At 49.2% G+C, this 62,288-nt stretch overlaps 2 protein-coding genes across 5 annotated transcripts; both read left to right on the forward strand.

Moving 5' to 3' along the window:
* Nucleotides 1-2,882: 2,882 nt before the first annotated feature.
* Nucleotides 2,883-7,525, forward strand: DNAJC22 (DnaJ heat shock protein family (Hsp40) member C22). 2 transcript variants are annotated; one of them, XM_054012729.1, is made up of 3 exons: nt 2,883-3,807; nt 4,280-5,237; nt 5,849-7,525. In XM_054012729.1, exons 2-3 carry the CDS (start codon nt 4,398-4,400, stop codon nt 6,023-6,025), a joined length of 1,017 nt encoding a protein of 338 aa, XP_053868704.1. In that variant the 5' UTR covers nt 2,883-3,807; nt 4,280-4,397; the 3' UTR covers nt 6,026-7,525. The 2 variants fall into 2 exon arrangements, with proteins under 2 accessions (XP_053868704.1, XP_053868703.1); XM_054012728.1 differs by having other exon boundaries at nt 2,893-3,807; nt 5,883-7,525.
* A 1,315-nt stretch (nt 7,526-8,840) lies between these two features.
* On the forward strand, nt 8,841-58,238 carry SPATS2 (spermatogenesis associated serine rich 2). 3 transcript variants are annotated; one of them, XM_054012736.1, is made up of 13 exons: nt 8,841-8,928; nt 17,903-18,193; nt 33,384-33,463; nt 33,754-33,862; nt 35,173-35,222; nt 36,481-36,742; nt 37,066-37,278; nt 38,467-38,602; nt 51,773-51,831; nt 53,126-53,235; nt 55,393-55,495; nt 56,335-56,537; nt 57,090-58,238. In XM_054012736.1, exons 2-13 carry the CDS (start codon nt 18,169-18,171, stop codon nt 57,408-57,410), a joined length of 1,671 nt encoding a protein of 556 aa, XP_053868711.1. In that variant the 5' UTR covers nt 8,841-8,928; nt 17,903-18,168; the 3' UTR covers nt 57,411-58,238. The 3 variants fall into 3 exon arrangements, with proteins under 3 accessions (XP_053868711.1, XP_053868712.1, XP_053868710.1); XM_054012737.1 differs by having other exon boundaries at nt 8,847-9,047; nt 37,069-37,278; XM_054012735.1 differs by having other exon boundaries at nt 8,848-9,047.
* The last annotated feature ends 4,050 nt before the right edge of the window (nt 58,239-62,288 follow it).

Consider the following 62,288-nt stretch of genomic DNA (forward strand, 5'->3'; position numbering starts at 1 on the left):
CCATGCACCCCCAGGGCCCCCCACTTCATCTATCCCTCCCTCTGCTTCATTCCCCCTCCCCCTCCATGGACTCCCCCAGGACCCCCCCTCCAGCCTCCCTCTCCCTCCATGCACCCTCAGGGCCCCCCCACTCCATCCCCCCTCCCCCTCCATGGAGCCCCAGGACCCCCTGCTCCATCCCCCCCCACTTCATCCACCCCCTCCCCCCGCTTCATCCCCCCTCCCCCTCCATGGACCCCCGCTTCATCCCCCCTCCCCCTCCATGCACCCCCAGGGCCCCCCACTTCATCCACCCCTCCCCCCGCTTCATTCCCCCTCCATGGACCCCCCCAGGACCCCCGCTCCATCACCTCTCCCCGTCCATGCACCCCCAGAGCCCCCCGCTTCATCCACCCCACCCCCTCCATTCAGACCCCTCCACCCCACCATGGCTCTATAGCTCCCTGCTCACCCCAGGTTGAGCTGGGGTGAGAGACCCCCCCCACCCATTTCTTCCCTTCCTCTGCCGAGCTGGGCTCCGGCTAGTTCCCTGCCAGTGGGGTGGGTGGGGCCTGGTTTGAGGGGGACATTGTGGGAGCACATGAGAGGCTGGGGTGGGAGGTGGGGGGCGAGGTGGGGGGTGTCAGGGACTAGCCAAAGGTCACACAGCCAGTTGGCTGGCAGAGGTGGGCCTGCTCCACCTGGGCACCCCAGGGACCTGCTCCCCTGATTCCACTGTAACAACTAGACCCCCCCCCAAGCTGGAACTAGTGCGCCCCCTTGAGCCAGCCAGCCCTGCCGCCCCGCCTTTGGGTTCCAGCCCCCCGAGCCCCTGAGCCAGCCGGCCCCGACCCCAGCGTCTGACCCCCGCCCCGGGCTCCGGAACCGCCGCTAAGTCCCCTTGGGAGACTGGGGGGAGAATGAAATCAGAGAATTCACACGGAAAGCCCCCGCCCGCCGTGGCGAAGGACAGATCCCATTTGCATGGGGGCGAGCGGCAGGCGGCTAAGTCAACAGCGCAGGCTGAGGCTGGAGATTGGGCTGATTAATAATGAATTAGAGCAAATTGGCGGCCTGCTCCCTGCTAATCCATGTAAATAAAGGCGTTGCTGCCACTGGCCTCTGCAAACAGGAGTGTGGGGGCGAGCGCGGCGGGATGGGGGGCGGGGAGACATTGCTAGGAGCCGAGAGACCCTATGAAATCCGCCAGATGTGGCCACTGGCCACCATGACCAGGAAGAAAAATGGGGGGGGGGCTGGAGGGATTAATCAATTGCGGGGGCCAGAGGGGGCTGATGGATTGATTGGCGGGGGACACCCCCCAGGGCCTGATTCCCAGCCCAGCCACATGTGAGGTTCAGTGGGAGCTGTCTGCCCCCCGCCCCGAGGTGGGAATGGCCCCCCCCTGCAATCTAGGGTGCTCAGCGCTCTGCAGGAGGGTTTATTGAGCGTTGACCCCAGCACAGGAAACTCTCCGGGCTTCAGGCCTGGCCTCCCTCAGCCCAGCACATCCCAGTCTCCCCTGCATCCAGGTGGGCTCTGCCTGCTCCCCCTCTCCAGCCCAGAGCCCCCCTGCTCCCAACTGGGCTTCTGAGATGCCCGGCCCCAAGCCCCCTCTGTCTATTGTCTTCTCTCCAGGTAAACAGGGTTGTAAACCGGGGCCTCCTCTCCTCGCTTCTGTCCTCTGGCTGGAACCGGCTGGTTAGGTCACTGGGTCCTCACTCTGCAGCCCACTGTCCACCCACTGGCCAGAACCGGCTGCGTCTCCTCAGCTGGGTCTCCGGGTTGGGGTCTCAGGTAACCGGTCACTGGGGTCTCCATCCTCCAGGCCATTGGAATCCCCTCTCCGGCCCTGTGTACCAACAAACTCCCTCTCCCCGCCCCTCGTTAAACCAGCAACACCCAGGGAAACTGAGTCCCACCCCCTCCGCATGCAACCATTGGAAAAACAAACACACCCAGCCCACTCCAGCCCCCCCACGCAGTCAGGGCCCTCTCTCAAACTCCGCCTGCCCGTCCCACTGGCTAAGGACTTCATCCCCCTGCCTCCGGACGGTGCACAGGCAGCTCGGCCTAGTGGTTGGGGCCCAGCACGGGGACTCAGGACACCTGGCTCTGCCCCTGACCTTGACCCTGGGCGAGTCACTTCCCCGAGCGTGGCCCCTCTAGACACCCCAGTAACAAGACAGCCGCCTAGTTGCACCCAGAGGTGGCTGCATTTCAGCGGCAGGGGGCAGCCACGCATGGCAGGACACTGCAGGTGGCCGGTGCTGTAGGAACGTCTGGCTCGGCTGCTGGTTAGCGCCAGCCGGGGCCTGCGTGGCAGCTCCGGGGCGGAAGAGCCTGTGCTGGGAATGACCCCTGGATGGAAACGGACGTGGGTTCCCCATTCGCTGCCACCGACATGGGGCTGCTGGTCCGGAGGTTACCCTGCCCCCGTTGTTCCTGTTTGGCTCTCTCCTGCCGGGGGTTTTGTGCAGGGCCCGGGTCCCACGGAGTGTGGGGGAGTCCGGGCCCTGCACCCCCACTTCCTGCGATTCACCGGGACTCTCAGCCAGACAGTAAAACGGAGGGTTTATTAGACGACAGGAACATGGTCCCAAACGGAGCTTGTAGTTACAACCAGGATAGGGTGACCAGACAGCAAGTGTGAAAAATCGGGACGGGAGTTGGGGGGTAATAGGAGCCTATGTAAGAAAAAGACCCAAAAATCAGTACTGTCCCTATAAAATTGGGACATCTGATCACCCTAAACCAGGACCCCCCGTCAGGCCCCTCGGGGGCGGGTGCAGGGAGCTTAGACCCCAGCCTTGGGGTTCCCTCCGTTCCCCCAGAGCGCTCCAAACTGAACCCCCCCCCCCAGCCGTCTCACTCAGCCTTCCCCGGCTCCTCCTCCAGTCTTTGTCCAGTTTCCAGGCAGAGGTGTCACCTGGCCTCACCCCACTCCTGGCTCAGGTATCTCCCTCGAGTGAAGTCCCCCCTGCTCTCCCATCCCCCATGCAGACAGTCCCAGTAAAACTCCCCTGAGACATCCCCAGGTCAATCCGCCTGCTCCCCGCTCTGTCACACCTGGGGTGCACAGGGCCCTGGCCAGGAGGGGAGCAGATGGGGGGGCGGGGGCCGCGCCCGGCTTCACACTCGAAGGCAAAGAGCTCCATCTGCTGCTTCCCAGATGCAGCGGAGGCTGCACATTCCCACGGCCCCGCGGGGCGGATGGCTCCGAGCCGGGGCGGATGGCTCCGAGCCGGGGGACAGCGTGGGGGAGCCCAGTGGTTAGAGGTCGGGGCACGACTCCTGCCTCGCCTGGCCCACACGGCAGGTGCAGGGGCGCCCGAGCACACGGCCCCACGAGACCAGGGCAGGGCTCAGGGCCTTGGTGTGGAAAATCCAGGTGATGGGAGGAAACGACCCGCACGGGCTTAGAGCCAGCTCGGAGCCGGGGTCGGCAGCGAACCCGGGCCCCGAGCGGGGGCGGGAGGGACATGCTGGCCCCACAGCTCAGGCCCTGGGGCAGGGCTGCAGCGCCTAGCGGAGGAGTGAGGGTCAGGAGTCTCTGTCTTTCCACCAGACATTTCCAGGGGCCTCACTGACGCCCGCTCCGCTCCCCCCCAGGCCCCCAGGGCAGCAGAGGCTGCTGGGAAGGCCGGTGCCCTTTGACCAGTGGGTGCAGCCAGAATCCAGCTCTCGCCGAGCCCCACTGAGTCAGCGCCCGGACTCATGGCACATGGGCAAAGTCTAACCCGGGGAGCGCGGGGAGCAGGGGACCAAAGTCCTGGTGGCCCAGCCCCCTCCCTGCCCTGCAGCCTGCCTGGGTGGTCGTGCAGCGAGGTACGTGAGCCAAGCCGCAGGGCGGCTCTGGGATTGGGCCGGGGGGTTGTTGGGCGGGGGTGTCCCTGTTCTCCTGGCCTTAGCAGGCTCCGGGTGCCCCCCTCCCAGCTCACGCTGGCCCTGGCTCCAGCGCGGTGGGGGACGTCTAGGTGTCTCCACGCCCCTGCCGGCTCCAATCCCGCGTGGGACGAGGGCTCCCAGGGGGCCCGTGGCGTGGAGAGGGACCTGGTCTGGTGCCTGGGAACGCCGGGGCACTGAGCACACCTGGATGGGGGGCAGGGGGCATCTCTAGTTACTGTGCAGGGGGGAGGGGGCAGCCCGGGCCAGGGGTCCGGCTAGGGAGGGAGTCAAGGGCACAGAGCCTGTCTCCCCTCCCGGCACAGACATAGGGGGCAGCTGTGTGACATACGAGGAGGGATTTTTGCCCCCACCCCCTGTGCTGTGCAATGATCTGTTCCACCCCCTCCTTTAGGGTGACAGGACACCTGCAGTTCTGCCAGCAGCCAGCGGGGGGCATCGCAGCGGGATGATGTCGCACCCCCCCAGCCCGGCATTGGAGCCCATGTGAGCCGCCCCCCCGCACACACACGATGGCCAAGCGGCTCCTGGTGACCTACGCCCTGTGGGCGCTGGGGGGCCCCGTCGGGCTGCACCACGTCTACCTGGGCCGGGACAGCCACGCCCTGCTGTGGATGCTAACCCTGGGGGGCTTCGGGGTGGGCTGGCTCTGGGAGTTCTGGCAGCTCCCCGGCTGGGTGGCACGAGCCAATGACGCCCAGGAGCCGCAGCCCCGCAGCCCGGAGCCCCCGGCCCTCAGCCCCGTGCGCTTCTTCGGCCAGGTCCTGGTGGGGATCTACTTCGGGCTGGTGGCGCTGATCGGCCTCTCCTCCCTGGCTGGCTTCTACCTGCTGGCCCTGCCGCTGGCCGTGGGCCTGGGGGTGCATGTGGTGTCCAGCGTGGGCGACCAGACCTCGGATCTCAGGAGCACCCTGGTGGCGGCCTTCCTCACCTCCCCCGTCTTCTACGGCCGCGCCCTGGCCATCCTGCCCGTCAGCCTGACGGCCAGCGTGACCGCCCAGCAGTGCCGGCGCTACAAACCCTGCCGGGGCACCCGCACGACGCTGCGCGCCCGGCTGTACCACCTGGGCCTGGCCTATCTGGCCTTCACCACCCCGCTGGCCTACTGCGCCTTCTGCAACACAGCCGCCACCGCCCGCTACGTGGCCGACGCCATTGGCACCGTCTTGGGTTGGCTCAGTTTCTTCCCGGCCCTGGGCAGCTTCCTGGAGCAGCTCCTCCTCCTGCCCTACCGCGCCTGGAGGCTGCTGACGGAGGGTGCAGGCTTCGCGGCCGGCTCCTTCCAGGAGTGGGAGAAAGTCTATGAGTTTGTGCAGAGCTTCCAGAGTGAGCGGCAGCAGCTGGCGTACAAGGTGGGGAGCTGCTGGCTCCTGGGGGGAGCAGGGAGGGTGTCTGCGGGGACGTCAGATCACAGCACGAGGGTGCGGACTAGCGTTAACGTGGACAAAGGAGACGTGTAAGAGAGGGGGGTGGGGGCTAGTGATTAGAGCCAGGACTCCTGGGTTCTATTCCTCGCTCTGGGCTGGGGGTTAATGGGTAGAGCAGAGGGAAAGCGGGGGCCAGGGCTCTTGGGATCCATCCCCAGCTCTGTTTGGGAGGGAAACCAGCGGGACCTGAGGGGGCAGCGGCTTCCAGTCTGGTTTGCATGGAGCTGGTGGAGGTGGGAGTCGTTCAGCACCCATGTTCCAGGGGGAGCAAACGCATGTGAACGGAAGCACGTGGCTTCCCAAAGCTTCGGGGCTTCATTGAGCACTAGCGCCCCCTAGGGGCTGCGCTGCTCCCAGCGGGCTCGCGTGATCGCCTCCTGCAGGGGAACTCCTGCACTGCCCATCCTTTGCCAAGGCCCAATCTCCAGGCAGGATGCAGTTCCTGGGTCTCCAGTCTGGATCCAGCTCCCCTCCCAATCCCGTAGGGGGAAGGCCGCAGAGCTCGGAGACCCACTGCATCCCTCCCCCACTGCCAGTCCAGTGGGGTCATTTCTCTTTGCAACCCCTCAGGTCTTGGGCCTCCGGGATGGTGCCCCCGTGGAGGAGATTCACAAGAGTTACCGGGAGCTGGTGAAACTTTGGCACCCGGATCACAACCGCCACCGGGCGGAGGAGGCCGAGAGACGGTTCATCGAGGTGCAGGCCGCCTATGAGAGCCTCATGCAGCCGAGGAAAGCCAAACCCGCATGAGGGGCAGCAGCCTTTGTGGGGGAGGCCAAGCTGCCGCACCCCTCCCACGGCTTTGCAGTTGGAGAATGTGCCTGCTTTCTCCACCCAGCCCCCAGGCACTTCTTGGGGACGGCATGAGAACCAGGAAGTGAAACTGACCGGACTAGGTTTGCTCTCACAAGCAGAGTGAAATGCAAAACAGCGACCCAGGTGCGAAGGAAAACGGCCCGGCTGAGCGGCAGTAACCTCAGCTGTTCCTCTCAATCCTGACGTTGCGGCAGAGACGGACAGGGCACCGGGCTGGCACATTGCACTGGGCAGCAAGAGAGACGCTTTCCCCCTCCCCCTTCCTGAGGGGGCAGGTGGCTCACTGGATGGCAACTCGTGGCCTATGCGAAGGGGACTGGCCATCAGCCCTCCTGGGTGCTGTGCCTAGCTCTGCTGCTGAGTCATCGCGTGACGTGGTGCCAGCCATGTCTCCTGTCCGGGTAAAAGGGGGCCAGTGCCTGGTCCCCAGGTGGGGTTTGAGGTGACTGGTTTCAAAGTGCTTTGAGATCCAGGGATGGAAGGTGGCCGAGATGGGCCGGGGCTCATGAGAAACCAGGGACGGGGGACAAATTATCAGAAGAGTCTCAATGAAATGGCCAAAAGTGCTCCAGACCTGTCGCTCCCATTAAGAACAGTAGAGTGTGGATCGGGCCCAGGGCGTGTCATAAAGCAGGGTTCTTCCGTTGTAATTTTTGAGGGCTGTCGCTTAGTCTAGTGGCTGGAGCAGTGGCATGGGAGCCAGGAACATGGTTCTAGTCCGGGCTCTGCCACTGACCTTCTTGGGCAAGTCACTTGATCCCTGTTTCCCTTCCCACTCGGTGTCTGTCCTGTCTGTTTAGACTGCCCGCTCTTCAGGGCAGGGACCGGTAATGCTGCATGTCGCTGCCGACACCCCTCCCTGCTGAGCTCCAGCATTCTCAGGGCCAGCCCCATGGCTCGCATGTAGGGGCTGGCGTTGCATCAGCAATGTTTTATAGCTGACCGGGCAAACATACACCTGCTTTTGATTTACCAGCCGCTCCTGGGCCCTTCTGAACTGTTCCAACGGGCCAGAGTCCATGTGCGGCCGGGGCCAACGAGCAGCTCCCACGCACGGCTGGGGCCAAAGACCGACAACATCACGTCGCTGCCGACTGCCCTCGGACCAAACTTGGCGGTGGCCTGGGGACTCTGCACTTTGCTGCCACAAGCCCTGCAGCTGATAAGAAGGGCGAGGACGGTCTTTTACCCTGCGTTTGGACAGCACCGAGCTCTGCTCTGGGCCTGCCGGCCGCTTGTCCTACAAATAAACAGCACCAATGAAGCACTTTGGGTTGAATGTGGGAACGATGCATTGATATTTGATGTCGTTGTGATGCCCTGGGTGCCCAGTAGGTGTCGGCATCAGGCTGCAGATGGAAAGAGGAGAACCAAAAATAAAGGAAATAAAGAACTGAGAGGACAGATCCCGAGCAGAGAACGCAGGAGAAGGGAGGAGCGTGGGGCTTGGGTTGGCCTGTGTTGTGATGCGTCGAGGGCAGAGATGAGAAAGGCCTGGCTGGGTCAGACAGAACGGGAAGGGGTGGTGGGCTCCAGGGGATGGAGCCGTTGGCTGCTGGGTCCCTAGTTCCCATCCAGCCCAGGACAGGAAGGGCTGTTGTCCAGATCTGCCAGCCTCGAGGAGGGCAGGGGTCCGGCCCTGTGGGTGGAAAATCTGGGCAGAACGTGGCGCTGGGGATGCTATTTGGGATGTGGGACCCTGGCGTTAAACTCCGGAGCCAAAGCTGCCCTGATGGGACCTGGGTGGGGACCAGGCCCTCTGCCTGGGACATGGAGAAGGTTGGCCAGCAACCCCAGAGCCAAGGGGCCCCCATGGGAGTAGGCATCATGCATGGGACAGGTGGGGAAGCAGTGACCCCAGGGCCCCCAGACTCCAGGGACCCCCAGACCAGTGACCCCAAAGCCCAGGGGCACCCGGATTAGTAACCCCAGAGCCCGCCCAGATCAGTGACCCCAGAGACCCCCCAGACAGGTGACCCCAGAGCCCAGGGGCACCCGGATTAGTGACCCCAGAGCCCAGGGGCACCCGGATTAGTGACCCCAGAGCCCAGGGGCACCCGGATTAGTGACCCCAGAGCCCAGGGGCACTCAGATTAGTAACCCCTGAGCCCCCCCAGACCAATGACTCCAGAGCCCCCCCGGACCAGTGACCCCAGAGCTCAGGCCCCCCCGGACCAGTGACCTTTGAGTCCCCTGCAGCCGACCCCGCCCCCCGGTTCCCCACCAGGCTCCAGCCTTGGCACATCAGTGCTGAGACCAGCTCCCAGCTTCGGCACTTTCCGGAATCAGCTCGGCTCTTTCCGCCAGGTCCGCGGCGGCGGCTTCGGCAATTTCCGGCTCAGCTCGTCTCCCCCCGCCCCGCCCTCGGCATTAGCCGGCGAGAAAAGGGGGTGGAGCCAGGTATCTCCTGGACGCTGGTGGTTTGGTCCTCGACCGTCTCTAGCCACGCCCCTCTCCTGGGGCGTCCTCGCTACCCGTATTGGCTCGAGCGCTCTGCTCGCCCATTGGCTCCGGCGCGCAGGAGGCTCCGCGAGGGAGCCTCTCCTTGTCCTATTGGTCGATGGGACTTGGATCGGCCCCTCGCCGCTCCTTATTGGCTGGCGGGGCTCGGTGTCCCGTGCCGCCATTGGTTGGCCTCGCTGTCCGCGCGCTGGTTTTCCGTCTCTAGCGCTCGCCATTGGCTGGGTGGCTCCTGAGCCCTGTTCCCGTTGGTTGGTTGGGCTCGAAGGCTCTTGCCGGGGTCGGTGCGGGCCCCCGCCCCCCCTTCCCCGGTGCCTGGCAGCGGCGGCCTGAGGAGACGGTGAGGGGGGTTGTCGCGGCGGCGGCGTCTGGCTCCCTGCGCGCGCGGCCAGGGCCCGCCCCAGCCTCGGCCCAGGGCCGGCGGGGCTGAGGGGAGCAGCCCGGGCCCGGTGGAGGCGGGTGAGTGCGGGGGGAGGGGCAGTGAGGCGGGTCTAGGAGTCGGGGGGGCCTGGGGGGGCCCTGGGAAGGAAGGTGGAAGGGAGCTGCTGGGCCCAGGGGGGGGCATAGGGGGCTGGGGGGGCAGAGAGCTGATGGAGGGGGGGCATAGGGGGTTTGGGGGGCAGAGAGCTGATGGAGGGGGGGTGGGCATAGGGGTTTGGGGGGGCAGAGAGCTGATGGAGGGGGGGTGGGCATAGGGGGCTTGAGGGGGCAGAGAGCTGATGGAGGGGGGGTGGGCATAGGGGTTTGGGGGGGCAGAGAGCTGATGGAGGGGGGGTGGGCATAGGGGGCTGGGGGGTCAGAGAGCTGATGGAGGGGGGTGGGCATAGGGGTTTGGGGGGGCAGAGAGCTGATGGAGGGGGGTGGGCATAGGGAGCTTGAGGGGGCAGAGAGCTGATGGAGGGGGGGTGGGCATAGGGGGCTTGAGGGGGCAGAGAGCTGATGGAGGGGGGGTGGGCATAGGGGGCTTGAGGGGGGCAGAGAGCTGATGGAGGGGGGGTGGGCATAGGGGGCTTGAGGGGGCAGAGAGCTGATGGAGGGGGGGTGGGCATAGGGGGCTTGGGGGGTCAGAGAGCTGATGGAGGAGGAGGGTGAAAGGAGGGGGTGATGAGGGTGGTGCTGGGGGGAGAGCAGGCGGAGCGGTGCAGGGGATGCTCTGGGGGCTCTGTGATAGAGCAACGAGAAGAGGTGGGGGCTCGGAGGATGACCCAGCAAGGAGTTGGGGCGAACGGCTGAATGCGGGTGATGAGGAAGATGTACAATGGCAGGTGGGAGAACATAAAAGGGGAGACTAAGGTCACTGGTGTCAGCTATGTCCGTGGGAACGGACTCCTGATTTGTACTGCACACCGGCACATACACAGCCAAGAGTCCTGCTGCTCTCACCATCTCGCCCCTGCTCCCTGTGTCTGTATATTACACCCACTTGTTACATCCTGGCCTGTAAACTCTTTGGGGATCTTGTGTTTATATGACAGCCATTTCAATGGGGGCCCGATCCCCATTGGGGCCTGCAGGCGTTACTATCCTGCAAATAAGAAATGATGACTGGGAATGAGGCAGCAGGAATATGTCTGATGAAAGGCAGGTAATACTGCGAGGAGAAAAATGGGCAGGACGGTGCTTGGAATCCGCAGGTTTTTGGCATGGTTTCCCTGACTGTTCAAACATTTAACATGTAACATTTAATAAAGAATCTGTTGGGCAGCTCTGTGTGTGTGTGTGGGGGGGGGAATGTTTTACAGGCTGGTTTATTAACTTTTAGCACTGGCTGTAAAATGTTTAGTTTTTGGTAGAAAACTTCAACAAAATCAAAATGTTTTGGTTTTATCTAAATTTACAACTGAAAAAATAAAGTTTTCAGTTTTCTGATGAAAAATCATTTAGTCAGAAAACAGAAAACTCTTCTTTTCCAATAAAAATATTTTTTTTCCCAAGGAAATCATACTTTCCACTAAAATTTGTGTTTAATCAAAAACTCCATGGGAAACATTTGACACAATCCACACAGAAGTAATACATATCTATCAGCTAATTTGTTCTGCATCACAAATGTACAGCAGTAGTGGTGGTTGCTGGAGCCACTGTAGTTAAGGGTTTGCCAGCATATACTTCTGTTTTGAGGGAGAGTTGATTTGTGTATTGGATTGTAGATTACTTTTCAAGTGGCTTTCAATTATTTTATGATTTTGCTGAACAACTGCAGTATAGTCCCTAAGCGAAAGGGGCTAATTAGATTCAAGACAAAGGGAAGCGGTGACCTGCAAAGAATGGGGATAGAGACATGTTTTTTATAAACTCTTTATTAATACAAAGAAGGTGTGAGTTTTTTTAAATCTGCTTGTTTTTAAGTTTAAAATATCAAGTACTGTCTGTTGGGTGACTCTTTGATAGACTTGGACCACTCAAACTGACATCACAAGAGCCAGCAGAGTGAAAACTGAGCAACTGAGAGAAAGGAACTTTCAGAGGGACTTCTTAAAATTCATCGTTTATTTGTTGTTAACCCCTATTTAATTTAGGAGATCTTAAGGATTCAACACCTTTGCCCCTTCAGTTAAGGCAGGAGATCTAACAGCATACATTTTCTGAGACTTCCAGTAAGTCCTCTTTGGATGCAAGTCCTCTTCTAATGCTATCTGAACTTTTTAAAGGAAATCTTTTACAGATTATGTTGAAAGAATAGCCAAAAAGACACCAGCTCATTTAAAATAAAATTCCTTCTATAGGTCAGTGTCGAACAAAAATCTTATTTTGGTGTCTTTCAAACCCAGAAAGCTATTTGAAAGTAATCATGGTGGTTTAACAACAAACAAAAGAGAGAAACTCTGTGTGTATCTATTTGAACAAGCTACATCTAAAGAGCAAACAGTTCATATCCATTATTACTTCTTGGGGGACAGTCTTGAAGTGTATTTAATGTTTGCAAAGTGCTTTGAGATCTCTAATGGAAGGTTTTATAGAATGAAGAGTTAAGAAATGTCTGCAATAGGGAAGTAAGAATTTTGATAAAGCGACGGTGGTGGCAATGCACTTAGACATGGCCTGGAACACCTGACAGAGTACGCATACAGCTGCAGTCCAAAGTATGCCTTAAAGCTTCACAGCTGGTTGTAAGAGACACTAAAATACCATCAGGACAAGAATCTCTATCTCTTTCTTTCCGTCTACATTTTCTACCAGGGATCTGGAGACAGGGACTTCTGCTAGTCTCTGCTCCCTTTACTCAACTCCTCCTTATCTATTCTTGTCTCCTCTTCTCACATGAATATGCAGTGTCTTTGTCTCCTCTCATTTGGCTAAATTGTTTTTCCGGCCAAGCTGGGCTGGATGCAGACCCATCCAGAATGGCTGCTAGAGCATGAGAGATTCTGTTTCTGTACAGGGCCTGATTACACTGTCTGTGTGGCACACATACCTCCCTCAGGACCAAAGAGCTTGGAACGAAACAGTTGAAGACCAGAGTAATACTCAGCACTTTACACCAATACAAACACTTTGCAACAGATGTGAATTATCCCCACATTACAGTAGGTGCATGGAAGTGAATTGACTTTCCCAAGGCCACATAGCACATTAGTGGTAGCGCTGGGATTGGAATTTGGGAGTTCTTGCTTCCAGTTCTCTGACTAGTCACTAGACTACAGCAATTTTTTTTAATATGCAAGTCTTATAAAAACAATCCTACATTGGATGGTATCCGTTCACTATACAGTTGTGTAAAACATGGTATAATCTGGCATTAGCTAATGCCGTCTACTGGTGGGTGGTGTGGTGATCTGAAATTGGTGGAAAAGTAAAATGGTTCTTTTGCTTTTTACCTTTGTATACTGCATCTACATGTGCACACATGTTGTGTGTTTGTGCAACAAATAATCAGTATGTTCTGAGCGGTGTTCACATTTTCACTTCTCTAAGGTGTAAGACTGTATAAAACTAGATTGTAAGAGGTATGTATGTTCTAGACTATGTAATGCTTAGCTTGTGCTCTTCATAATGCTTTAATTGAAGGAACAATACAGGTGTGGATTTAAGGAGACCATAGACAGCGACATCTCTATATTTAAATATTCAGTTCATTCTTGTACAAAATAATGAACTGGTTAGAGCAAAATATGTTCCATATGGAAAAATCCTGAGTAAAAGTTTGAATGGGATAGTAGGAAAAGATTTTGTTTTTTACAAAATGATTTTGCTTTCCTCTCCTAGAAACATCAAAGGATTAGTCTGGGGCAGGGGAAAAAAGCTGCTTTGTGCAAACAGAGATTCCCCTGGGGCCATTGGTATTGGAGACACTTTCAGACCTGTGCTCAGAAAACCAAGGAGGCCAGAGTGCATAAAAATTCCCCTCTACCTCTCCCCTCCTCTCCATGCCAAGTTGTTAATAGCACTGTGTATTAAATGTGCCTTTTTTCTTCTGGAATCTGATTGTATAGATTCAAAAATCAGTTCCTGTCATGCTTTTCTAATAGCTTTTACCACTGTCTGGCATGTTCATGGGTGCTGAAACTGGGGGCACTGCCGCACCCCTGGCTTGAAGTGGTTTCCATCATATGTAGGGTTGACAGCTTAGTTCAGTGGCTCTCAGTACCTCCACTATACAAATTGTTCCAGAACTCCTGGACATATTCTGTTCCCTCTTCTGACAGAAGATACCTAAGCTAACCTGCTGTCATCAAAACATTTGAGCACGTTCAGTTTAGTGTGTGATGGGGGCCATCTGGGCTCACTAGCCTGTGAACCAGGTTTAAATCTCTTCTGGAGCGGAAAAGCTAAAAGTCTTCGAAGAGGAATGATGGAGGCCTGTGTCAAGCTTTAATGATGCTGGCAGTTGGAATTATATGGCTTTTTTGGCTTTTGCTTAAAGAGGAAGTGTCAGAGATCCAGTGCAGGCTGACAAATAAAGTGAATGCTGTCAGCTGGGAGGCAGGGTTTTTTGCGGGGACACAGGACACAACAAAAAAGAAAACTTTGTTATTTTTTGTTAAAGTATTCTTAATTATTCTCGCTATTCCTATCCCTAGCAGGTATATGAAACCTGTTACGGCTCTAAGTATTGTTTGTGGTAAGACAAAATACGATACTTTGGATTCCTAAGTTAATTTGGGGGCACTTCTAGTACATGGTACTTAACCATGTGTCCATGTGTATGTTACAAAGGCAGGGTGCATAATATTTTGGATAAACATCTTTGTTTTTTGGGGCCTCTGCTGATGGTAGTCATCCTGGTATCTTGGAAATAGTTACTTTTTGTGAATGATTATAAATTACAAATGGAAAGATTTATCCTAGTAAAATGGTATTGTGTGTAGAATCACAGACTTCCGTGTGCTTGATCAACAAGATTAAAATAGCTTGGTAAGGGACTACTTTACTCAAAAGCCAATTAGCCAGATGCTACTGTATAGCACGAATTATGTTGTTTAAGCTCAAGAGAAAAAAACCCAACACTACTTGCTTGACATCCCAACATGAAAATGGGAAAAATCCTTCTAAGTAGCAGATTTGTCCTTTAGGCTTCAGGATAGCAGCAGCAGAAGCAATTTTTTTAGTTTATTTAATAGATAACCCATGCAAAGCTTTCACCAGGTACATACTTTTCCTCCCAGCAAACATTAGATAGCCAGTGAGTTTAAATATTGACTAATTATCAGTCCTAGACTATTCTCATAGTATTCTTAAAAGAGGCTATGGATGAGTATATTTTAAAGTTGGTACTTCCTACAATAAAGGCATAAAGAAGCTTGAAAATATATCCCTGCTCATCTTGTTATTCCGTTTGGAAAACATTGTGGTTTTTTTTTTTTTTACTTCTAAATTTCAAGCTACTTTAGAAACACTAATTTCTTTTTCACATCCTATTTTATGTAATCAGCTAAGTGACTGCACAGATCTGGGAACAGCTTAATTGCTCCAGAGCCAGAAAAAGAAGCACAAATTATTGTAGTTTTTTCTTTATAGGTCCTACATAATCTGTGGATGTAAATTTCATAATGGAGTTACTTAAAATCCAACCAATCAGATATTCATTTTTTAAATTTTCTTACGGTTTTTAAAGGTTAATATTGGTTTTTATACAGACTTTATTGAAATATACCATACCTAATGTCTTAGATGTTGGGATATCTTTTCTGACTAAATACACTATCCTTTGCAATTTTTTTTAACTTGTACTACCCTTTGGTTATTTTACCGGTCTTGGAATTTAAAGAGATGCTTCCACTTCGTTTTTAAAAACAAAAGTGATTTGTCTAAGCCTTTCATCTAACCACCATGTTGCAATTTCCTTGCTGGTCAGTTATTTACAAGGCATCTGGTTGTGAATGTTGCACAACTTTATGAAACTGAATATTAACATAAGCTGAAGTTGCTTCCGACTGTCCAAGTGATGTTTCCACCCTGGCAGTTTCATTTGATAATGTACTATCGATTCCATCCTTGAGAATATAATGGCCAGCCATTTAATGCTTATCAGATTTATCAATGGCTACATTCCTTTGATCCATTACTAGAGTATCATTTATATGATATTGTCAGGCTTGGTAAATAATAACTTATGGTAAATGCCTTTGTTTTTTCCAAAACTTAATTACTGCAATTCATTTTCTCTTTGAAATGAAGACATAACTTACCTCACAGTTGGAGAGGCTTACCTTTTGCAAAGTGCTTTGAGATCCTCAGATAAAAGGCATTGGAGAAGAGCGATATATAATACATTAGGCTATTTAAATGTATTGCTGCCATATATTATCTGAATGAGGCATCTCTCTAGCTATTTACTGTCCAGGAATTTGCATTTATAGAAAATCCACAGTCAAAAGTACTGTTAAAAACAAAATCAAGGTTAAGACAATCCCATAAAGCAAGGAGGTTCATTTAAAGGGACTGTCAGGTGCAGTGGCAGATTAAGCACTGAGCCAATGGGGCGTGGGCCCCTGGAAAAATAGGTGCCCCTGCACCCATATGTGCTTCGCCCGCCCGGCGGAGCCGGATCGGGGTGTGGGGGCTCCCATTTGCTTTGGCTCAGGGCCCCACAAACCTCTAATTCGCCTCTGGTCAGGCGTTATAGATAAAATGTTGCTTCTGTATTTAAAATTGCCTGGGTACTTTCACACACTACTCTGAATCGCAGAAGCTGTTTTGTTTTGTTTTCTGAAAGTAAATGTTGCACAAGACCTTACATTATAGCTATGTTCCTGAAAGATCCTACAAAAATAGATTTCTGGGTACTAGTTCTGTGATCACAAGTGTGTGTATATACACCACATTCCTTCTCCGGAACAGGAATTATCTTGAAATCCACAGCAATTCAGTTCTAGCATTTCCAATAGCAGGATCCTTGTATCATTTACAGTGTATTGCCTGCTCACAGCCGGGAGGGTGGGGAAATGAAACTTACACGTACTCGGATGAGCCAGAGCACATCTGTTTTGAGCATTGCCGGTGTTTCTGCAAGCAATGATTTTCTGAAGGTCCTGGCAGTAGGAAAAAGTTCAGCTGGTTCCCTTGTTCTATCCAAATATTGAAGATTTAGTCCTTCACTAAATTTCCTGGCTTTTGTGGGGATCTCATTTTATTTTCAGAATTTCATTTGACATACTCCAAATGTAATGGGTGGGGTGTGCCTCAAGGCACCAGAACCTAACCAATTGAGTTATTTAATTCCAAGAGCTGAAGGCAGCAAGACAGGAGTTTGTATTCCTTCCTTTCTTCCTTCCAAGAGCTTTGCTGACAGGTAAAAGGGCTCTCTTATGCATGCAGCTTTCAAAGTACACTGAGCCTTGATTGTGTTCTAGCAGCTTCCTCTGTATCTTAGAGCGTACGTCTCGTGATTGTAAAAAGTGTGTTTGAGTTCTGTGACTAGAAGTAAAAAATGTTTTGAACACTTGTATAGTTTAGCTTGGAAAGTTTTAGTTATAGCAAATACTTCATTTATAAATCAAATACATTTGTATAAGCACCTGTGTTGTAGGAATCTGTTAATGTTCAGTTGGCCAGTGTTACTGGTTTCTTGTATTATGCTAGTGTTGCTGCGTTCCCTAGATGTGGTGACAGGTTTCAGTGGTAGCCGTGTTAGTCTGTATCAGCAAAAAAAAACCGAGGAGTCCTTGTGGCACCTTAGAGACTAACAAATGTATTTGGGCATAAGCTTTGTTGGGCTAAAACCCACTTCATCAAAGCCCACGAAAGCTTATGCCCAAATACATTCCTTAGTCTCTAAGGTGCCACAAGGACTCCTTGTTTTTCCCCCCTAGATGTGTAAACCATATCTCGGGAATGTCTTTAGCACACGTGCCTAAGCAGGGGTTTACTATCAGCTCTTCATTGAGTTTTTATATTTCCTTCTGAATGTGGCTGTAAGGTTTTAGCGGGGCAGCTGGCTCCACAGAGCTGTGCCAATTTACAGTAGCAGAGAATTCCTTCTTAGTCTTTTTGTTTTGTTTTGATACCTTGTTGTTCTTTGTTTTGCCTGTCACGCCTGACTGTGGTGACTGCTATCAAGGCTCCTGCACTAATTAATGGGAGCAAGAACAGTAACATCACTGACCCCTTCAGTTCTTCAAATTAAAAACCATGCAATGCAGAGCGAGAACTATTCCTGCTTTAGTCAATTGTGATCATGTTCTTTGCTGAAATAAAGTAACAGAAACTATGGGTGTGGTTAGAGAAAAATCAGAGCAACGTAATGTTGTTGCCTTGCTCAAACTGAACATGCTAACACTCCTTAACATGAAGAGAGATTCCTGAATGAAAGTTCTGCTAAATGTTATTGTCTAATGTAGGAATTCGGGCTCTTAGTCCCTTGCATAATGAACCCTGCATACAGAAATGTAATCTCCATGCTACTATCAGTTTAGACAGCTGTTTTTATAATGGGTCATAAATTGGCCGTAATGCCTCTATGCGTCAATAAAATTGTCTTGTAAAGGCTACACTGACTCTGAATTCCAGAACTGCACGATTGCTGAAACTCAGGGCAAAGTCTTTAGAGACATCCGAAGAAGTGAGGTTTTAACTCACGAAAGCTTATGCCCAAATAAATCTGTTAGTCTTTAAGGTGCCACCAGACTCCTTGTTGTTTTTGTAGATACAGACTAACACGGCTACCCCCTGATACTAGAGACCTTGCTGCTTTGTGTTTAGATTTTCTTTTTTTTACTGGTAGTTTTACAGTGCCCTTTAAGCAACATACATTTTATTTTTAAAAAGCATTACCCAGAAGAGCCCAGTACCCTAGGAGAGTTCCTCTACAGACATGGCTAATACAGCAGGAGTTTTCTAACTTAATTCCTTTCTTGTTTTGTTTTTACTTTCAGAATCTGGGAAAAGGACAATGTGAGCTGCTACCTTCAGGCATCCTGATAAGTTGGTGTTGAGAGGAAGGCGCCTAGAGTGCTTTGCTGTTCAGTCAGCAGAATTTCTGAGGACTCTAGCTCCCATTTGCCATCCATACCAGATATTTGCCATTTCCTTTTGATACAAGACGACGTGTGAATTGCAGCTGTCAGCCACATTATTCAAGGGAGAGGACTATTTTTCGCCCCTCATATAATTAATTGACCATAAAAACAAATACGCAGGGATGTCTAAGAAACAAAATCAGAAAGGTAAGATTACATGTGAATGAGGCGTTCTTGGCTGGGTCATGCATCAGTTAATGTGGTTATTGGTTCTGAAGTGATCAGTTTGGAAAAACTTTGACAACTTTGGAGGATAATTGCTCTCCCTGTCCCTTTCAAATCTGATAACATAACTTGTCAGCTTGTCCCCACTACTTTAGTGGACTCCAGATAGTTCCTGTTTTTGTCTTGTTTCCATTAACACTTCAGTTGTTCATCCAGATAGCATCTGATTCTAGGCAATTCCACTGCAGTGTGAATGTTGCACCGTATTTGCAATCCGCCTGTGTGGAAATAAGATGTGATCTACTAGAACCAAAATAATCTCTTGTGGGGACACTGTTTTGCTGTTGCATGTGTGAGTTTGAATAGATGTCCATATCACACATTGGACTTGATGAAGCTATGGGCATTCTCTGGTCATTAGCATTTTGTATGATCATTCTTTCACTCCAGAAGTGATGACCAAGTTTGCTTCCTTTCAGAAGTGGTCTGACAGTGTCTTTGTCACATGCTCTGTGTGCTGTTAAAATACTCGTGAAGAATGACTGTATATGCATAACAACATCTCAAAGTTAAAGGGATACTGTCAAGTTGGAATCTAGTACTTAAAAATTTAAAATTAATCTCAGGTATTACACCTGCCTCCAAGCCATCCTGACAGTTTTTGTCTTTAAAATTGCTGCCCTATTTTTTGAAATGTTTCTCTTTTCTTGCTCTGTGAAAGACAACAGGGGAATGGTGGGACTGACTAGCTACATCATGCTGTCAAATGCACAAAGCAAACAAGCTGAAATCCTAGAGGAACGTAACTTTGTTTCTAATCTGTTTCAGACGTAACAGTCTTAGGCCCTGATCCTGCAGTGGGATGCACACAGGCAAACCTCTGTGTCTGCATAAAGGAAATGGAGTTCCGTGCAATTGCAGGGTCCATCTGCACGTGAAGCATTGCAAGAACAGGGTCTTAGGGTTACAAGTAAAGATGTTTGAACAGAGGTCTGATATATATATATTTTTAAGTTGAATGACCCTTCCAATATTTCTGCTATTTTTTCCAGCTTCTTGTATAAGTGTTTAGACCAAATTCTAGACAAATGTTTTTGTCCATGTTAGAGCTAACGAAAGGTTCTGGGTTGATGACAGGATAAACTGATGTCCTCTCCACAGAAGTGGCAGTGACCGTGCAAGTTTCCTCAAACTGCCTTTGTAAGACACTTCCCCCTTGCCCTAGGGATCACTTCTGGGAGTGGGGAAGTAGTTTGGTCTCCATGCCAAAACTCAGGGACTAGGCTAGATGTCCTAAGTGTGTGTGGGGTTTTTCACGAGCTTACTATTTATAATTCTACATGGATTCGGTCATCTGCTGGAACTTTAAACAAAGGCACCAGTTGTGATTGTGGCTGTGGGCACCTACCCACTAGGAACCAGTCTGAAACCACTTAGCTGTTTTATAGACATTGAACAGATGCCAGATGTGTGTGAGGCTGCCTTGTGGTCACCACTTCCCTGATCTGGGTTCAAACCAGAGACCATTTAAATATGATGTCTTTGACATGGGATCCAAAAGTACACTAAACATATGGACATTTCACCACTGTTGAGTAGCCAACTGTACTTGAAAGACTTGCTCCCTGGCTGTTGCCCTCAAAGGTTATGGTTTGGTCTTTGAGATTCTGGCTTACATATCCAGCTTTACCCTACAGCAGAGTTTCCCAGGCTGGCTGGACTCTAACAGCTGGCAACCAGGAGAGTGCAATGACCGATGTGATCCACCCTATGAAAAAGTTTGACAACTTCTGACCTAGGCCTAAATGTTATTTCTAGAGTACATGATTTTTCCAGGGTGTTTTAAATGCTAATACTGCATTAATTATGGTCGCATTAGTAGGCTCCGCTGTAATGTCTGGAAATAGATACCACAACTGAATAGTTTATACTAGTGAGTGACATCTCATTTGCAATGATTAGCCCACTTGCCATTCTGCGACGGTATAGTTTTGTATTTCTGTAACAGGATTTGTTTGTATCCCAGAGAACAAAGGTCAGTGGAGAAATAGATGACTATCAGGCGCACGGTAAAGTCAGCACTAATTTATGAAGATATTAAAATCAGTTGGTGATGAGCTGGTGTGTTTCGTTTTTTATATTTTAATGGATTTTTATACCATTTCCACAATTTATGGAAAAGTGAACTCCTGCTGTTCTTCACTGGAGTGTCTTATGGCAAAGGAATAGTGCCAAATAATTTTTATTCAGGGAAATGAAGCTTTTATTCTGTCTCTGAAATTTATATAAACCTACCTGGTTTTCCTATTAATTTACTGTTTTGTCTGAACTGCCAAACAAAATTGAGTACCTAATTTATCCCCGACAAAGAAAATAATTTCTAGATTTATCTTGGTGGTTAAAACTGATATTTGTTTTCATTAAAGCCCTGATCCTACAAACACTTATACAAGTACTTAGTTTTGATCTCATTGGGACTACTGTTCCCTATTAAACCTTCCTTTAAGAAAATCTTCTTGATGTACGTTGTGGGTTTTGTTTGCTCCTCGTATCTCAAATGAATATTTATGAACAGGATCATACTGTGACCCTCACCACCATCCTGCTTCCTTCCCAAGTCCAGAGAAAAGACTTTCTAGTGTGTTGGGCAACCTTCTTTGGGCACAACAGTCACGTAATACTTAATCTCGCATCTCGTCATGAACTGAATGAAGTAGCTTTACGTTATACACATGCATTTTTTGACCTGCCAGTTGTATCTGCCTCTCCAAATGACACTAAAATAGGTTTTTGTTGCCTACATTTAATATGGCTTTTGCACAACATGTACCATCTATAATAGCCACAAAATGTACACAAGTGCATTTCTTTCACAGACCACGGAAATATGCAAATAGCCATCTGGTTTAGTTTCACACCCAGCTGTCCACACTTGATATTCTCACATCCTGTGTTCCAAAGTATAACAGTTACCTCTAGCAAACTGATATTGCCTTGGGCACTGCTGGAGCTATTTGGCGTGGAGAGGTATTCAATATATACATATAGGATCATTTAGAATAAGAGGTATGTTGTTAGGTCCATTTCTTCTTTTGAATTAGTAGTCATCTTTTTTGCTCATTGTAATTATTTATTCCAGATAATAACTGTTCCTAGTGGAAATAAACTTCCTCCTTTATTCCTTTTCTCTCTAGACCTTACTTTCCTTGTTCTTGTATCTATCTTATGCCTGTCCTCTTTATTGTAGAAGATACAGTGCCGAGGTAATCGTTAATTATTATTCAGACTTTTGGTGGATGGATTGGTAGCAGTTTTATAGTTAAGGTGTAATAAGATTTCGATTGTAAGCCTTGTGGATACTCTTCAGACTTTCTTTAAAAGAAATCCTTGTGATTTGAATCTTAGTACATTTTCTGAACAGTTGAAGGAAATTGGTCAAGGAATTTTGGGTTTACAGCTAATCTTTCTCAAACCTTTTGCAAACTGTACTGTTTTGGAGAGAAGGTTGTTATAACTCAAATTGCTTGAACAATAGAACTTCAAAATATTGTTACCCACATTTCTTAAATGTTTATGTAACACTTTCAAAAATGCGTAATGCCCATCTTTAAAAGTGACTTAAGCACTGAAGAGCCAAAGTGACTTAGGCACTGAAGAGCCAAAGTGCCAATAACTTTCAGTGCGATTTAGGTTCAAGTGTCTTAGTAACTTTTGAAAATCAGATGTAGGCTCCTTAAGGCACTTACACCCTTTTGACAAATTTACCTCTTATCTTTGAAACATCCTGTCAATTTTCTGAGTATTTATTTTTAACTGACTTGTCTGCTGCCGTAGAATCATTTTATCAATGAACATTTTAATGTGACTGGATTTCACAATTCAAGCTTTTTACCTGAAGAAAGGAGTTCTTGTTCTCCAAGGATTTTCCTGGGAGCTCCCACATTGAACTGGTCTTCTGCCGGAAGGATCTGGTCCTTAAGTCAGGATTTATCTATAGAAGGACTCTGAGAGAGGTTAGCATTCTTGGGGAAGATTACTGCATAGCACAAAATGCTGTATCAAAATGATAGACATTCAGGGGCTGAAATACTGAGTCATGAATGATTGGACTACTAAATTTCACCGCTAGCAACAACGCCGTACAATTAAACTGATGAACAAACTTGAAGAGAAAAATGCATCTGGAGATAGCAGAGGGCAATTAACCTAGCTAGATAGGGAGCCTGCCTGGGAGATGTATAAGGGAGCATTGGAAAGGGGCAGGGAAAGCAGTTATCTGTGAGAAACTTTCATTGTGGGGACCTGCAGGTCCCTTACTGAATGTGGGTAGCCTGATTCAGTTGCCTACATGAGGAGCCCCAGAAGGGTTTGTAGCAGGTGGCCATGTGGAGAGCCTACAGAGGAGTATTGGAGACACACCAAGTGCCTACAGAGCAGTAAAGGAATCAGGAACATACATGTGGACAGCAAGCAGGGATACAGGGTCAGAGTCAATAGAGATGTTTGAACCTGGACTGAATTTTCAATCAGCTCTTTAATTGTTTTGTTTTATAGCCTTAACTTAGTCAACAGCGATTTTAACTGCTTTGTTTAAAAAACAAAAAACCTGGCTAGTGAAGGAATATTTTTATTCTCGGATATTTTGATGCATCTTTTCCCTCAAAAAAGCCACCTCTGCTCTACGGCAAAGCCTCAGCGAGAACTACTGAAAGATTTGTAAGAGGAGCTGTAACTATTTTTAATAACGCAGCAGTTTTGAAACCAAATCATGGGTTCATCTGTTTCTCCTCCTTGAAGCACCAGAGAGTGGAATTTCCCTCTGAACTATGCAGAAGGATATTTTTAAAGTCTTTTGAAAGTTTGCATGCAAAGTATTGGCATATATTCACTTTGTATCTTGTGCATAATGCTGCATTAATTATAACTTTTTACTGAAAGATCTATACTGCAAAGAAACCACTGCACCCTAATGCAGTCCTAGAATCTCCATTTGAAATGTAGTTCCTTGAGTCCAGCTGTTGGACTGTATCTGGGTTATACCGTATGTTTCATTTAAACTTGTGACTAACTTATTCCCTCTGGAACTACTTAGAGATGCAAAGGAAAGGCACTCTCAGTGGGGCTAACTGTCTGTGTAAATATTTTGGGTAGTTTGGTGGTTCTGCTGATTCATTGCTGCCTGAAATAATAGCATCATTATTTGTATTGCCAAGCTCTTTCCTTCACCTTCATTTTCCAGCCGGCCCCCACTAATGCACATTACCCTGCTGTTTCCCGTCGGGCTGGGAGTAGAGCGAAACAGAGGCTGCTGCTTGGTCTGAGAGCCAAAGGCAGACGTGTCAGTAAATCAGCCGCACTCTGGAAAGAGTTCAAAGTTTATGCCGGAAATTGACAATCAAATTATGGGGGACTCCTATTAATTTTCTCTTGGTGACCTTCATTAGCAATATTTTTCAATTTATAAATCAAGACCACTTTTTAAAATGCCCATTCTGCGAATTTGAATTTGTGATCCGAATAATTCAGCAGAGTTCTTTCTGCCTCTGACATAGGCAGTAGATTCTGCAGCTCAGAACTTTGCTGGTAGCTTTGTTGATAATACACAAGGGATAAAAGTTTCCAATGTGCCCCTCTGTCATTGATAGGAGTAGAACTTGGCTTGTAAGTAAAGTCAACAGATTTGACATGAAGAGATGCTGCACAGAGGGGAACGGTGGAGTAAGAAGTTGCTGGATATTTTTATACCGTAACATGCTGTGTATTGGAGTATTAACAGCATTGTCTTTAGAAAAGTAGCTGGAAATGTGCAGTTGTAATTTAATTTGCTGTCGTTTTCCAGCTGCAGATGGGATGAAGTGAAAATTCTGCTGGTTAAATTATGGTTTATTTCTTAGATTTCAGCCAGCTGAAGGCAGCAAGGTTTTCCCTCTTCTCTTGCTGCATTACTTGCTAATTCAAAACGATGTGCAGGGCTTGGGTTAAAATTGCCAGCTGTGACTTACTGTCACTTGTAAGTAGCAGAGAGCCAGTGACTGCTAAATTGAATCAGTAGCTAATAACTGGATGAGTACTTAGAGATGTTTTGGAATGGTTTCCACCTGTCTCCTGTAAAGGAAGCACTGTGCTCTTAAGGGCACTGTCTTCATACCATCAACTTTCCCTACGTCTTATGGGAGTTTTACCTTGGGACTAAACTGTCAGGTTTGAAACGTCTGGCTTTAGAGTCGAAATGCCATCTTCGCATATTTGGGTAGGCCTCGGCTGTCGGCAATGGCTAACGTAGGCACTCTAGCAGCACTAATTAGTGTACAGAGATTCTCTATCCTGTTTCTTTGTAGCTAGATTATTGGGGAGAATATGAAACCTTTTAAAATATTAATTTGTTTAGTGCTGTTCTGTTCCATCCCTTCACCTCCAAACGAACGTATGTCCATACGCTGGAAATGCAACCGGCTGCCCAATTAAAAGTGCAGTGTAGTCCAGAGGATTCCATTCCCATCTCACAGGTGTCAAACTCGAGGATCCGATCGCTGGCAGGTTTAATCTGCTCACCTGTGAAGGAAGTCTTTGAATCACAACATGCAGAGTTTCACGGTGGTAGACAGTATAAGACTGTCAATGAGAGGTTTTAATTAAAACTTTATGAGCTGACGACCTTCAAATACAATGTTTCTTATTTCTGACTTTATAGAGGCCGTATCTTACTTGGAGATGTATTTAGAATGTTGTTAGAGGAAAGTAAAGGATATTTTTGTCTAGACAGACTCCTTGTGTGCAACTGCCACTTTTTCCCCCTGGCTGACAATACAGTGAGATCACAACAGGGCCCTTGTGCTGTTAAAAATAACTTCCATAGAAACAGATTGAGGCCTCAAGCCTGGATTTCTTTATCTGAGCAGGCTGTACACAAGTGATTTGGGGCGGGAGGAGGAGTTTAAGATACAGGTTTATTAACCAACCTGTCTTTTAAAATCCTATCTTAGTGTTTTCATTTGTGTGTGAATAGGTGTGTGCATGAAAGACGTTCTTCCCCAGGGACCACGAAGAAAGGTGCAAAAACCATGAGGAGACTTTAACTTGCCTTCTCCACAACCTGAAATGCCGTGGTGAAGCTACACTTTGTAAACCTGATGTATATTCAGTCTTGGTAAAGTGTGAATGTTTCTGTTGCGCTGGTGCTGTATGATTGGTGCTGGAGAGGAAACGCAGTGCCCTCTCTCGTGGCTAGAGTAGCAATGGGCAGTTAGAGGATCTGGGCTCTAGTCCCAACTTGGCCTTCGACTTGCTGTCTAACTTTGTGGAAGGCACTTCACATCTGTGGCTCCATTCTCTTACAGGAGCAATACTTCTACAAAGGTGGGAAGCACAGCAAGATACGCTGCTAAAATTCACAAACAGCTATAAATGTGGAATACAAAGTATATCTACTTTTTAAAAATAGACTTGTCGCATTGTGCATTCAGAAAGCATGATTCCTTGAGTCCTGGTGCCAGTGAAGCCATGACAACTTTTGGTATTTAAGGCTTAGAGAATAGTTTTATGTAGCCTTTTTTTTTTTTTTTTTTTTTTTTTGCAAGGAATTTTGAGATGTTAATTTCTGCATAGATCTTCTGTGTCGTTCAGTGACCGCAGGACATGGTAGAAGATCAATGGTAAAGTAATACTATTTTTTTATCAGCCTAATCCCATTGAGACAAATTCACTTTGTCCTAGGAAAATAATGCTCAACAATAATTCAGGTTTGGCCTTCTCTGCAATATCCACCATTGACTTTTAATGACCACTGTGATCCAGGAACAGCTGAAGAGAACTTGTAATTAGAGCAAATTCAAGCTGCTCTTAGCCTGCAGTAAAATTCCATTTTTTTTAAATAGCTTTTTATTTCATATTAGCAAAGGTCTGATGTGTTATCCCAGAGAGAGTGAGAGCAGTTACCACTGACCTGAAAAGCCATCGTGACTATAAATGTTTCACAGTTTCGCTGAAGTTTTATTGGGTGGGATTTCAAGCATCTATGCTACATAATTCCCCATAGTCAGCCAGTTGCTAGGGTCTTTACTAGGACAGGCAGCAAAAGCTGCCATTTGTCGGGAACGTGATTTTGGTCATTAGGCAGGGAACAGAAACCAAAGGGAGCTTTGTCCTCTTGCCTGCCTAACTGAAAGATCTATGCCACTGCTAACTGGGCTTTCAGTGAGCTCTCGTAAGAATGGAATACAGGCAGTCTTGATGCCAGTGTTGACTTACTGTGCCACACAAGGCAGAAGGTAATGGCACACGCTCATCTACCGCAGGGCAAGATGGTAACTAGACAAGCCATCGGAAGGAAGATTTTGACTTGTACGTTCACCACTCTACCTTGTAGACAAGACAGGTCTCCATTTTCAGAATGCATTTGATGTAATCTAATGTAGCATCTATTAGCTATCAAGTAAAATGATCTGAGCTATTACGTAGTCACAGTCCAGCAGTGAAGGTACTTCAGTTCCCAGAATTCCAGAAGTACTTTTCTGTGAGGAAGATCTTTTCATTGACTGTGTCATGGTCTTGTAACTTCTGTCTTGACCAGACAGGCTGTTTTAAGGAAAGTGTCATTTTTGTCCCAAGTGTTTTTGGGAGGATAGAAAGGCTAGAATTGTGTGACAAGCTAAAGAAATATCTGAACTTGTTCATAGCCTCTTCCAAGGATTCTGGAAATTAAGAGAATTCTTTTTTCAGTCTTGTGTTGTTGATGCTGGATCATTCTACATACTAAAATTATTCTGGAAACTAGCATTTTTCTCACAATGGACACCCTTTAAAGTGAATTATAGTCAATAAAGGGATTGTAAAAATGATGTTAGATTTTGTTTTTATTCTCCTTCAATGAATCCAGGGCTAATGATCTTAGCCTACAAGTTAAAAGATTATTTTTCTAGCTGCTGGTGCCACAAACTCTGTGGAATCTAAAAATCCACCTGTGTTCTGATTGATCACTGAAGACATTACACTTGTGAATTTGACTTCTTGTGATGTTGCCCAAGACAGACTAGAACCCAGCTCAGTCTCCCAGAGCAGTATCGTCTCTGCAGGGCTAATGGGAAATAAGAACTTGGCTTCATAGGTCAAGTGAGCAGCTATGGCTTCAGTACGCACTAGGAGCAGATATGTTGAGGAAGGCGTTTAAAACTGGACAATACAGGTTTGTTTGCCAATAAGGAATTGGAAATTGTATGTGTCTCCATCGCTAACTTTTCTGACCCTATAAGAAGGCATTATTTATTGTTGATTATAACCCTTTGAGTGCCTAGCACTAAATATTTAGTATGCTGCAGAGGATACTTCCTGTCAGGAATAACAGGAGATGGAGCATCGAACAACTAAAACACAGCATAAGATGTAAACTATACATCCCCCGTGTCTTTAGTTCACTGTAGTTCATATTTCACTGTTGCCCGGGCAAGACACACTGCCTGGTCTTTGTGGGATGAGATACTTTAAGCACAGCAGTGCAGTCAGGATGAGGCAGTTCAGGAGGGGGAGGAAAAGGGGTTACTTTCCATGTCACTCTCTATGCTTTGTCCCTATAGAACTGTAGAAGTCGTGGTTGGCCACAAACCTTTTTGAAACAGTATTTGAATGTTACAGGGCGCACACAGATCCCTCAAGTCCTGCATTTTGCTGGTCAGGGTATATGTACCCTCCCCCTTGCTGTGCAGAGGCAACGTCATGAAGTCAGACAAGCAGCTCTCTGCACTATTACTGGCCTCACATCTGTGTTACATAAACAGTAGTTTCATTACCTTGTGAGTCTTTAATGAACTATAGCTCCACTACAGTGCTATGGTCAACTTTGTTAATGCGGTGTTAGATGAAGATATTCGAGCTCCACATATGGAGAGAGAGTGAAGATTCTGTTTATCTTCACCAGTGCTAACTGACAGAGTCTGACTTGCTATCAGGTCGTTGCTTTACTTGTTGGCACTTGATTTTCTTTCCTATATCATCTTTCGAAAGCTTGCACACTGAGACACTACTGTTGTAGATAATGTCTTCTGTTTTTCCACTGGAGAGACTTGTTTAGTTTGAGAGGGTCTATCAGTTGCATAAATATCATAGTGTTTATCTAACATTTCAGGTGCACTTAAGCAATGATATTGAATAGATAATTGAGAGCATTAGAAGGAGTGTTGAGTAGTGTGAGAGATTCTTACGGAATGTCACCAAACGTGGCAATGTCTCTTGTGCCGTGCCTGATCGTAGTCTCAGGAATGTGGTTTGAAATGAATGAGGATTACTGCACGGCTTTTATAGCTTCTGGTGTGTGTACAGAGAGAAAGTTGGACAGGAAACAACGGTATTTGAATTCAAAATGGAAAGATACATATCTACTGGTGCAGCGGCTCATTCGCTAACCTTTTTGTTGAATGCGGTTGGCTTTTCGTCTATCTTAGCTCTGATGTGTGTGCCATGCGTTGGAGGGACTAATCACTGGAGCAGACCAAGTGGTATGGAATGTTGCTAGAGTGCATTCTCTTTCTGATCTCTTCAGTGCAGCTGTTTAAAGAAGCCAGAGTTAATTTGTATGATAAATAGTGGTATAATACAAGCATGGAACTAGATTTGTGATGACCTCTTCCTTATTGATTTGCTTCTTTGGAGGAGACAAGGTTACGAACAAAGAAGCAATTTAGGTGGTTAGCATTGTCTCCGGAGTTTGTCACATCAAATCAATGGGATAGCTGCAGTGTGGCTTACATTTCAACACTACAGAGATCTGGCCTAACTTATTCTGCACTAAATGAGTTGTCTTATATTTGTGCTTTGGAAAAGAGCATGTCTTCACCTGAGGATAAGGTATACATTGATATGGTGGTAACATTTTTAATGGGAGTCAAGATTTTATTAAGGGTGTAGAGATGAGTAATTTAACTGCTGTCCCTTCTCTGATGCATTTCAACCATCTCAAGCCAGCTCAGCTCAAACAACCCACTATAACTGGTGGCCAAACTTACTGATCCTCCAAGCCGCATACAACAGTCTTCAGAAGTCAGAGAGCCAGGGTGTGCCTGACGGGGGTTGGGGCTTCAGCCTTGTTCCTGCTGAAGCCTCAAGCCCTGGCAGGTGCACCCCTTTGGGCAGAAGCCCTGAGACTCCCCTCCCTGCTGGGTAGAAGCCCTTACCCGGCCACCCCGCTGCAAGGCAGAGGTCCCAAGCTCCCCCCCCAAGTCTGATAGGCAGAGAATGGAGCCACAGTTGGGCCCCCCCTGCTCTGTAAGAACATGTGGAAGTGTGACTCTGCAATAACCAGTGTATACAGCATGGTTCAAGCGAAGGAAATTCTCCAGGGTCCTTTGCAAGAAGTATTCAAACACAAGGAGGCTTAATCCATTAAGGAGGAACTGGCTTCTAGATATGTGAATCCAGGTGATGTCTTGTACAGAATAGTTCTCGCTGCATTTTTAACTTCATGAGCACGTTCTGCATAGGGGAACCCTTATTTACATCTGTGCAACCTAACTTCAGTGGCCTTACATAGGTATTGCCTGAGGGCAGGATCTGGACTGAAGTCTTTAGCTGGGAAATCACATAGTCTGGCTTCATGTGAGATAATGAGGTTTTTATAGAGAAAACCACTGTAATAAATACGTAGATCCCAAACTGCACACAGTCTTCTAAACTAAGAGCAGTCTTTTAATGAATTTGATACATAGAAAGCCACTGTAACCCCTTCAAATTGAACTGCAAAGCATTTTAAGGAAAAAAGTTTAAGATCCCAAATTTCTAATATACTATGTGCAAATGGGATTACAAATACATTGGCATTTAGAAATAGCTGCTCTCCCGTTCCTTGCTGATTCCCCTGGCAGTTTAATTTCACTCCAGCAAATATCCTCATGCCTAAAACAGATTAGGGAGTTCTAGACAAACACATTTTCTTGAATTTTGTGTTCTGTTTATACCTTGCATTCATTAAATGTAAACTGATTTAAAGCAAGCGCTGAGAGTAAGCAGGTTAGACATAAGATCATTGTATTGTAATCTGCTGTTCCAGGACTGTGCAACATGAATTCTTGGGGGTGGAGATAAGGGGGACTTCTTTGCAAAGAAGAGTTTGAGCGGGAATTGGTAACATTGGTTTTTATCATCAACCAGCTTTTTTCAGTGGTACGAACCATAAGACTGTTAAAGGTTTAACAGCAGGAAGTTAGTGGCTTTTGTCTCTGAGGCCTGGAAATCTGGGAAAGTTTTGTTCGTGAGGCTGGAATGGGAAGAGAAACCGAGTGAGGCAGGATTTAACCATTGATCGGTATCCTTAATGAGCACCTGCCCTTTCCATCAAACGTCGGTTCTGTCCCAGTACTTCCTCTGTTTTAAATGCTACATCAGTGTCTGAGAATTAGTGAAGTCAATGTGGTGTCTCAAAGTCTAGTGAGAGTTATTTAGAGAAGGTGAAGGAGAGGTTAAGTTAGCAACTTGGAATTCAGTTGAACTAAAACCTAGAGGCCAATGACTGACTTGAGTCTAGGTCTTCTAGCAGATTGTGCCTCACTCCTAAGTAGTGTTGCCCTTGGAAGGTCCAGCCAGCTAAGCTGTCTGGCTGTGGAGATCTGTCTGAGGCTTCGCAAAGGAAATCAGCAGCCTGCCAGTACAGTGTGCTCTGGGTCAGTCCTTGTAGGGGATGAACTGCACATGAGCAAATCTACTCTTTGAAAGCTTGCTTCGTGCTTAAAAGAAAAAAAGTCCCTGGAGATGCAAAGGTGGTGCTGGCTAGGGGAGGAAAGCGTAGTCTCACTTGGTCTCCGTGAAGTCTGACTTCCTCCAGAGCCTATACAGCTGACACTTGAGTTGAAATAAAGCGTGAGGGCACAGTTAATGTCACCAACAGCTGCTGCTGAGCTGTTCGTATTCTCTCCGAGACTATATGCACTAAAATATATACATGAACTATGCAGTCTGAAAGTGGAACAAATTGACAAAATTGCCTGTCCCCAGAAGACTTGATACCTAGACCATTCAGACCACCACATGTAGGCTCACATACCAGCCACTCATAGGTATGTGTCTAGGTAAAATGGCATGTTTTGCAGATTCATGTGACCCTTACAGGCTAGTGGGAACCAAATCTAGTGGAGATGACAGTGCTTTAATGGATTGCCTGCAATAAAATCAGCTCCTTTGTAGCCAGCCCTAAGCCAACTTTGTCAAGCTGGAGTCAACAGCTGCAAACTCGTTGTTAGGTCTGCACTTTGAAGTGTGGGAGCTAGGGGAGAAGACAGAAGAGTCCTGATGCAAAGTTTGTTTCCAGCACAGGGTGGAGAAGTGGAAATGTTTTCAGGATAGTTGATTGATGAAGGGCAGAAAATAAGCGTTTAATTGGAAGTTACAGTAGCACTTAACAGTAGCTATTGATGTTTATCGAAGTGTCTGCAGTTTGTATTTCCGGGTAGGTGAAATTGCTAAATATGGAGCAAAGGCTATGGTGCTTGGGTTACTGGTTGTTCCTTATTATTGAGCCCAATAAAAGTACATTGTCCTAAGATTAGTACAGAAATACAAAAGATGCATTGGGCTGCTTGGATTAACTTAATTTAGTGCGTCAGACCAACCCTGTTGGTGGTTAAAGTTGCTGGCTCGCTGCTGTGATCTACAGTGCTTTTTTCTGTATTTCAGTTGGCCCGGCGCTGAAGAATGAATCAGAATTTCAATGACTTGTTCAGGCTGTAATACGTTTAGTTAAAGATGTTGCCAACTGAACTAGTTTGCTTTTTTAACATGTTAGATCATTTTTATTTTATCTGGGGCAAGGCAGAGAGTAACCTTTGGCTTGACGCTTTGGACATTGAAAAGGGTTTATTTAGCAAAATTAATTTTATAAAAATGTTACCAAAGAACAACAGGTGCCAACTTACCTGATGTTGGAAGCCCATGTTCTTTGTCGCATGAAGAAAATGTACTGTTCATGATAGCCAGTCCACAGGCAATTCTTAATTTGGCTGAGTGTTCCAGATGTTGGAGCTGGGCTTATTGGTGGCAGGATGGAGGTCCCTTCAGCACTGCTCCTGTTCGCAAGCTTACATGAGGAGATTAAAGTTGGCCTATCTGGGTTTGTGAGGACACAACTAACCAGCCAAGTCTATCTTCCCACTGACCTTATCACTTTGGTTCCCCTACCATGGCTTTTCATTCCAGACAGGATCATTTGGAGGCCCACTGACTCTTTGGTTGCGAGGTAGGGTCTGGTGTGCCAGATCGATCGGCTATTGCCGCCTGGTCTGAGGTTAGGGTATAATGTATCTGAGTCCGTGCTGCTATTCATGATAGAATTAGCCAGTTAATATTGTATTTTTGCAGGTGATAAAGTAAGAGCGATCGGACTGGGTCAGACTAATGGTCCATCTAGCCCAGTATCTTGACTGTGGCCATTACCAGAGCTTTAAGAGAGTGTACAGAAGAGGGCAGTTGGAGTGATCCACCCCCTTTTCCTCTCCAGGCTTCATTTTGGCTAACAACCACTGATGGACCTGTCCTTCATGAACTTACTCAGTTCTCTTTTAAACCCAGTTACGTTTTTGGCCTTTACAACATCCCCATGCAACATGTTCCACTGGTTAATAGTGCGTTGTCTGAAAAAAGGTTGGTATGAAACCTGCTGCCTATTAATTGAATCGGGTGACTCCTGGCTTTTGTATTGTGGAAAAGGGTAAATAACCCTTCCCTATTCACTTTTTCCATACCATTCGTGATTTTACAGACCTCTGTGGTATCCCACCTTAGTCGTCTCTTTTCTTATCGGACCAGCCCTAATCTTTTGAGTCTCTCCTCACACAGAGGCCATTCCATACCCTTGATCATCTCTGTTGCCCTCTTCTGAACCTTTTCCAGCTTCACTATATCCTTTTTGAGATGGGGTGACCAGAAGTGGATACAGTATTCCAGGTGTGGGCAGACCATGGATTTATATAGTGGCCTTATGATATCTTCTGTCTTATTTTGTATCCCTTTCCTAGTAGTCCCTAACATTCTGTTTGCCTTTTTCTTCACTGCTGCACATTCAGGAGACACTTCAGAAAACTGTCTCCTGCTTTCTGCTGCAAGGCAAGCATCTGAGCTAACCTGTTGCCTTAGGTTATTCTGAATGTCTCTTCCTGATGTCCACCATTCACAGCACAGCCTTTCGCTGTCTTTACAGAGCCAACAGGGTTCATTTTTGATGTGCAGTCCAACACCGTGATGGCCCAAGGAGGAACCTTTGAAAACATGAAGGAGAAGGTAAGTGTTACTATGGGCAATTCTGTAGCTTTCCTTTGGCAGTGGAAGTGCTAGTGAAAGTGCATCTCTTAGCTATTAATTGAGACATGGGGGAAACATTCACTGACTAAAGTTTTGTGTTGACAGTTTTGCTCTCCAAGATGCATTGTCCTGGCCTATTAAAACCATATCCAAGCGATCCCATGTTCCATACAGTATAATACCCTTTGATGCAAGCTTAGCAGTTCCAGTGATGGTACAAAGAAGGTAAGCAAGTGGCAAAGATGTGACTCCTTGTTCCTCTCTTCCAGATCAGTGCAGTGCGTGCGGTGGTCCCCAACAGGAGCAACAATGAAATCATCCTTGTGCTACAGCACTTTGATAACTGTGTGGATAGAACAGTGCAGGCCTTTATGGAAGGTAACGATCTCCAGTTTCGTCATCTGGGTAACTGGGCTTTAGCGACAATGTTTACTGCGGGTTTTGTTTAGAAATAGCACGTCTTTTCAGCAGGCACTGCACAGCTTTCAGGAAAGGGCCATATGCTATTTTTATACAGTATGTATACTTTGTGACTGGGGACTCTCTCAGATCTTCTCTGCAAAGTATCCAAGTACGGACTCTTCCCAGATTGGCTTTCCTGGGAGACAATCCAAAGATGTTCCTCTCGGCCTTCCCATCATTTTATTCAGAATCCGCCCCATTAGGTTTTAAGAGAAAAAAAGACAGTTACTTTGTACCAAACAATACCTAATCCAGGAGATATCAAGTATTTAACCATTGCATTTCTTGCTCATGTGCACAAGAAAAGGGATGTCTGCATCAACCTTGGGGTAGTTCTCTCCTCCCTTTTGAAACATGCTCATGTATCGGGATCAGGTGGCATATTGCATCTGATCGAGTTCCTACCTTGTAGGACAGGAGGTGTTCACCAATGAAACTGTCTTTTTGCACTTCTTGTCTGTTTCTTGTACTAACCCTCACTCACCGCATGGTGCTTTGCCTCTGGCTAAGAGAACAGATGGGTTGTGCAGCTACTCCTAATGCCTGGAACAACTTTATAGAATTGTCCTTGGGGAGGAGAGAGCCGTATAAACCCTCTGACCTGGACTGAATCCCTGTTTAGTCCAAGTTCCAACATTTGTCCCCATATCGAGTGGCACTGGTGGTGATACTGGGAAGCTGGAGTGTCTAAGGGAATTGCTTGTGTGACTTGTGGTTAGGCAGTGGGGTGAGATCAAAGTCTTCACTGTCTGGCTGGTTTGGTTTGCCTTAGAGGTGGAAAAACCCCAGCCTAGGGCTGTAACTGCCCTGTTTGAGCAATTTGTCCTGAATTGTCACTCTCAGTTGGGTCCCGCCAGAACCGCATTGTTACAGAGCCGTATAAACCCTCTGACCTGGACTGAATCCCTGTTTAGTCCAAGTTCCAACACGGCCAAAGTCTTTAGCGTGGCAGTGCTGATAGGGGGGTTGTTACCTGGAAGCAGCCAGCACAGCACAGAACGTTATATGGGCGGAGTCATTCTGATCAGTGGGATATTCCCAAAGCAGAAACGAAACTGATCCTTTCATTTAATCAGCTAAGAGAATTGAAACGTAACTTCTTTACGTCATTAGCTGCAGGACACATTCCAGCTGGCTCTAGATATGAAGACTCCCTGGGTTTTGTATGGCATGAGTGTAAGAGAGTGTGAAGCATTTTCCAGTGCTTATCGTAAGTTTCATTTCAGGCAATGCCAGCGAAGTATTGAAAGAATGGACAATAACAGGCAAGAAAAAGGTAACCTTTAAAATGTGCTTTAACTTACTTTGCTGGGATCTATATCACCCTGGCATTTTCTTCTTTAACGGCTCCAGGGCATGTTAGAGACCCAGCCTCCTTTATAATTCCATGCTAAATCATGAAGAACAAGGAAAGAAACCACAGGGAAAAGATAGATAGATATATTGCTGTGGGCAGAATTATCTCACATGAGGTAGTCACCAGTCCGGCTAGTCTAACTTACCGCTGAGGTGAAATGCTTTATCTGATGACTTCCCAAGAAGGTTTGAACCCCTCCCCTCCCAAAACACCATAATGCACTTAGTTCAGTTCTACGGTGTAATATTGATGACACTGCCTTGCAGAATCACCATGAAAATTTCCTACCTTGGCCACAAATTGTCCTCCCCTGCCCTTTGCCATGACGATGAAAACACTGCTACATGCGGTCTTCCTCCCTCCCATCCCACCCCCACGCTGGGGGAGAAGTTGTCATTCGCTTTGCATGTGTTCAGCCTGTTCTGTGTGTCCCGTCATGAACCCTTGGCTCTGAGCAGCCTCTGTTTTGATGCCCTTCTCCTTTGCAACACATGTTTTGCTCATTGATGGTTTTGCCTGCTGGTCTGTTCAGAGCCCTACACAAACAGTTAACTTAGGAGGGTTTCACTTATTTTTTCAGTGATTAATGCCATCATATCGAAGTACACTACAGTATAAGAATTTAAGCTATGATCATGCCAAACTACTCACTAAATAACCAACAAGCACTAAGGCGCAAAACAAAATACTATAGCTCTGATGAGCAAAAAGTGTAGGAGACGTGGAGGAAGCGAGAGGGAGTGTGTGAGGGGTCCCGTCCAAGGGCTGATGGTGGGTAGAGCAGCCTCTAGAACGGTGTTGAGTCACTTCTTAGTGGCGGGTAGGTGTGGGCTGAGGCAGGGGATGTGGGATCACCTCCTGGGTCACCGTCACCCAGCAGGATTAACCGCGAGGAGGTAGACTGGAATGTCACTGCTGTGTAACTGATACGAAAGGCAGCGTTCATCTGGTAACGGGGGCATGGCTTCCCCCGCGCACCGCTGCAGGGGATAGTGCACTCACACCTCATTAATACCAGGCTATCTCTTCTCATTGTTGAGTAAATCCCTCCTGCGTTTATAGGATTGGCAGAAAAAGCATTTAATTCAGCGATTCCTGGGCAGTAAGCACAAAATGAATTTTCCCTTCAGGAATTAAGCTTAACCTGTTTTTTGTGGGATGGGTATTTAATCCTTAGAACAAAAAGAAGAAAACGAAACCCAAACCTCCAGTTGAAGCAAGCCTGGGCCTCCCAGATCCTGGTAAACTGGCATCCACTGAAGGGGAACAGTCTGCAGCTTCCTCAGAGAAGGGCGGGATTAATGGTTACCATGTCAATGGCTCGGCCAATGATACGGAGTCTGTGGACTCGCTCAGTGAAGGCTTGGATACGCTTTCAATAGATGCCAGAGAGTTAGAGGATTGTGAATCTGCCACACCTGACATGCCCGATGGAACAGGTTAGACTTTCGAAAGTATTGTAGGAATTGAACAGCTCGGTAATTTGTCAAACAGCTATTTTCTCCCTTCTGTTGCTGCTGCCTTTCTCTGTGCCAGTTCTGAATACGGAGGTTTTTTAAAATAGCATTAACTCTTTGGCTGTGTAAATACTCTGTTTGCTTTCCACTCTTTGGCAGTTGTCCCAGAAAGAAGGGCTGCTCACCCTGTTGATTTAAGTTTTGGTGGGAAGGGGGCTGTTGAGGCTGGAGTACTTTCTATGCTCTCTGTTTCAGCTTTGTTTGTTTCTTTCTTTCTTTCCCTGAACTCACTTGCTTTTCTACAGCAGTGTCTGAGCTAGACAGTGGAATAATGGACTTTGAGCCAAAGTCACCCGTAATGCACTCTTCCCAGAACCCTCCATCTGTCAGGCCGCAGCCAGAGCAGAGGAATGCCAGCAAGTCTCTGTCTAGGTCCACGGCAAGCAATCAGATGTCTGCTTCCTTGTCTCCAGCGATGCTGGAAGATGTTCCGGTTTCTTCTTCAAACAAGAAGTTAGGTAAGGCCTCGAGGACTTGCATGCGCTTGAGTTATAAAGCTGGTTACCTCCAGCAGGGGTCTGTGGCCATCTCTCTGGTTGTACTGCCCAAATGTAGCTGGTTGCTGGTGGATGGAGAGGCACACTAGCATCCTTTTTATTATCTGGTAACTGGTAGTGCGCTCTCCTCTCTGCACAGTTGGAGTCTTGACAGCAGTTTAGCTGTAATGCCTGAAGCACCAAACCCATCTCTACAGCAGGGGTAGTAGATAAGCAGTCAGTCACGCTGCATGTGCTTAGCCTGTTTCTCTGTGTGCCCCATCATAGAGCCTTGAGCCTGTGTGCGCTTTCTCCTCCTCCGTGAGAGTTTGTCTAGGAGCCAAAGCTTCCCAGAGACTCATTTACAAGAAACGACAGCCTCTGGTTATTTTTCCTTCCTTCTGTTTTCTCCACCTCTGTTCTCTTGTCTCGTCAGCAGGAAGGACCTCTGAGACCCCAATTTTAAACACCATTGTTATCCTCTGCTTTAGTGAGATAAGAACATCCGGCCCCTAGTGCTGGTAGTTCACCTTCTTGCTGTAATGAGGACCATAATGAGCCGTTGCTAATTTAACTTGTCAGGGGGTGATGGCAGTCAGGGAGCTGCAGAGACGCACATAGGCATGGTGATCTGCTCTGTTGGAGATCTGAAGTGTAGAGAAAAATTTTTGTAACAAATAGCCAAGCCTTTCATCTCTTTTTCTTTCAGAGGAAATCGCGCTCTGCGTGGATTTGATTTAGCTTCTAAAAGATTTCCCTTCCCCTGTAAACTTTATTCACAACTGGACAATTTTTCCATATGATTCAGTGCTTCTGCTTGCTATTCCTTGAGGTGGGCTTCCATTCAGTCGTCCCCAACCTGTAGCAAAGGAGCGACACACAAGAGATGCATTAGATTTCTCCTGTGTATGAAAAGCCAGTGACACATCTGTGTTCTCAGCTGTAAGGAGGAGATTTCGTAAGCCCAGGAAAACTCCACAGCTGTCCAGACTAAATCCAGTGTTTTTGTAACAGGAAAAGGCAGAGGGGAATTTAAAGCCAAGCAGTGTGTGGTTTTGAAATGAACTGAAAGACTCCTTTATGATTTATCACAATCTGGAAGGTTTTATAAGCTAACGTGCTTGGCGCTTTTTTTTTTTTTTTTTTTTTTTTATTATTTTCTGTCGATAGGTTCAAATATTGAAAAATCAGTGAAGGACCTCCAGCGTTGCACAGTCTCTTTGGCACGGTATCGGGTTGTGGTTAAAGAGGAGATGGATGCCTCCATTAAGAAAATGAAGCAGGCCTTTGCTGAACTGCAGAGTTGGTAAGTAGACTAGGAAGAGATCCAACCATTAGGAATTAGGAGACCTAATGTTTTACCTCCTGGATCGCTCATTTGTCTTTTCCCCTTGCCCCGAACACTGCACATCAACCTTGTTAAGGAATAAACACGAATTCTAGGTGCTGGCATCTGCAACACCTATATCAGCCTAGGGCCTGCTGTACCTTAATACACCTGCCCTCCCAGGCTACAGCCTTCATACGGCCCACACTGGAGCCACTGTACCACGTGTGCCTTAGACCCACCCGAGCCACTGTACCACGTGTGCCTTAGACCCACCCTAGCCGTGTGCAAGGCTTCAGTCTGTCTGTTTTAAGCCATGACTCTCTGGTGCTGGAATTGACAATAGCAGCACCCTGTCAGCACTACCCCGATGTCCAGGCCAACACACACACTCTTTTAGACACTGATAATCTGAGGAAATTCACAGGCAAAATATTTAAGGTATTTATCTTAATCCTACCAATTATTGCAGGAAACGTGGTAAGAGAATTCTGTAGTTTTCTTCAAAAATATAAATGTTGGGGCTTGGTGGTAATTCCATGTTAAGGGTAGTGTGACGGGTGTGGAGGGAAGAAACCCAGTGGAAGAGAAGAAACGCACATGAGAGATCATCCCACACAACCTTAACTTTGCCCCCTCCCGGGCCAGCCTTCCACACTATGGAACTGCTACACCTTATATGTATCATAGCCAGGGCCGGCTCCAGGCACCAGCCTGGCAAGCAGGTGCTTGGGGCGGCTGCTCCGGAGAGGGGCAGCACGTCCAGGTATTCGGCGGCCATTCGGCGGACGGTCCCTCACTCTGCCTGGGAGCGAAGGACCTCCCGCCAAATTGCCGCCGCAGATCGCTATCGCGGCTTTTTTTTTTTTTTTATTTGTTTTGGCTGCTTGGGGCGGCCAAAACCCTGGAGCCGGCCCTGATCATAGCTATGTTATTGAAGGACTTATTTTAAGATGATGCCCTTTTAAGCTGATAGTACCTATTACACTAGCTGTCTGTGCTGAGTCTGTCATAATTTTTTGAGGAATTGCCCTACCTGATGGTCCCAAATAGGGTCAGTTTTGGTGAAGAAATGTTAACAACTCACTGGAGTGAGTAACATTGTTTGACAGGCAGCTAAATATAACTCTTGTGATAAGGGATGAGAGTAGATTTCTGTGGCAGGCTTGCAGATGTGTTAAAACCTGTCTGGTGACTGAGCTGGCCATAAATAAGGAGTGAAGGTTTTGCTGTAGTGATGTAAAGACATTTGTAACTCAGTTCAAATGCTGTAGTGGTGTGCGATCACAATGTCCTCAATCCTGTAAACATGCACGTGCTTAACTTTGCTACTGTGAGACATTCCATTGATTTCAATGGAACTACTCCCAGGAGCAAAATTAAGCACGTGTGTAAATGTTTGCAGGGATGGGGCCTGTATCAGCAAATGTGTAGATTCCATAAACTCATGTCGTCTAAAGGCTGTAGTGTTTGAAGCAGATCTGTGAGGCATCCTTAATTTGCGCCCAGCTGTGGAGCAGAGTTAAGGCTGTTTGGGTGATGTTACCTTTGTTGCCAGGCTTTCTAATTGTTTGGGATGTCTTGGTGTAACCTTAACTTGGAATTTCTGGTATTTCCAATATTTTGAGAGAAGTATATTCTCAAGAGATTTTCCCCTATAAATAACTGAGATATTTACAATCTTAACTCAGGTTAATGTTTTTATGGATGGGAATTAATACTATTTATTATTTATGACCTGTTTCCATCGATTTTGTCTGTGGCAGGAGTTGAAGTAATATTAATTATTATTACTGTGACTTTCTTCTGGCAGCAGCTTTATCCTCTGCCTCTCTGTAGGGAGAAAATCTCTGAAAAACCTCTCATTCGAATGGACTGGTTCTGTATCAGTAATTCTTTGCTCTTTGGATTAGAGTCCATGAAACACTCGTGTCTTTTTTTCAGAAAGGGGAAAGATTCAAGTCCCGTTTAGCAGCATTGCTCTGATTGCTGAGAGACAGAACCAGCACGAACCAGGAAACAGTTCCGCAAGGCTGGGATGTTGAGTACATGTCTGGAATGCAGCCAGTGGGAACCTCCTTCAGTAAATGCCAAATGAAGTGCCTCCCTGCTGGGAGGCTGTGTATGTAGGATTGATAAACCCCGGCTCTGCAGCCGGGTCAATTTAACTTTAGAGAGAAGACGACTTGCCCTTTCCCGAAAGTGACGCACTTGCCACTCAGTTGGGAAGTAGGTTTGTGCCTTCGAGTATCGTTTCAACGCCCTTTATGCTCCATGCTTCAAACAATCAGTATGTTTGTTAACTCTTGTTGGCACAAAACAAGATCTTGGCACTAATGGTGCTCACTGAGCCATCTCTCCTGCTGGTTTTCGGCTGAAGAGCACTTGCCCCAATGCTAGATTAAAAAGCCGTCTGTTCTTTGGGGGCAGGGCGTTGACTGAAAGGCAAAGTTTGGACGCTTGACTTTAGAGGCCGTGCGGGTGGGCTGCAGAACAGCTGCTGGTGCTGTAGCCATCAAAGCTGTAGTCAGACGACTGCCATTTGCTTGGCTGTTTCATGCCCTCTGACACCCGACTCTTATAGTTTCTTACACCAAACGTGAGGCGCTGACCTATGCTTGTAGCTGGACTTGCTCCAGTCCGTGAGGACTGACACTCTCCCCAGAATGTCAGGCCTGTCTCAGTGTGGAAATAGCCAAAGGCATCCTTATGCACTCACAAGTTCTCTTCAGCCTGGGACGTTTCCACTGTTCAGCAGAGCGTTCTCCAACCTGGGCTCTGCTGAGGCGGTGATAAAGCAGTCAAGTGGGCTAGTCAGTCCGGGGCACTGTGTGGTGCTGTACTGAAGGACTGCAGTCTCCTCTGCTTCTCAGATCCCTCCCTCTGTCTTTGGGTTGGCGTTCAGGCTGGCAGTATTGCCTGGGGAACATGTATCATGACCAGAATGCTTCACTACACAGTATGGGGAGAATGGCTTTGCGCACGAGGTGTTGAGCTTTGTGGGGTACGTGGTTCTAGTACTTTGGACATGCTGTGCATTGGGCGCTGGATCCGGGAGGTCCACCTCAGCTTATGCATGTCGCATGCTGTAGGTTGCCTTCATTGTCTTGTGGAGGAGCTGCCAGGCAACCTCCAGTCTTTCAGGTACTTGTTATGTGTAAGCCTGAAATAAACCTGGCCCAAACCCCTCTGTGTGCATGTGCAAAGGCAAGCAGCTGTTTTACTTCACTAACGGACAACATCTTGCAGGCGCTGTTGCCAGAGTTTGGATGCAGCTGAAGTCAGCCCTTCTAACGCTGGGTGAGATCACAAGGGTGTGGTCAGCATTATTTCACCTTCCTCGTTTTCCCCTGAATTTCAGCAGCTACCAGCTGGCTAGGTTTTTTCCTCCCTCCTAAACCCGCTTTCTCAGGAGCTGCCATTCAGATCTCTGCTGTGAACTAGTCTCCCCTCCCCCCACATAGATTTGCCCCTGAGGCAGAGCCATCAAAAAATGAATACTTGTTTCTGAAAGGGTCTGGCACAAGGAGCTTGTTTCAGGGTTTTTCATTGGGTTTGGCTCAGAGAGTCGCTCATTCAGTGCGCGAACCTCGGGCAAAGCCACTCGACCTTTGTCCCTTAGTGAGCCCAGCTGTATAATTGCGTAAAAGGCTCCACCTTCACTTCGCTGGGTAAACAAAGCAAGCCTGAGTTTGCACAGGCTCCCCGGCCTGCTTTTGGGTTTGCCCATCAACCTATTTGGAGGCCTGGCGTGCTAAGCCAGGAATGTCTGATAGAAACAGGCACTGCTTTAGCATGGGTGGGGGGTGTGTGTGTGGAAGGAGGGTGCAGCACGAGGCTAGTTCTCTGGGGTGGTCACACGATGCACAGCAAGGCTACTTCTAACCCTGGAGATAGACAAGGGTCGTTCAGGCCCCACACCCGTGGCTGGAAAGTCATTGCTATGCTCTGTCGGGGAACCCTTCCTGGAGCACAGTGTGGGATAGCGTTAGCAGAGTGCAGTCATGGGGTACAGTCCCTTCCTGTCTCCTCACGCTCTGTACCACACAGTCTGACTGAACTGGTTATGGTGTGGCTGGGAATTGTCAACCGGGCATGGTGAAATCGCTTTTTAATTTTGTGCTTGTTCATTACTAATAAATGTGGTGTTTGTATTCTGGTAGTGCCTAGAGCACCCCAGCCAGGGTCAGGGTCCTATTGTACTGGGCACGGACACACTGCTCTGAATAGCTCACAGTCCTAGAAATGTAGGGCAGAAGAGGTCATCTAGTACATCCCTCCTGCACCGAGGCAGGACCAAGTAACCTTCGACCATCCCTGACAGCTGTAACTTGTTCTTAAACACAGCCAGGATTCCACGCCTCCCTTGGAAGCCAATTCCAGTACCTAACTATCTGTCTAGTTAGAAAGTTTTTCCTAATATCTGACCTAAATCTCTCTTGTTACAGATTAAGCCCATTACCTCTTGTCCTACCTTCAGTGGACATGGAGCACAACTGATCACTGTCCTCTTTCTAACAGCCCTGAACATAGCTGAAGACTTCTCAGGTCTCACCCACCCCCACCCCTCAGTTTCCTTTACTCAAGACTAAACATACCTAGTTCTTCTTCGAGTGCTTGCTCATATCCATTCCATTAGGTGTGTGCGCGCCGCGTGCACGATCGTCGGAAGATTTTCTACCCTAGCAACACCGGCGGGTCGGCTGTGGAGCCCCCTAGAGTGGCGCCTTCATGGCGCTGAATATATACCCCAGCCGACCCGGCGCCCCCTCAGTTCCTTCTTACCGCCCCTGACGGTCGTTGGAACTGTGGAGCGCGGCATAGCTGTCCTCCACTCTCCCTAGCTTAGTTAGTTATTCGCAGTTGTAGTTATAGTTATAGTTCTAGTGTTTGTAGTTAAATAGTTAAATAGTTTTAAAGTTGTTATAGTTGTTATAGTAGTCCAGGGGACTAAGGGGGTCGTCTCCCCCTTTCTCCCCCGGCCGCGGGCCTGGGCTCATGCCCAAAGCTCCCGGCTTCAAGCAGTGCACCTCCTGCGCTAAGCCTATGCCCACGAGCGACCCGCACGACTCCTGTCTGAAGTGCCTGGGAGAGTCCCACCAAACAGATAAGTGCAAGATCTGTAAGGCCTTGAGACCAAGGACCAAGAAAGAGCGGGACTTTCGGCTCCGGCAACTCCTGATGGAGGCGGCACTTAGTCCGGACACTCCCTCTACGAGCCAAGCCACGGCACCTAGCGCCTCGGTGCGCAGTGCCCCAGCAGCACCGGCAATGCCGACTGCGCGGGTGGTGTCGGACAAGCCTCCCCGGCACCGGACCTCGTCGGCACCGCAGCAAGTACCTCGACGCCGGTCATTATCCCCGGGGCATAAAAAAGCCCATAAGACGGGGACCTCCGTGCTGAAGGCGCCGGCTCCCCCAGTGCCAGGGGTAGAGCCGAGTCCGCCGGTGGAGCACCGGAAACAGGTGCCTCCAGCACTGTCGACTCCGGCACCGAGGCCGTTGAGTCCGGTGCAGATAGCGTCTCCACCGAGACCGGCGATAATACAACTCCCGTCGACTCCGGAGACCTTCGTGGCGGCGAGAGACTTGATAGCTCTCACAGAGCCGGCACCGCCTCAACCACTGGCACCGACGGCACCGTTGACTCGCCCGGTCCAGTCAAGGGGGAAACCTGCCCTGATGCGCCCTCCATCGCAAGGGCTGGAACCTCGGCACCGGTCCAGGTCCCGAAGCAGGTCCCCACGCCGCTCGCAGTCCCGGCACCGAATATCACCTCGGCACCGGTCGTACTCGCGGCCAAGATCTTCGTCGCGGCACCGTTCTACGTCTCGGCACCGCTATGATCGTCGGCACCGATCAACGTCGAGACGTAGTTCTCGGCACCGCTACGGTCGACGCTCGACGTCGAGAGGCCGCTCCCGGCACCGGGCATACTCCAGGTCCTCGTCGAGGTCCAGATCCGGCTCCCGACACCGACGAGATCATCGGCACCGATCGCGGTCCAGGCACCGTTCGCCGGCACCGCGCAGAGATAGATCATCTCCGGACCGGCACCGTGCGGCACCACAGCCCACGGGAATCGTCTCGTCTCTCTCGGCACCGCCATGGCCATCAAGATCGGTGTCTCGCTCCTCGGAGGACCTGTCGAGATCGGCATACCCCCCTCAAGGGCAAGCCGAGGAACGGAACTTGGGCCATTGGCAGGAGATGGCAGAGGACCACTCTCATGGCCCATCTCACTGGTCGTTTTGGACCCCGTGGGCGTACCACCAGGAGCAAGGGGCTCCAATACCATCGACCTCTCGCTCGGGTCACTCAGTTAGAAGGGTCCCGGAATCCACCATCTCTCGGCCTCCGCCAGGGGGCATGGACGCTTCCGTGTCCACGCCACCCGACACCATAGATCCAAGTACAGGTGATGCTCCGGCCCAGGAGCAGGGGGATCAGGACCCTCCATTGGATCCAGTACCACCGGAGGCATCTTCCTCTTCCTCTCCGGATGAGGCAGTGGCGGGCACGTCATGTACAGGTCCCCCTCCGATAGATCTTCGGGCTCACCAGGATCTCCTGCGTAGGATGGCCCGTAATATGGACCTGCAGGCGGAGGAGATAGTGGAAGTGCAGGACCCTATCGTTAACATCCTCGGAGCGGATGCCCCATCGAGGGTGGCGTTACCCCTGATCCGCACGATACAAACCAATGCGGATACGATATGGCAAACTCCTGCCTCTATCCCACCCACAGCGAGAGGGGTGGAAAGGAAATACTTTGTCCCGTCTAAGGACTATGGGTACTTGTACACCCACCCCCAACCGTGTTCACTGGTGGTGGCATCAGTGAACGCAAGAGAGCGCCACGGTCAGCAGGCTGCAGCGCCTAAATCAAAGGAGGCTAAGCGGCTCGATTTGTTTGGCCGTAAGGTTTACTCAGCCGGAGGGCTGCAACTTAGAGCGGCGAACCAGCAGGCGCTCCTGAGCCGCTACAACTTCAACTCCTGGAACTCTATGGGGAAGTTTAAGGAGTTGATTCCCCAAGAGTCCAGGGAGGAGTTTGGAGCCATGGTAGAGGAGGGTAAGAAGGTGGCTCGGACCTCCTTGCAAGCCTCCTTGGACATAGCGGACTCGGCTGCGAGGACCATGGCTTCGGGTATCGCTATGCGGAGGATCTCCTGGCTTCAGGTTTCGGGGTTGCCCCCGGAGCTGCAGCGAACCCTACAGGATCTGCCCTTTGAGGGACATGGATTGTTCTCGGACAAGACGGACTCTCGCCTGCAGAGCCTCAAGGACTCGAGAACAATCATGCGCTCCCTGGGGATGCATGTTGCGGGCCCTCAGCGCAGACCATTTAGGCCGCAGCCTCAGCGCTTCTACCCCCCCCCCCGCCTCGTCAGAGACAGGACTCGACCCGGAGGCGAGGGCGAGGTGGTAGAAGAAGGTGGACCGGCCCTCAACCCGGCCAGAACCAGGGGCCACCTAGACCACCTTCAGGCCCCAGACAGAACTTTTGAAGGTGCGGTCGAGGACGGCGCCCCAGTCATCCCCCAGGATCCAGCCCCCTCCTTCCGGGATCGCCTCTCCCACTTCCACCGTGCTTGGTCCCTTATAACTTCGGACCACTGGGTCCTCCGCACGGTGGAGAAGGGATACGCTATCCAGTTTTCTTCTATCCCACCCCCCTTCCCCGTCCCTCTTCAGGGACCCTTCTCACAAGCAACTTCTTATACAGGAGGTTTCTATGCTCCTGGCCATGGGGGCCATAGAGGAGGTTCCGATAGAGTTAAGGGGCAGGGGATTTTATTCCCGTTGCTTCCTGATCCCCAAGTCCAAAGGAGGTCTGCGGCCCATCTTGGACTTGCGCGGACTCAACAAATTCGTAGTAAAGTTGAAGTTCCGCATGGTCTCTTTGGGGGCCATTATCCCTTCCCTCGATCCTGGAGACTGGTTCGCCGCCCTCGACATGAAAGACGCATACTTTCACATCTCAATTTACCCACCTCACAGACGCTTCCTGCGATTCGTGGTAAACACGGTGCACTACCAATTTGCAGTCCTTCCCTTCAGCCTATCCTCGGCCCCAAGAGTGTTCACGAAATGTATGGCTGTCGTGGCAGCGTACCTTCGTCGGCAGGAGATACAGGTGTTCCCGTACCTAGACGACTGGCTGGTACGCGGTCGCACCAAAGAGCAAGTTCAAGCTCACGTCCACAGAATAGTGCACACATTCAACGAGTTGGGCATCCTACTCAACAAGGACAAATCCACTCTAGAACCTACCCAGAGAATAGATTTCATCGGCGCAGTTCTAGACTCCAGACGTGCACAAGCCATCCTGCCAGACAACCGCTTTGGCACCATCACGAGCCTCATTCAAGGGCTACAGGCCTTCCCAACTACCACGGTGAGGTCGTGCCTTACCCTGCTGGGTCACATGGCTTCCTGCACGTACGTAACCAGGCATGCCAGACTTCGGCTTCGCCCACTCCAGACCTGGGTGTCATCAATATACCGTCCACATCGGGACAGCCTGAACATGGTGGTCACGGTCCCGAACTCGGTCCTGACCTCCCTCACCTGGTGGCTAGATCACAATGTGGTCTGCGAAGGGATGCCATTTCACGCCCCACAACCCTCTCTGCATCTGGTCACAGACGCTTCATCTCTGGGTTGGGGCGCCCATCTCAACGAACACCATACCCAGGGCCTGTGGACTGCACCCCAGTTAGCCCTGCACATCAATGTTCGGGAACTGATGGCGGTGCGCCTGGCGTGCCAGGCATTTCTCAATCAACTACGTGGCCATTGTGTGTTAGTTCTCATCGACAACACCACGGCCATGTTTTACATCAACAAGCAAGGAGGAGCACGTTCGTCAATTCTATGCCAAGAGGCCATTCGCCTGTGGGACTTCTGCATCGCCCACTCAATCCATCTCACGGCATCGTTCCTCCCTGGAGTCCAGAACACTCTAGCGGACCGACTCAGCAGGTCCTTCCAGACGCACGAGTGGTCTATCCGTCCGGACGTCATACATTCCATCTTCCAGAAGTGGGGGTTTCCCCAGATAGACCTGTTTGCATCGCGAGACAACAGGAAGTGCCACGTGTTCTGCTCCCTACAAGGTCGAGCTCCGGGCTCCCTCTCGGATGCATTTCTCCTTCCCTGGAAAGACCACCTGTTTTATGCCTTCCCTCCGTTTCCTCTGGTCCACAAGGTACTGCTCAAATTGCGCAGAGACCAGGCACAGGTAATTCTGATCGCTCCAGCGTGGCCGAGACAACATTGGTACACCACACTGTTGGAACTCTCGGTTCAGACACCGATCCCGCTTCCATTATGTCCGGATCTCATCTCTCAGGACCACGGCCGGCTGCGTCACCCCGACCTGCAATCACTCCACCTCACAGCGTGGCTGCTCCATGGTTCACCCAGGCAGAGCGGCAATGCTCGCACTCTGTCCGACAGATTCTGCTGAGCAGTAGGAAGCCCTCAACACGAGCCACGTATTTGGCCAAGTGGAAGCGGTTCTCCTGTTGGTGCGAACAACGAGCCACGTCCCCGTTACAGGCACCTATTCCTCTCATATTGGAATATCTCCTCTCCCTAAAACAGCAAGGGTTGGCGATATCTTCAATTAGAGTTCACCTGGCCGCTATATCAGCCTTTCACCCAGGGGAACTCACGTCCTCGGTATTCTCTAACCCGATGGTCGTTAGATTCCTCAAGGGCTTAGACCGGACGTACCCACAACAGCGTCATCCCGTCCCGACGTGGGACCTCAATCTGGTTCTCTCCAAACTCACAGGTCCTCCATTCGAACCACTAGCCACCTGTTCACTTTTGTACCTATCCTGGAAGACAGCCTTCCTCGTAGCCATCACCTCAGCAAGGCGCGTTTCTGAACTCAGGGCGCTTACATCCGAGCCCCCTTATACAGTTTTCCATAAGGATAAAGTGCAGCTTCGTCCACATCCTGCCTTTCTCCCTAAGGTGGTTTCTCCATTTCACATCAACCAGGACATATTTCTTCCGGTTTTTCACCCTAAACCACATGCTACTCGCCAGGATCAACGTTTGCATTCTCTGGACGTACGCAGGGCCCTGGCCTTCTATATTGACCGCACAAAGCACTTTAGAAAGACGACGCAACTCTTCGTTGCAGTGGCCGACCGAATGAAAGGCTCACCGGTCTCCTCACAACGCCTATCCTCCTGGATTACGTCTTGCATCCGGACTTGCTATGACCTGGCAGGTGTCTCAACACCGCACCTCACCGCTCACTCCACGAGGGCCCAAGCTTCCTCGACTGCTTTCCTGGCACATGTTCCGATCCAGGACATTTGTAGAGCGGCGGTTTGGTCATCAGTCCACACGTTTACAGCTCACTATGCACTAGTGCAGCAGTCCAGGGACGATGCTGCTTTCGGATCAGCGGTTTTGCACACAGCAATGTCTCACTCCGACCCCACCACCTAAGTTGGGCTTGGGAGTCACCTAATGGAATGGATATGAGCAAGCACTCGAAGAAGAAAAGACGGTTACTCACCGTTGTAACTGTTGTTCTTCGAGATGTGTTGCTCATATCCATTCCAAACCCGCCCCCCGTCCCCACTGTCGGAGTAGCCGGCAAGAAGGAACTGAGGGGGCGCCGGGTCGGCTGGGGTATATATTCAGCGCCATGAAGGCGCCACTCTAGGGGGCTCCACAGCCGACCCGCCGGTGTTGCTAGGGTAGAAAATCTTCCGACGATCGTGCACGCGGTGCGCACACACCTAATGGAATGGATATGAGCAACACATCTCGAAGAACAACAGTTACAACGGTGAGTAACCGTCTTTTTTTTTAACCGTTTCAGGTTTTTGGAATCTTTTATCACAATTGAGCTTTCCTCTGGACTCTCTCCAGTGTGTCGTCAACACCAGGGGCAAGTAGCGTGGGACAGTTCCCTCCCATGTCTTACATCCAACGCTCCTGTTAACGCAGCTCAGAACATTAGCTTGGTTGGCTGCTCTTCAAATTGTGGTCCACTATCACTCCCAGATCCTTTTGTGTAGGACTTAACATGCAGCCAGTTACTCCTCCCCCATTTTGTATTTGTGCATTTGTTTTTTTCCCTCCTAAGTGCAAAGTACTTCACTTGACACTGTCAAATTTCATCTGATTAGGCAACACAGACACAGTGATAAGTAAACAGAGAAGCACAAGGTGTGGTTCAGACAGAATTCTTAATAGAACTTTCCTCCCTCCCCTCTGAGACACGGGAGAGCACGAGCATTTCAGATGTACTGTGCTCTGTGCCCACTTCCAAATGGGCAGTAGAATAAAGACCCTCCCCGTTTGGTGTGAGTAAATCATTCTCAATGAGGAGCACTAAGTTCTGATCCTCTGGGTACTATAACTGCAGATATGCCCGTGTAGCCTGCTGTGATGTCCCACCTAGAATGCAGCGAGAAGCCGCCCTTTTGTATTGTGGAAATATCAGAAACTGTAATGAGCCTAAGTTCATGAACTGGCTGGTAAATGTATTCGTAACATGCTGGCTGCCACGCTCAGTAACGTGGTGTGTCACAGGGTATGGACCGGGTCAGTATGGACAAGTGAGGCGTAAGAGTGAGAGTGACTGCAGCTTTTATTGCAGAGGGGGCCTTATAGAGGAGGGAGCAGAATGGAGACCTGAACCCCTCCCCATCTATATCTGAATCCAGACTGTGGGCATTGGCCTTTCCTCCTTTGCCTCCACAAAGTCTGAGGAAGGCAGGTTACTCAAGTGCCCTTCTCCACATGACCTGTTCCTTTGAGCAGCAGCTACAGGGAGTGCCTCCTTGTCTGCTCTTCAGTGATTGAGCTGAGCAACCAAATGAGCGAACTGAAGAGCACTTACTCTAGTCTGAACCTGGTCCTCACCTGAAGTTCTAGCTAGAACTGCCAGTGCAGGCTGCCAGCTGAAGGGCTCAGGGAATTTTTAGTCTCCTAGCAACAGATACGCATCCAAGTCACAGAACAACTTACAGGCAAATGAGGGAGGGAGCTTCATTGTGATCCTCTTGGTTTCGCCTTTGCTGGAAAGTTGTTACAGTCACAAATTGCTTTGAGGGGGTCATGCCGTGTACTTTGACATCTGTGGGCTGCTTTCTGTGTGTGGTGACAACTGGAGGCCAGAGTGGTGTCTTAGTTGTTAAAATCTTGAATGTCGTGTGTGTGTGTGTGTGTGTGTGTGTGTGTGTGTGTGTGTGTGTGTGTGTGTGTGTGTGTGAAATCCTGAGCTTGTCAATTCATTGGTAAGGTGTGTTCAGCTGTTAAAGTGCCTCTGTGATATGAGCAGAAGCATCAGCATTCAGCCTTTGTGGTATGAAACATTGTGTTTCATAACAAGCCCAGAGAACTTTGCCTGTGCGTCTGGCCCCCGTCCCGGTGAGAGCGTGAACACAAATCACCTCTCTAACGAGGCTGGTTACCGACACCGTCCACATAGAATGAGATGGGGCAACGTGAGACTAAATGTCCCCTGCTCTGTCCTAGAGCTCAGCTCTTACTGACAAATGGTTCTGGAGGGAGTATTACCTAGTGGTAAGGTCGGGGCCTTGGCCATCAAGACTTCTGGGTTCTGCTCTTGTGCTGCCCTGGTCTCAGCCTGCGACTTGAGCAAGTCACTGAACCTCTGTGGCCTAGTTTCCTCATCTGTGAAAAGCGGGTTTTGCTGATGCAGGTCTCCAGAGCACAGCTTCGTGCAGGGGCTTTACCATTGTCATATGGGGATTGCACCGGTACCCAGGCTGCCCTGGCAACGAGCACAGTAATTTATGTGGGCCAAAGTGGAATTGGGTTTTGTAATGCTAAAAAAATTCACACCGAGCTCTCGAACTTCCAGACCAAACAGTAACATGAGAACATTGAGGTGTGTGCTGGACTTCCAATGTCTGCTCGTTGGAACACCGGCTTTCTGCCGCCATCTGCTGGCCTGTTCTCTGCCGATTCTGACCAACATCTAACTGAAGCGCTTCCTGCAGCTGGCCACGTAAAGGGAGGGGAGCTTTTGCTGTCTGCTTTCCCCCCCAAAAAATCCTTTGGTAACTTGCTTTGAATTCTGGGTTGTTTGTGAACTCAGGCGCTTGATCAGACCTTCTGATTCCTGTCACCTTCTCTTCTTAGCCTCATGGACCGAGAGGTAGCGCTACTGGCCGAAATGGACAAAGTGAAAGCAGAAGCAAGTAAGACATGTTTTATTTTTTAGAAGTGGCTCATCTTAAAAGCTGGTGCTGTTCCACTCTACCAGCAAAGTTGAACAGACGCTGCTCCAGTGAGAGCAGTGTGTGTAGTACAGCTTCCAACTTCCATCGTTCCCAGGTAAACTAACCACACACACACACATTTAAAAGTTTCTCTCTACAGGTTAGAATGACATTTAGTTGTTAAAGGGACAAAACTCAAAGCTGGTCACAAGCTACATTTGTTTTGTTAAGTTTGTTGGGCTTCAACGCTGTAAAAATTCTAATTCCAATGGAAAGTTTCTTTTAAACAAACATCCCTTTGTAGTGGTTGCAATCTGACCATTGTGTAAGAGCATTACAAGAATAAAGTGAAATTCACTAGCCTATTTTTAGGTTCCAATGAGAGAAATGAGTGACATAAATGGTGAACAGTTGAGTAGATATAAGATCCTTTCAATTTTAATAATCTGGGGTGTTACAAAGCTCAGGAAATATTTTTAACCAGATGAAGTAAATACTTATACCTTTCTTTATATAACCACTGTTTTTTGTACTTGGTCTTAATGTACCAGGTTTGTTTTGAATCTGGCTGAAACTTGCAGTGCACCAAGACTTTACCTTATCTGGTACCACATAAGGTATTGGTTAACTATTCTAACAAAAGGCAGAATATCTGGTTTGTGGTTGGGTATGAAACAATTTCTCCAGATCGTTGCTTTCTCTGTGATGCCCCAGTTCCAAAGGTGGTTTTGTGCTAGGAAGCAGGATCCCTGGCTTCACAGAAAGTGTAGGCTGAAGCTGAGGGCATAAATTCCTCTTGGATGTCCGCTATCTCAGTTCCTGGTATTGTACTGCAGATCAGATCAGCAGCTGCCCGTCAGTGCAGGCGGTCTGGGGTGATCAGGAAGGAAATGAAATTGGAAGAGAGACAGGCTCTGTTTTCGTGGGCGTGCCAGTTAAGATGTTGGTGCTGTTGACCCTCAGAAGTGCTTGGGATTTAATAGAAACAAAACCCAGATCTTTTCTTAAACTCACTTTCCAATGGCTTCCCTAGCAAGGCGCTCTTGTGGTCAGAAACAGTTAAAATCTAGACAGTGTTGTTAACTTGTAGATTACCAAATGGTATTGTGGTGGTGCTTGACTGTTCCATTTCTCGACCCAGTACCCTCCTGTGCTTAGCTGCTCGTTTGGGTGCTCAGTTAAACCTTGTGTACCAGTGAGATGCTTTGCAGACTGACTCTTCCTTCAGCATTAATTCTACCTAAGCTTTGGTCTTCCTTTCCTTACTTTTCAGTGGAGATCCTGGTCAGCCGACAAAAGAAAGCTGGGGCACTAAAGAAGATGACTGATGTTGCCGTGCGCATGTCAGAGGAGCAGTTGGTAGAGCTTAGAGCTGACATAAAGGTGAACTTTTCTCCTCCTCCGTCCTATTACAACAGGCACTGGCATGAGAGCTCTGACTGCAGCGCGTCCCCAGGCCTGTGTTTGGAATGAATGTCCTTTTGCATATACTGTAATCAAATGGTAGTTATGCCCAGTGAGTCAGGTAAGTGCTAGCTTCCTCTTACTGACACAGAAGTGAAGTGGCCATTGAAGGACACAGAGATTTAAAATGGAGCCAAGGTGAATACTTGGGAGTTCTAAGCTCCACTCCAGGGTATACATAAAATCACACTGCCCGGCTTATGCAGAAGTACATTCCGGGCAGCACCCGTGTCTGTAAATCTTCCATTTCTTTTCAGCGAGAAATAGTAGTTCCCAAAATACATTCACTCCTAGCGGTGCGCATGCACTTTGTCCTGCATTTCTTCTTACAGCATTTGGTTGGCAAAATACTGACTTCAGCAAACAAAGGGCCTTTTGGTCCTTAACACCACTTAGCTCAGTTCAGCTTTTAACCGTTTTGAATTGGCCCAGAACGGCTTCTGGTACCTCGTGAGCCTTGTCCACCTGGGTTTGCCTGGCAATCTCCTGCCAGGGCTCGCAACACACAATGTGCTGACATATGCTAGCTGCTGATGGGTTTGGGTTGGTGTCACTTCCACCAGTATCAGCAGGCACCTGACCGCTGAGTACCGTTGTAGTCAGACAAATGCACTTATTTCTACCACCAGAGGTCAGTAAAATGTTATCTACAGGCTGAATTTTTGATACTAAACTGCTCAAGATAGTTAAGACCAAAGCAGACTGTGACGAACTTCAAAAAGATCTCACAGAACTAAGTGATTGGGCAACAAAATGGCAAATGAAATTTAATGTGGATAAATGTAAAGTAATGCACATTGGAAAAAATAACCCCAACTATACATACAATATGATGGGGGCTAATTTAGCTACAAGTCAGGAAAAAGATCTTGGAGTCATCGTGGATAGTTCTCTGAAGACGTCCACGCAATGTGCAGAGGCGGTCAAGAAAGCAAACAGGATGTTAGGAATCATTAAAAAGGGGATAGAGAATAAGACTGAAAATATATTATTGCCCTTATATAAATTGATGGTACGCCCACATCTCGAATACTGCGTACAAATGTCTCCTCATCTCAAAAAAGATATACTGGCACTAGAAAAGGTTCAGAAAAGGGCAACTAAAATGATGAGGGGTTTGGAATAGGTCTCATATGAGGAGAGATTAAAGAGGCTAGGACTTTTCAGCTTGGAAGAGAGGAGACTAAGGGGGGATATGATAGAGGTCTATAAAATCATGAGTGATGTGGAGAAAGTGGATAAGGAAAAGTTATTTACTTATTCCCATAATACAAGAACTAGGGGTCACCAAATGAAATTAATAGGCAGCAGGTTTAAAACAAATAAAAGGAAGTTCTTCACGCAGCGCACAGTCAACTTGTGGAACTCCTTACCTGAGGAGGTTGTGAAGGCTAGGACTAGAACAGGGAACTGGATAAATTCATGGAGGTTAAGTCCATTAATGGCTATTAGCCAGGACAGGTAAGGAATGCTGTCCCTAGCCTCTGTTTGTCAGAGGGTGGAACTGGATGGCAGGAGAGAGATCACTTGATCATTGCCTGTGGGGTTCACTCCCTCTGGGGCCCCTGGCATCGGCCATTGTCAGCAGACAGGACACTGGGCTGGATGGACCCTTGGTCTGACCCGGTACGGCCGTTCTTATGTTCTTAATTCAAACCCAGATCACCGGGTCCACTGTGTTCTCCCAGCAGCAGTCCGTCCTAGAGCAGCTTTGTTTTCCCTCGTCGGACGATCGCATCCAGAGCAGATTTCCGTAGGGTGGAGCGCAGCAGATTGAGCTGCTCGGAGATTAAGTTACCTGGAAATGTTAACTTCTGGTGGGAGGCTGCAGACACTTGTTTGGTTGCACGTGTGTAGGTGGAACTGGTGCCACAGAGCCCATGCTACTCCAGAGTGACTCGTGGCGTTAACTGTAAGCTTTCTTGGCAAGGCTCTCCGAGCCGTGCCTGACCTGAGGCACTGTTACCAGGCAAGGGAAAAGGCTCTGATCTCAACTTCCCCTCTTATGCGCCGGGTTGTCACCAGGCATTAGCATAAAGATTGTGTTAACTTGCAAGCGTTTTCTTTCCCATCAAGCACTTTGTCAGTGAACGCAAATATGATGAAGACCTGGGCAGAGTGGCACGATTCACCTGTGACCTGGACGCAGTGAAGAAGAGCATCAGTTCGTTTGGGCAAGGTGAGCTGGTCTGAGGCTGCAGGTGAGGGGTGCCTGGCCGAGAGCGGGCAGCTGTGGACAGGGACTATTCCAGAGGAGAGAGTTCAGAGGGGCCCCTGGATTTAAACCAGGGGCCAGTGGTAGAGCGTTGTCGGGGTGGGCTCTGCTCTGGAAGAAGCTTCCCCTCTGTTCAGAATAGCCGGCGTCTGAGCTTCTGCATGCTGCAAAGCCCCTGTCTCTTCACCCAGAGCTTTGGGGCAAGCCGGGATTGGTGGTGGGGATGGGGAGGATAGCAGTCTGCCGGCCGTCTCACGTTTGTGTTTCATTTATGGTGCGAGAACATCTTTGGCAGGGGCCCCTTGTAGCCGTATGTATAAATGTGAATACATGAAGAGCATTGACAATGTGGTGTATTACCAGAGTCTGTCCAGATCCTATTTAAACCCCACAAAAGCTCTTCAAAGGCTGGTTGGGTCTCTCCGGCCCTTAAAAATCATGCAGGAGCCAAGTGTTCTCCTTCATCAGGAATTTGCTTAGTTTGGGGAAGGAGGGACACGTGTCGTGATGAAAACGGGACAGGATCCTGTCTGCTTTCGCTGGAACGTGCGGTGCTTTCCGGGTCCAGTGCCAGTCAGGGCCCTTTCCCGGGGCGTTGTAACGCCGAGGTGCTGACCCCGGCCAGCCGAGCTTTGGCACAGATCGTAGGCTGGTCAGCAGGTGACGTAGTGTCCGCTCTTCCCTTCATGTCATGGAGTGAACAGCGCTGTCGCCCACAGTAGGTGAGATTCAGGGGGCATGTGTGTGCGTGTGGAGGGGCGTGCAGTTCCTTTACGCCATCCTTCATTGTGTTTCCATTTCAGTTTCCCATCCAAAGAACAGTTACTCATCCAGATCACGGTGCAGCTCTGTCACGTCCGTGTCCTTGAGCCCAAGTGATCCCTCCACCCCAGAGTGTGCCTCTGCTCCCAGCCTTCCCACCGCAAGCAGGAAGCCCCCGTCCTCGGCAGAAACACCTGCAGCTGGAGCCAGCGCCAGCAGCCGTCCATGCCAGCCTCACCGAGAGGTAAGTGACGACTTCACAAGAGAAGCCTTTAAATATGGCACAGAGCTCAACCCCAGCTCGGGGCCGTTTCCTCTATATCTAATGGGTCCCTCCTGCCAAATGCCTTGTCTGAGGGCATTTGTCGTGCCTGGTGCAGACTGGGCAGTGGCAGTGTGCCCTGCTCACAAGACAAGAGGGCACAATAAAAGTCCAGGGCATCACAGCATGGCTGGAGGAAACTTGGCTTTTCTCAGAGAGCAGCACCCCCTACTTCTGCAATGGCAGCTGTCGGTATGAAGTCAGCCACAGCTGCATGCTGCAACATCTCCTGGGGAGGAGCGCGTCTCACCCACCACAACACCTGCCTGTCTTCTGAGACAATCCCCTGAGGTGCCACTGGTCTAGGGGGCTTCCAGGGTGGCTGGAGAGGAGACAGTAATCAGCTTTAGGATCATCCAGGGCCTTGGCACGAGTGGTTCCTAGATCTCTGCTGCATGTAGCTCGCTTTTGGCAGCGGCCGGCTCTGCTAGTCTCCTCTCTCCAGTCCCTTGCCAGCCCTTCTTTCTGTTTCAGGTCTTCCAGGGTAACAGGAGACAAGGCCAGGGCTACCGGCCCCAAGGCCAGCGCCATAACGGCCCCTCCAATCCAGGAAGACACGACAGTACAAACCGGTACAGAAATGGGCCTTGGTATCAGTCCAGTTCCAGGTCTCAGAATTCCCAGTTCCGATCTCCAGGGATTGCTACTGACCCTGGCCAGACTCATTCCATGGGAACCCTGGCGAGCCAGCCCGTCCCCTCAGCACAGGTGCATCCAGGCGCACCCAGCACAGACACCGAGGGGCTCCCACAACGTAAGCCAAGGTCAAGCCAGCCTGAAGAGGCAAATTCCTGAGAGGATCCAGATCTCCATTCCCTCCAGAGATTCGGCTTGATAACTGGACTGTAGGAAACTCCTAGCTAGAGCTATTAACAAAGGAACGTTTACACTCCTCTCTTGTGCCACGTTTTTCTCTCCTCCCTTGTGCGTTTTTCCTTCATTTTCTTCTCTTTGTGGAAGCTACTTAATGCGTCTCCATACGCGCTACTGCCATGTGACAGGTTCATGCTTTACTGGGAACGCACCTTGCTGCTGCCAGATCTGTGGCTTCCCCTGGGAACTCCAAGGATCTCCATGGCTCCTTTTCCTTCAGAGTTATCCAGGGAGCCCCAGGCAGAATCCGAGCCAAAAATAACCTTCCAGTTGTGGTCCTTGGTGAGCCAACCTGTGGGCAGAGCCCCACCCCTCAGCCAGCTCTCACGGGTAACAGCACTCGGTTCATGCTGGCAATGACGAGGGTCGCTGTGAAATGTGAGTGTCGGGCTTTAACTAGGGTAGTTGGTCAGACTGGAGGGAGCCAGATCGAATCTGAATCCCAGCAGTAGCCCGGGCTGAAACTGGTCACCCGAGTCCCAAGCCCTTGTTATTGGGACCCTTCAGTGGAGCCAAGCAGCAGGTGTGAAGCATATTTCCTGTATACATTTAGATGTTCCCTATTTTTAATGTTTGGGGAGGGGGAGGTGTCTTTATTTTATTCACCCCCTGCCCGTCCCTACCCCATCTTGTCCCTAAACTAAATTTATAACCATAACAATTAGCAGTGCTAATCCTAGGTAACACCAGTCAGAGATTGCTCCTGGCATTCTTGGTAGTTGTACAAATAAAGACGATGCTGACGATGGACACGTTGAACTGTTGTTGTTTTGTGCTTTCCTGTTCAGTTGCTCCCGAGCTCGGAGAGGATGGGATAAGGAGCTTTCGCTTCTGGGGTGAGTGGTGAGGACTGAAAGCAGGTCTCTGACCGCGTGTTCTCCGGCTTAGGCAGAATGAGTTGGAGAAACTGATGTGGCTGAAATTCCACATGGGTGATTCTGTAGCGGCCTGTTTGTAGGGACAGTAGAAACCCCCCCGGCTCTGCAGTGACTGCAGCATAATCCCACAGCGGGCGTGTCTGCCAGGCATTGCACCATCCCAGCGCTGGCCGGGGTCCTTAGCAGGTCTGAGGTGAAGTGCCTAGAACTTAAGGAAGACTGAAAATGCCTCATCCCTCACCTGTTCGTGACAAGATCTGAGCTGTGGCATTGCAGATCACCCAGCGAATGGGAATTTCCGGCTGGAGAGCTCGGCTGGGTCGGAGGAGGCTGGGCATGGTGGAAAGAGGAATAGTTTGACTCTTGAAATGGGGACCTCATGTGCAGTCCACATCAGGGGACCTCGACAGCCCCCCCAAAAGGGAGATGCTGATAGCAGCAAAGTCTCTCTGTGCAAATTGGTGCATGAATTACAGCATTGTGGTTGTGATTGCACCAGAGGAAATGATTTTCTTCCAAGTCCTTATTTCTGGGCATCTAGAACATCCTCCAACATTCCTGTGGTGGTGGAATGTCTTAGGCCTGTCCATTAAGTCCTTGCAGGGTTTTGAGTCTGGCAAATTGTTTCATTAAATAAGCCCCCTACTTCTGAGCTTTAAATGTTCCGGCGGCATTTGAGAGCGGGGAACGTGGATGGCTCCCGGCTAGTCAGTGCGCCGTCACTTGGTGACGTTTGAAAGCGTGTCTTTAAAAACCCAGGTAAATGTCTGTAAATGTAACCTAGGTGCAGCCCTTTGCCATGCCTCAAGCTGCTCAGAGGAGAGCCTAGATTTTACCTGGATTTGCATTCTCTACACGTTTAAAAATGTGCCTTTTTTCCTGGTGTAGACATGGCCTCTTGGCTTGACCTCTGCAGCCTTCTCCACCCAAAGGCACAGGGTATGTTAGTTACCGCCTGGTTTGTGCTGCCGACTCTGTGTGCAGCCATTACACGATGATTCTCCCCAGTCAAATGCAAGGCATCGGGAGAAACCAGGGAGGGGTTCAGTGACGGAAGGCAGCATCTTTTGGGGTCAGCTGTGTAGTGTCTGGGTTTCCAGTGCTAGTCATCCAAGTATTTGAATGGACACTTCCCCATTCCCAAATATATGAAGGGGATGGGGTCCCCTTAGTGCCAGTTAAGTTTGAGATGTGCTGATGAAAAGCTCTGCAAATGGAATCCCGTTTGCCTTTTGCCCCCTTCCCTGTCTCCAAGGCCTGATCCCTCCCCCCTGCCCCCGGGAGCTTTCATCAATCAAATCACAGGAATACAAACCCGTTCTTCGCGCTCTCCTGGGTTAACGCTGCTTTTCGCTTGCGGCGGCTTTACTGGCATTTTGGAGCAAATCAACGTGACAGCCACACCCTCCCCTTCTCTCCCATCCCTGAGTCACTGCGAGGGGGAGGGAGCGGCTGGAAAGGCATTTCGGGCCTGCACTGAGGGATCCATTTGAGAGGCAATGTGTCTAGTAGTGCTTAGGCTCCTGGGTTCTATTCCCTGCTCCCCCTGACTTAGTGGGGCCTCAACCGAGGCACTTCGCTCCTGCTTCCCTACCAGTTAAAATGGGGACAGGTTACTTGCTTTTGTACGGCACTCCTACCTTGTCCGCTCGAAGCAATGCGGTGGCTGGAATGTGGCGCTTGCCCCAGTTTGGCCTTTTGTGCAGACAACAGACCGTGGAATTGTCAACAGCCAAAGGCCTTGACGTTCTTCAGAGGGATCCCCTTACGTGCAAAATCTTTGTATAAAAAAACCAATCTGAAGTGTTAAGGGTTTTCCCCTGGTTTCTAATACAGATTGGTTCTTCTGGTCATAAATAAAAGCCATTAAACCAGCCCTGGGGGCTGCACAGATGTCGCTGTCACTGGCGTAGGTTACAAGTTGCAGCTACGTGCACTTCGCTGCAATAGAAAAGTTGGCTTGAGGGGAATCCTGAGAAATCGGAAATAAACGTACGTCTCTTAATAAAGATGCTGTGGGCTCTCCAGTGCCCAGAACGTGACGATGAGAGCACTGTTCAATACAGATGGCTTGGGAGCGGCTAGGGGAATCAAGCTGTCACCAAGGGCACTGCTAAATAAGTTGTTTTTAAGTGCAGATGTTTTTTGCAATTATTTTTCACGCTTCTGTCTAATCACAAAAATAATCGTAGGTGCATCAGGCTTTCAAAACCTGAGCATAAAGCCCCCAAAGACTCCTAGGGTTTCTGCAACGTATTAGGTTTTTAATGTTTTAAATGCGTGATGTTTGTGTGTTGTGAAGGGAGGAGAGATTCCCTTCACGGGGACAGAGATAGAAACCCCATTTAATAGCTGTACTATAGGCTGGTCATCCGCTGGCCTCAAAGCACTTCACAGAGGGCAGTGTCATTATTCCCATTTCAAGGATGGGAAAACTGAGGCAAAGTCCAAGTGACTTGCCCAGGAGTCAGAGGTAGAGCCTGGAACAGCCCTGAGCACTCCCGAGTCCCAGTTGAACGTCCCATTCCCTGCGGTAAGGGAATTTCAACTGGCCTTTCTTACTGGAACTGCAAGGTCTGTACAAAATCTCACTTCTCATCACTGCGGCGCTTTGGGGTTTGCCCTCAAGGCACCAGCTGCAGACAGGGAGACTGGGCCGGTCAGTGTCTCTTCCTGGCTTTCATGTGTTCGGAGTTTCCAAGAAATTCCGCATCTCTGCTCCAAGCCAGGTTTGTAAAAATCTTTTAAAGCCACCAGAAACAGTGGGTGGGGCCCAGTGCTTGGTGTACCAAGAGCTGCGGGAGGGTACTGTGCTAACGTCTGATGGCCTCAACCCACATTCGTGCCCTGTTGGGCCGGGGGCTGCACAGACCGTCTCTGCCCTGCGGGTTTCTTGATATAAAGAGACACGGGGCAGGAGGGGAAGTGACTTGCCCAAGGTCACCTGGAAGCTTGGTGGCAGAGTCAGGTGTAGAATCCAGTGCCCTGCCCACTGGCCGGCCGCGTGGGTAAGCCAGGGCGATCCCTGCCCGCGTTCCCATTTAGCACTAGCCGCTGGAGCGAGGCTAGTTCTGAGTGCGGGCCCGGACCCCGTGACCAGCTCCCGAATCTAGTGCCTGAGAGCCTGGGCTGAGTCTTGGTCATGTGGAAATCTCCCTCCAGCACCCGGGGCTAACCCCGGGCCGCACCCTTCCCAGGGCTCTGAGTTCTCAGGCCAGCAAGCAGCTGCTGCCTGCAGTTTTCTCCGCTCCAGTGGGAACAGCAGCTGGGGCGGGGGGTTCACCTGACCTGGGAGACGGGGGCACACACTCAGAAAGTGAACCCTGCTGGTTTAATCTCAAAACCCAGCCCGTGGGGGGAATGGAGCCACGAGCTCTCAGGCTGCGGCTGCATCTCCCAGGGCAGCGCTGGACCCCTGCTGCGGGTATGCGTTGGAGGGCCATGATCCCCCTCGGCTGCCAGGTGAGGCCGTCAGCACCCGGGGGCAGGGACTGAGGCCTCTTGCCCCCAGCCCTGCTGCGCTGCCTCTGACACCAGCTGCCTTGTTCCCGGAGCTCCCTGAGCTGCCGTTTCTTCTCTCCCGTTTCACGGCCTAGCTGGCTCGCCCACGGTCCAGCCCACGCAGCGCGCGCGGGTTGTATCCTGCGCTGGCTGACAAAGGCTTTCTCCTAAGGTTGGGTGCCCACCCATGCCAGCGGGGGGGCACGGGGAGCAGGTAGCAGAAGGCAGAGCAACCCCACCTCTATGCTGGCACCACGACCGAGCCGAGCTGGCTTGGCTCAGCCCGGCTACTGCTAAAGCTGTCGGCCCTGGAAGCCAGGAGGGGCCGTTGGGTGCTCGTCTGTTCTGAGCTCTGGCCAGAAAACCACTCAGCGGTTCCTGCTCTGTGCACGGCCGCTCTCCAGGGGGAGCTTTGATGGCC

Source organism: Malaclemys terrapin, chromosome 23 (assembly GCF_027887155.1).
Source record: "Malaclemys terrapin pileata isolate rMalTer1 chromosome 23, rMalTer1.hap1, whole genome shotgun sequence".
NCBI classification, from domain to species: domain Eukaryota; kingdom Metazoa; phylum Chordata; order Testudines; family Emydidae; genus Malaclemys; species Malaclemys terrapin.

Coding starts and splice junctions, on each gene's coding strand:
- DNAJC22 (XM_054012728.1), top strand. CDS start 4,398: ATGGCCAAGCGGCTCCTGGTGACCTACGCCCTGTGGGCGCTGGGGGGC. Junction 5,238..5,882: donor GGCAGCAGCTGGCGTACAAG/GTGGGGAGCTGC, acceptor GCAACCCCTCAG/GTCTTGGGCCTCCGGGATGG.
- SPATS2 (XM_054012736.1), top strand. CDS start 18,169: ATGTCTAAGAAACAAAATCAGAAAG. Junction 18,194..33,383: donor TAAGAAACAAAATCAGAAAG/GTAAGATTACAT, acceptor CTGTCTTTACAG/AGCCAACAGGGTTCATTTTT. Junction 37,279..38,466: donor TTCTTCAAACAAGAAGTTAG/GTAAGGCCTCGA, acceptor TTCTGTCGATAG/GTTCAAATATTGAAAAATCA.